This window comes from Ursus maritimus, unplaced genomic scaffold, assembly GCF_017311325.1.
Source record: "Ursus maritimus isolate PB19 unplaced genomic scaffold, ASM1731132v1 scaffold_10, whole genome shotgun sequence".
Lineage (NCBI taxonomy): Eukaryota > Metazoa > Chordata > Mammalia > Carnivora > Ursidae > Ursus > Ursus maritimus.
This window is the reverse complement of record NW_024423344.1, coordinates 42,543,448-42,615,536: the sequence shown is the minus strand read 5'-3', so window position 1 is coordinate 42,615,536 and position 72,089 is coordinate 42,543,448.

Here is a 72,089-nt window from a genome sequence, read left to right as displayed (position 1 = left end):
ACTCTTTCTCTCTAAAAATAAATAAATAAATAAATAAATAAATAAATAAATAAATAAATAAATCCTAAAAGAAAAGTGCTCTGGCTTCTGTGTGGAAACAAAATGTGGTTGTGAACTGGAAAGAAGGATGTCAATTATAGAGTTGTTGTGTAAGTCAATACGAAAGAGACTGGTTTAATGTTTTTCAGTTGAAATGGTGAGAACTGGCTTGATACAGGCTATAATTTGGAACCAGACTAATAGGATTTGCTGATAGACTGGATCTGCATAAGGAGAAAAAGATCAAGGATCAATCCAAGGTTTTTGGTCTTAGCAACATGTGCAATGGTGGTATTGTTCAGCAAGATGGGAAGAAGGATCTCCTCCTCAGCAGGAGATTAAGCAGAAATGGGAATTTAATGTTTTAGATATACTTAATATGAATTGTGTATTTTGTACACAAGTGGGCATTTTGAAAAGATAGTTGGACATTGAAGGCTATATATAGCTCAAGTAAAAGATTAGGTATAAAGATTTGTGTGTGTGTGATGAATAATATTTAAAATAACGGGGTGCCTGGGTGGCTCAGTCAGTTAAGTGTCTACCTCTGGCTCAGGCCATGATCCCAGGGTCTTAGGATCGAGCCCTGCATCGGGTTCCCTGCTTGGTAGGGAGCCTGCTTCTCCCTCTCCCTCTGCCTGCCGCTCCCCCTGCTTATGGTCGCTCTCTCTCTCTCTCTGTGCCAAATAAATAAATAAAATCTTAAAAAATAATAATGTCAATAATTGTAAATGTTTAGCTATTTATATCTTCTTCTTGCCAGCCTCTGTGTCAGAAGCTTTCTATGTATTATCTCATTTCTCGCTCAGAAATGACTCTAAGGGATCAGTTGTATTTAGTATCCCTTTTAAATAAGAAAATTAAACCTAGAGCTAGAGTAATTTGCACATGATCACAAATAAGAAGTAACAGAGCTATGATCTGAACAAATGACAGTCTGACTAAAAGTTTTCTTTTCCAATTATGTTAAAATTTTTAACATAAGTTACCTCCTTACAAATAAAAATGTGGCTAACAGCATATAATTGTTTGTCACTATGTTGTCTCTCATACGCTTAACTTATGCCACATCTTACAAAAATTATAAATTTTTATTTGAATTATTTTGTATTAAGAGAACAATAGTTCCTCCTCATATATATTTATATTCTAATATTAAACTGGTATTTTATAACCTTGTAATGCAGTAACCATGATCTGTCCTTAAAGAAGAAATGTGAAATGGAACTACATTTTTTTATTAAGGAGTCTAATATAAGGAGTGGCAAAGCACCATCATTGGGGGAAAAATCATTTATTATACTTACTGAAAGTCTTTTTTTTTTTTTTTTACATTATAAAACACTAAAGATTTTAGCCAATTATATATTGAATATAAATTCTCTCTTGTGAATCCATCAGCTTTCCATTTTAAACAACCTTCCATCTACTCCCATTGCAGATTCTCTTTCATGGTCTCTTTGACATACATCTTTCTTTTTTTTTCTTTTTTTTAAAGATTTATTTATATATTTTGGCGGGGGGAGAACATGCATAAGTAGGAGAAGGGGAAGACAGAGAGAGAATCTTCAAGCTCACTCCCGGCTGAGCACAGAGCCTGGACACAGGGCTCAATCCCAGGACCCCAAGATCATGACCTGATCCAAAACCAAGAGTCAGCCGCTCAACTGACTGAGCCACCCAGGTGCCCCAACACACATTGTCACTTTAGCTAAATCTCTCCTGAATCTGATTTTTTTTCCCCTCTGCATAACCAAACTTCTCAACACTCCTTAATTAAATCAATAGCTGAATTCATACTTGCCACCAAAAATACTGACCAACCCTGACAAGCTGCTAAGTGTTTGGGGAGAAATAAACTTCACACAACACAGCTATGAAACCAAAGACATTTTTCTCTATCTTGCTCCTTACCCCCATTCTCTTTCCCCTGCTTCCTGTTTATTTTTTCCCTTTCCCTAATTGTTCAGTAAAAAAGTTTATCCATGTCTTGGAGGTGATAGCATGCAGCCAGGGCATAGAATGGTGAATAATCAGCATCTGTGCAGGGTTTCCTTTACTGAAAGATCCCACTGGGAGCAGTGGGATACAGGCACACATGGTGCTGCTAACCTGGAGGAATGATTGTAACCTGGCTACAAGGCTGCAGTTCTAGATCTTAAATCCTTTAGATAAATGCTGTTGCAAGGAGAAGTAGCCAGGATACAAAGCCCTGTAAACACGGTATTTTTCTTTTGAAACCTGAAGGACCCCCTGAGTCTCCCAGATTTGGAAACCCTTATCTAAGTGGGAGTATTGCTTTTTTGAGGATACTTTCTTGTGTACTTTGATGGGTCTCATATAGCCACTTCTTGGCAGTTCTTATACATACTAAGCTGAATAAATGAAACATTTCCTACAGTACAAAATGCTTAAATACAAAATATTGTGCAATTATCTTTCCATTCTGAGATATATTTTTTTTATTAATGAAAGATTCATGGAATGAGTGAATATTTCTTTGAGAATAAGGGACACACTTTCAAACAGCAAGAAAAACAATATGATGTCAAAAATGGTTCCATTTATCATATTGCAAAGCAATTGCCTTTATTTTAGTTTATCTAGGAAAATAAAGTATTTCAGCTCTAGTTTTAGAATTTCATCATGCAATTCCCTTGTATAAGGCTTTTATAATCAATGCATAGGTTATTAGGTTATTTTTCAAAGAGATATTGTGCTACAGTTTGTTAAATGTAGAAAAAGAAAATTTAAAAATCCTTCGTACCTTGGTTTGGAGTATGAAAAAGCAGCACAGTATTAGGAAATACAGGCTTAAAGCTAGACATATCTGAGTTGAAATTTTATCTCTATCATTTACTAACTAGTTTTAGGTGAATCCCTTAACAGCTCAGTTTTCCTTAACTCTAAATTAAAAGAACACATATATTTAAAAATTTGGGGATAATAATGGTAATTGTTATAGATTGAATGCTTGTGTCCACCTCAAAATTAATATGTTGAAACCGTAGCTACTGTGATGGTGTTTGAAGATGGGACCTTTGAAAGTGATTAGGTAATGAGGGCAGAGTCCTCAGGAAGGATTTAGAGTCCTTAAAATTGAGGCTCCAAGGAGCTGACTTACCCCTTCCAATATGTGAAGAACCAGGAAACAAGCCTTCACCAAAAACCAAATCTGCTGGTGCACTGATCTTAAACTTCCCAGCCTCCAGAACTGTGAAAAATGAATGTTTGTTTTTTATAAGCTTCCCAGTCTATGGTGGTTTGTTATAACAGCTTAAACAGACTAAGGCAGAAATTGGTACCAGAAGAGGGGTGCTACTCAGAAACACCTAAAAATGTGGAAGCAGCTTTGAACTGGGTAATGGGTAGAGCCTGGAAGAATCTGGAGGGGCATGCTAGAAAAAGTCTACGTTGCCAAGAATCCCATTAGAAGTGATTCTGCTCAGGGGCACCTGGCTGACTCAATTGGTAGAGCATGCGACTCTTGATTTCGAGGTTGTGGGTTCAAGCTCCACACTGGGTGTAGGGATTACTTAACAATAAAATCTTAACAAGAAAAAAGATTATAAGAGTGATTCTGGCGAGAGCTTAGAAAAAAAAGAAAGAGTTACAGAGAAAGTTTCAACTGTTTTAGAGAATACCTGAGTAATCCTGAACATGCTATTGGTAGAAGTATGGATGGTAAAAGCCATTCTGATTAAGTCAAAGGTGAATATGAGGAACATTTTATTGGACAATGGAGGAAAGGTCATCCTTGTTATAAAGTAACAAAGAACTTGGATGAATTCTCATGTTCTAGTGTACTGTGGAAGGCAGAACTTGAGATCAATGAAACTGGATACTTGGCTGAAGCAATTTCTAAGCAAAGTTTTGCAAGCGCAGTCGGCTTCTTCCCAATTGCTTACAGTAAAATTTGAGAAAAGAAATGACTTAATGCAGAATTGTTAACCAAAAAGGAAGCAGAATGTAAAGATTTTGAAAATTCTTAGCCTATCCATATTGTATAACATGAGGGTGTGACCAAACATCCATTTGATAAGATTAGTCAACTATCTCCTTTAAAGCCAGCAGAATTGTTGAAGTCATTTTTTTTTTGTAATTCAATACCGATTTTTTGACATGATCTAATTTTTTCTTTTTGTTTTTTAACATTTCAAGTTTTTATTTAAATTCTAGTTAGTTAGCATATACTGTAATATTAGTTTCAGGAGAATTCAGTGGTTTATCACTTACATAAAATACCTAGTACTCATAACAAGTGACCTCCTTAATACTCATCACCCATTTGGCCCATCCCCCACCCACTACCCTCCAGCAACACTAAGTTTGATTTCTAGAGTTAGCAGTGTCTTTTATGGTTTGCCTCCCTTTCTTTTTTTCCCCCTATATTCATCTGTTTTGTTTCTTAAATTCCACATATAAGTGAAATCATATGGTATCTGTTTCTCTCTGATTTACCTTAGCATAATACACTCTAGTTCTGATAGTAACCCTTTATTAGATATGTAATTTGCAAATATGTTCTCCCATTCTGAAGGTTGTCTTTTAGTTCTATTATTTCCTTCACTGCACAGAAGGTTTATATCTTGATGAAGTCCCAACAGTTCAAGATAATTTCTATTGTTATGGGTATTAAGGAGGGCACTATTGCATGGAGCACTGGGTGTTATACGCAAAGAATGAATCATGGAACCAATGATGTACTGTATGGTGACTAACAACATAAAAAAAAAATTTTTTTAAAAAGAGAAGATAATTTCTATTGTTTATAAGCTGACCAGTCTATGGTAGTTTGTTATAGCAATCCAAACAGACTAAAAAAATTGTAATGTATCTACTGTGTAACAGATAGTACTCATTCAACATATGGTGCCCCAACTGTCACTATTATTGCTTTATAACCATAATTGCGTTCAAGTATACCTTGCCCAATTGTTTTTAATCATTGTTCTCATAGTGTTCAGAATATTTTGGAACCAGGTTTTTTGGAGTAAAATATTGAAATCAATAAAATAGTTAAAATTTACAATTTTATCCTTTCAAATAGATATGCTTTATACATGATACAATATTTGTATGTAAGAGATTTCTCTCTATTTAATTTGAGCCTTTCAAACTAAACCAATGTATAGGTGTACAATGAGAAATTTAAATGTTTAGTTATTTTTCCCAACACAGTGTAAGATAACCCTTCACTGATGGTGGGATTTGCCAACTTTTGATAACAGCTTTGCTCGCTTCCTGACAAGGGTAGTTGAATGGGAGAACATATTTGCAAATCACGTATCTGATAAAGGGTTACTATCCAAAATCTATAAAGAACTTATCAAACAACTCAACACCCAAAAAACAAATAATCAAGTTAAGAAATCGGCAGAAAGCATAAATAGACATTTTTCCAAAGAAGACATCCGGATGGCTAAGACACAGAAAAAGATGCTCAACATCACTCATCATCAAGGAAATACAAATCAAAACCATCATGAGATACCACCTCACACATGTCAGAATGGCTAACACAGGAAACCACAGGTGTTGGCATGGATGTGGAGGAAGGAGAGGTACAGCCACTCTGGAAAACAGTATGGAGGTTCCTCAAAAAGCTAAAAATAGAACTACCCTACAATCCAGCAATTGCACTACTATTTACCCAAAGGATACAAAAAAGACTAATTCTGAGGGACACATGCACCCCGATGTTTCTAGCAGATTATCAACAGTAGCAAAACTATGGAAAGAACCCAAATGTCCATTGACTGATTAATGGGTAAAGAAGAAATGCTATAAATATATATATGTGTGTATATATACATGTACACACACACACAACTGGAATGCTGCTCAGCCATCAAAAAGAATGAAATTGTGCCATTTGCAGCGATGTGGATGGAACTAGAATGTATTATGCTAAGCGAAATAAGTCTGCCAGAGAAAAACAGATACCATATGATTTAACTCATATGAGGAATTTAAGAAACAAAACAGATGAATACAGGGGGAAAAGAAAGGGAGCCAAACCATAAAAGACTCTGTTAACTATAGAAAACAGAGTGTTGGCTGGAGCGAGGTGGATGAGGGGATGGGCTACCTGGGTGATAGGTATTAAGGAGAGCACCTGTTATGATGAGCGCTAGGTGTTTTACGTAAGTGATGAACCACTGAATTCTTCTGAAACCAATTTTGCACTGTATGTTAACTAAGTAGAATATAAGTAAAATTTGGAGAAAAAAAATAAAGAGAAAGCTGAAGTATCCAGTGTTAGGGGTTTATTCTACACCAAATAGGTATAATCTAATTTACAGCCTTCCAAACTGCATAAAACATTAAACAGTACCTAGATAATACTAAAAATGTAAGCAGACTTTAGCTTTAATCCTCCACATTTCTGATTTTCCCAGCATTCCCAAATGGAAGGCTTTCCTGACATATAGGATACTTTTGTGGTCCTTCCTTTCTCTTGTTTACAGATCCTTAATTTATTCATCCTATGATATAAACTGAAAAAGCCTTCACAGGTATTTTCTTTGCTTTTCAACAGATAAACAATGAAAGGGTCAAAGAATGATTTTTAAAGCATTATTCATTGCATGTTCCTGATTATCAGTCTGTCTGGATAGGAAGATGGATAGTTTTTGTTGTTGTTATTGTTTTCGTTTTTTGTTTTGTTTTAAGATTTTATTTATTTAGTTTAGAGAGAGACAAAGCATGGGTGGGGATAAATGGAAGGGAAGGAGGAGGGAGGGGGACAAAATCTCAAGCAGACTCCATGCTGAGTGTGGAGCCCAACGTGGGGCTCAATTTCAGGACCCTGAAATCAAAACCAAGAGTCAGATGTTTAACTGACTGAGCCACCTTGGCACCCTGAGAAGTGGATATGTTTAAAGCTATTAGTATAACTTTTTCTTGCACTTCTCCAATTTACCATTTGTATTTAAAATTAAATAACCTGAATTCTCTTTCATTTTGCAGGAACTGCTTCCCAGGATACTATATTTCCATAAAGATGAGAATTACAATAAAAGTAAAATGAGGAAATAATATAAATATATAATAATACATAATAAAATATAATAATAAATGTTTAAATCAAGCAAAATACAAAACACAGCAAAGGAAAAAATAAACATCTATCTATGAAACATTTCATAATGGGGAAAACTTTATTCTCTCAAATTATTAGGTTTATTGCTTTACTTCTTTACATATTCTATGTTTACATGCTTCTCAGTTTCAATTAAATTCATTTTCTTATATTTATTAGTCAATATGAGGTACACTCAGTATTGAAATCATCATAATGCCACACCAAATATTTCTAATAAATTTCCTTTAGAATTGACTAGAATAGTAGCAATTTGTTCCATATGAGGTTTTTCTCAAACACCATCCATCTGGAACTGACATAATTCTCTGCTTAACTGCTTTATCTTCAAATATTATTTGAAATAGTTATCATTTTTTTTCTTCCTGTCTCAACTATTCATCACATCATAATAGACAACATACTAAACCATTTATAGATGGTTTATTACATATAGGCCTTTGCTTGACGGTATTTTAGAAATTGAATATGTGTACTAATCTAATTTTAAGAACTTGGATTTGGAAGGAAGGGCAAGAGAAAAAAAGAGCCAATATCAAATATTTTATCTGACCCTAGTTAGCCTTTTGGATAAATCAAGATAATTAACTAAATAATTTCAACTTACTGTTTATCATCATCAATATCATCATTATTGTCATCATAATTATCACTGTATTTCCATTTCTCTATATAATTCTTAAGGAATGATAATTTTTAATAAATACTCCTTCACTTAACCTTACAATGACACTATAAAAATGATTATCTTACAAAGCAACTGAAGCCGAAGAAAGTTCTTTAAAAAAGCAGCTGTACAAGATAATATAACTAGGAAGTAATAATGTTGTTTCAAGACCATGATTTCTAATTTTAATGTAGAGAATATTTGTCACACTAGATGTTAGCTTTTTTTTTTAATTGTTATTATTTTTTTTAAGTGGGCTCCACATCCAACATGGAGTCCAACGTGGGGCTTGGCTTCATGACTCTGAGACTGAGACCTGAGCTGAGATCAAGAGTCAGACACCTAACCAACTGAGCCACCCAGGTGCCCCTAAGTGTTAGCTTTTTAATACATGTATTTATAGTTATTATCCTAGATATGTGCATAAAGTTTCTTGGGCAGAGCACATTATTATTATTTACACACAACAAATAATAACTGTGATTCTTCTGTGCCCCAATTTTTACTACTGATGTGGTACAATGAAAACCAGATGTCAGCATACACATACAGGGTCTGTATTGTAACTGAGGAACCAAGAGAAAAAATCTGAATTTTAGATAGGAAAGAGACCACAAAAAGGTTTATCTGGATATTTACATAGGAAAGTTCCCCTAGCCCCTTCAGCAAGAGATATTTATTTATTTATTTATTTATTTATTTATTTATTTATTTTTTGGAAATGTAAGGGGAGGATCCTGGATCCTCACTCTTTGGAATGCACATGTACTTCTTCAAGGGAGCTATAATACCAGTGTTTCTAACTTCATAAGTCAGGGAATGGCTCCTGTTCCCAAGTCACATCCCCCTTTGAAATATAGATTCATACTTTTTAAAAAGTAAATATCTTTCTTATTAGCTAATGAGTTATAAATTAACTTCTATGCCTTACCTTCTAGCATAGGTCTCAAGTTTCAGTAAGACTTACTCAAAAAGTCCTAACTGTTCATAAACATAGACATATTTCCTAAACCACCTCACACCAGTGGTGTTTTTGTATTTCTTTTTTTTATTTTTATTTTTTTTTTAAGATTTTATTTATTTATTCGACAGAGATAGAGACAGCCAGTGAGAGAGGGAACACAGCAGGGGAGTGGGAGAGGAAGAAGCAGGCTCCCAGCGGAGGAGCCCAATGTGGGACTCGATCCCAGAACGTCGAGATCACGCCCTGAGCCAAAGGCAAACGCTTAACCGCTGTGCCACCCAGGCATCCCATGCCACCCAGGCGCCCCTTTTGTATTTCTATGGCAAAAATATACCATATGTTAAAAAGAATAGCAATTTCACAGGGAGTAAGTCTCTTATACCTTGCGAAAGAAAAAGAAATATATATATATGTATTTTTTTTTTACTTTAGAGCAACTGAATTTACTATTTTTAATTGATATTAAATTACTGGCTTGTAATTAATATAATTATACAAAATGAATGATAAATAAGGACAAGATTGGGGGAAAAAAGAACAGGATGACACACATGGGAGGTATCAACAAGTTTCCAAACATTCTATTCTTTCTCAAGGTATCTTTTTTCTCTTTGAGACCAAAGCTGCAGAAGGAGATAATGTCATGCCAAGATGAGGATGGGACACTAATAAATAAGAAAAAGCAGTCCTTGTGATTTGAACAACTGTAAGAATTCAATCAGACCATTCTTCCTGAAAAATAACCTCTTATGTTGAAAAAAATCATCTAGCATTATTTCTTGATAACAATAATCTGATCTCTTGCTACTGGGATTAGTTCTTACATTCATCTTCCATGTTAGCATAAACTCAAATTGCATGGTTTCACTTAATGTGACATCAAGGGTTGAGGTAAGCATCTTCTAAGTGTAAACTTTTTAGTCTCTGTGCATAAAAACAAGCAGCAATAATAAAACAGTAACTGCTAATATTTTAAACAATCACAATAGAAATCATACAAAAGTAATGTTGAAAGCATTTCAAACTGTGTATTTCATAAAATTTCTGTATCCTCATACATAATCTGGTGAATATATTTTGTTATAATACCTCATTGTTATTTTTGAAAATAACTTCTGGATTTCAATAAAAATCTCTTGATTTCAAAGTGAATGATTTCAGAACATCTATTGTTCTTATAGCATAAAGAATTATGTTCAGAAAGACATGTTTAAATTAAGTTTTCATGGAATTAATTTAAAGATCCTGCAGATTTTTTTTATTTTACTAAAACCACAACTCTACTAAGAAATTGTTCATTATATTTTTTCTTTAATTCATCCTTTACATAATGATATGCCATTCATCTGCCAGGCAGTTTCACCTCTATAGAGAGGAAAAAACCCTACTGCTTTATATTGATTTAGGATTTCCTTTATAGAGTATAGTTCTTATCTAAACAGTTAGTATCTCATCCACTATTGTTTTACCTCCAAAATATTACTTTTTTTTTCTTTTCTTTTTTAAAGAAAAGCAGACTGCCACATGCAGCACCTTATTTGAACATGTCTGGAATCCTGGAAGCTCGACTACCCTACATTCTCCTACAAACAGATCTTGAAAGCTTGTCTGGAGGTTCTAGCAGGGGAGCACCGTTACTCGTATACCCCTGACAGAAGAACAGTCCTCCTTATCAGGGAAGACCATCCTCTTTGAGGAGGGTGCAGCTTGGAGGGGGACGCACATGGAGTGGTGGGGAAGGGAGGGGGCGCCCACCTAGCCAGCCAGATTAACCAAATCAACCCTGGCGATCAATGGGGTGACAGATGGGGCAGCCAGATCACCCTCACATTCCAAAATACTACCTATTTTACAATGTCTTATTTAGTAAATTCTCAAAACAGTTTCACTCAATCTAATTCCTTTTCTTCTCTCCTTTTTAAAGATTTATCTATTTATTTGAGAGAGAGAGAGAGAGACTGTGAGCAGCGGGGAGGGATAGAGGGAGAGGGAAAAAAAGTCTTAAGCAGACTAGGTGCTTAGCGTGGAGCCCTTCGTGGGGCTTGATCTCATAACCCTGAGATCACTACCTGAGCTGAAACCAAGTGTCTAATGCTTAGTCAACTGAACCACCCAGGTGTCCCAATCTAATTTCTTTTCAAATTAAGTAGGAAAGTAATAATTTATTCATATTAATTGAGAATGAGGTATTGTCTTATCAGTAGCAAAATGAATTGTTCACTAAATTTGAAGACCAGCTCTGGCTCTGATGGCCTGGGGCAAGTTGATTACCCTAAGTATAGCTATATATGATGACTCTTTTGACCATGCAGCTTGAAAATTTAGAAGCAGGAGTGCTTAAATGTCTCTTTCATCTAAATTCTAAGATCACATTACTTATAAAAGTATCCCATCTAAATGCATAGCTGTTACATTTTCTATAGGAAAAATTCTGTAAACTTATAAAAAATATAACATTGCTGATAACAGTAAACTATTCCAAAGCTACTGATATTTACACTCTGCTTCTAAATATTTTAAAAATATTTTAGTAAGTCCATATTTGGTCAGTGGAGATTTGCAATGGAACAGGATAGATTAATTTCCTTCCTTTCACATGTGCCAAGCATTAAAACCTGTGCCAAACCTGTGAGAAGTTGACTGAAGAGTCAATATTTATAATGGAAGAAATGAGAAGGCCAAGAGGTACCAGTAAAAGATGCTCATGCTGGCAGGGGTAGTAGGTATCAATGAACATTTTCCACTCAACATCAAGTGCAAGTAAGCAGGGTAAAGGACAATTGCTAGGAATCTAATTAGGAGTCAAAGTCACAAAGAAGAGCAAGGTTTGGCCCCAGGACACAAAATGGAAAGGAGGAAAAATTTGATGTCATAGTAGGTAAGACTGGAAAATCCTCTGAATTAACTGATAAATAGAAATAGGTTATATAACAATTCAGTTTAAAATATTGGGAAGAAATATTTTAAATGTAAGATGAGGAGTATTTTAGGGGCGCCTGGGTGGCTCAGTCGTTAAGCATCTGCTTTCGGCTCAGGGCGTGATTCCGGTGTTATGGGATCGAGCCCCACATTAGGCTCCTCTGCTGAAAGTCTGCTTCTTCCTCTCCCACTCCCCCTGCCTGTGTTCCCTCTCTCGCTGGCTGTCTCTCTCTCTGTCAAATAAATAAATAAAATCTTTAAAAAAAAAAAAAAAGATGAGGAGTATTTTAAATGCGAGATATAACTATAAAAAGATGATGCAATATAGAACATTTTCATAGCAGAACTCACAAACTGGCTGCTTACCATGTGAATTTTGTTGCACATAAGCAAGAAAAGAGAAAAGAAGTAGCCTGAGATTCTTACCATGTGAATTTTGTTGCACATAAGCAAGAAAAAAGAAGTAGCCTGAGATTCCAATATAATTATATATTCCCTCCTCTGCAATTTAAAAAGAATGTCTTTCATTAAAAAAAAAAAATTCTAAAAATAGAAGCTTTGATAAAAAAAATTAGAATAGAAATTATTAAAACAAACTTGTGTCATCTTTCTAATTAGAGGCTCAGCCAACAGTAATTGTAAACTTTTTAATATAAAACTTAAGATTTTTAAAAAATTATTATTTGGTCTCAATCTACCATGCCAAATGAAATTTCTTATACTCCATTCATAAATCTTACATTCAGAGAACTCAAATTCAAATTCCCACAAGGTCAGCAAATAATGTAAAAAGGGAACTGTCCAATGTTTGTTTCATAATGGTGATTCAAGAGCATATTAAAGCTAAAGAGAAATATTTTTCACTTCCCTAATTTGTCTTCTATTTTGACTTATTAACATTTTCATATATTGACACAAAATATACTTCAAATTCCTCTTCAGTGTTTGAAAAAGGAAAAAGAAAAAGAGATCAATGAAAGGTTGGTGATAAACGATGACTCCAAGCTTCATTGCCAGGGGAACAAAAGGGAATATTGGAGACTTTATTAAAAATAAGAATGAATGCTTCATATAAAGGATAGATATGCTGCTGGGATCCAGACAGTTGTTGTTATGAGGCAATATAGGTCTGGTGTTACAGGATCTTCCAAAACATTAGGAATATACAGTGATCTAACTGGGGGTAAGAGTGATGGCGTAATTGTCTTAGGCACTTGGGATAAAGTAATAAAACAGACAAAAACTCAGGCCCTCATAGAGCTCACAGTCTACTGGGGAAAGTACCAACAATGTGCATACTAAATGAATTAATTATATAATATTTTAAAATATGGTAACTGGTATGGGGAAAGAATAAGGCACAGTGAAGGAGACTGGGAATAATAGGTAGGATTGCAATTTTAAAGAGTAGTCAGTGTGATTTTGATTTGAAGGAGATGAAGAAACAGTGCCTGTATCTGGGGTCAAGAACTGTAGGTAGAAAATAATAGTGTAAAAGATGGTATGTTGAAAGCAGGGCAAGGAAGCTGAAGTAACTACAGCAAAGTGAAAGAAATGGGCAGTGAGGTTAGAGAGGTAAGGTTATGGTGTGGGCAATTCTTGTAAATTCCTATACAGAGTTATAAGGAATGTGGTTTGTTTCTGAGTGAAATAGAGGTCTATTGAATAGTGTATTTTTTTCCATAAAGAAAATTCACTTTAAATACTTTATTTGTCATATTTTCCCCTTCTATATCTCTCCCACTTGTTTCCTAACCACTTCATTAGAAAGATAGGCTTATGTTTATAAACTAATTCATCAAAAATACCAACTAATATTTGACAAGGGAGCCAGGAATACTTAATGGATAAGTATAATAATAATAAATGGTATTGGGAAAACTGGGTAGCCACATGAAAAGAATGAAACTGGACCTCTATCTATACCACTGACAAAAATTAACTCAAAATAGATTGTAAAGAATTCATACAACTCAATAGCAGAAACTCATGAATAATTGGATTAAAAAATTAGCAGAAAACCTGCAAAGCAGAGATACAAATGATCATCAGGTACATAAAAAAAATGCTCAACATCAATGGCTATCAAAGAAATTCAAACACAAACCAAAATGACATAGCACTTCATACCATTAGAATGGCTATTATCAAGAAGACAAAGATAACAGAAGTTGGTAAGGATAAGGAGAAAAGGGAACCCCTATGTACTGTTAGTGGGAATATAAATTTCTTCAGCCACTATGAAATTCAGTATGGAAATTCATAAAAAATAAATATAGAGCTACCATATAATCCAGCAATTCCACTTCTGGGTATATAGATGAAGGCAACAAAATCACTCTGGAAATATCTGCACCCCCATGTTCACTGCAGCATTGTCACAACACCTAAGACATGGAAACAACCTAAATGTCCAACAATGAATTAATGGAGAAAAAAAGATGGAGTATATATAAACAGTGGACTGTACTTCAGCCATTAAAAAGTAGAAATTCTGGGGAGCCTGGGTGGTTCAGTCAGTTAAGCATCTGCTTGGTTCTGGCTTAGGTCGTGATTTCAGGGTTGTGGGATTGAGCCCCATGTTGGGCTCTGTGCTCAGCATGAAGTCTGCTTGTCCCTCTCCCTCTGCTCCTTCCCCAACTTACATGTTCTTACTCTCAAATAAATAAATACAATCTTTTTTAAAAAGGGTAGAAAATTCTGACACATGTGGGAACACAGATGGACTTTGAGGGCATTATGCTAAGTGAAATAAATCAGACAAAGACAAACACTGTATAATCTAACTTATATGCGGAATATAAAAAATGAACTCATAGAAACAGCAGAATGATGGTTGCCAAGGCTAGGGATGGGAGAAATGGAGAGGTATTGGTCAATGGGTACAAACTTCAAGTTGTAAGATGAATTGGTTCTGAGTATCTAATGTATAGCATGGTGACTAAGTAAATAATACTGTATTATGTACTTGAAAATTGCTAGGAGAATACACCCCCTCCAAAAAAAGTAATTATGTGAGATGATAGATGCATTAACTTACTTTATGGTGGTAATCACTTTAGAATATTTTTTGTGTATTAAAATCACATTGTATACCTTCAACTCACAGAATGCTGTAAGTCGTTTATCTCAGTAAGTCAATAGAGTTGGGATAAAATATACCATGATACCATGTGACCATTATGAGTGGAAACTAGGAAATGTGTAAGTTATTAAAAATATATATATATATTTTGAGATTTCTAGCCAAATAATTTGAGTAGACAAAATCACTCAATTACTTATGATTTCATGTGTTACAGGGAAGCGGGAAGCAAATGTAAGCCCAGTTAAAACTCTCCAGGAGCTATTTATCTGTGGTTAAGATACTAAAATCTGTTAATGACCAGCTTGTCCAGTCCCTGCATTTCCCAAACAGGAAAACATGTATAGAGAAGCAAACAGTCTTTCTAAGACACAGCAAGAGCCAGGTTCAATGTTCTCAATACGATACATAGCCTCTCTATTTAGGGTAAATGTTATCATTTTCCACAGTATACAATGTTTGATTTTTAAAACCAATGTTTGAAAATTTCTTTCTCATGGAAGCAAACATAAAACAAAAAGATTAACTCAAGTTTATTTTAGACCTACTGTGTTATTTGACTAAAGCAAACAAATAGCAAGGTGATTGAATTTCACAACCTTGTTAATTTCTCCCAAAACCAAAAATTCCTTATGTTTAATAAGGAGGTTTTGTCACTGTATGCATCTATCGCCAGGATGGAAAGGCTCACTTCCACTGTTTCCTGGTCAATGATCAGAACAAAAGGGGTGGGAGATTATATAAATGTATTTTGAATATTCAGGATTCCACCTGTTCATTCTGGGATGTGATGCTTCCTTCCCTTCCTTAACTACAACACCCTGTTAGGTGTCAGCCTGGCCAAAAGAAGGCCCAAAGCATCCAAATTTAATTCTTGATTCAGCCAGCTAGATTATTTTGTTTGATTGAAAGAGTCCTGGATCACAAGGATAATAATGACTACTTAGTCAAGTATACTGCTTGCCAAACCCTTCTATAATGGGCCAAAGTAAGATCACATTAGAACTCTGTAAATTTTTTAAAAATTTCCTTGTTTTTGAACTGACTATAGCAGATGAAACATCTTCGTGAGTAGGGGATTACTGTAGAAAACGGTGCGGTTTTAACTACGGGAATGAGACACACTGACTTTTACCGCAAAGGAGAGAGAAACACTTGGGGAGGGGGGTGTTTTAGACCCAGACAAGTCTGAGGGATGAAAGAACACTCATGATCTATCTCTTTAAAGTTCACGACAAAACCTTCCTTAAAGAAGGAAAGCATTCTGGTGTAAGTCTCCCAAACCTTGCAGACACTTTAAATTTAAACCTTGCCATCCCCCGGCAGATCTCACTGACCATGATTTGATCGCAATTCATCTTTTACAGGGGGAGTAGCAGAGGGAGAGGGAGAAGCTGACTCCCCCGTTGAGCAGGGACCCAGATGTGGGGCTCATCCCAGAACTCTGGGATCATGGCCTGAGCCTAAGGCAGACGCTTCACCGAGTGAGCCACCCAGGCGCCCCTATCACCATTCATCTTAATCGTACTGAAACAGCTATCAGAAACAGCAAAGAAGGGTTCCCAGCCCCTGTACTTACCACACAAAACATTTGTCAACATCTCCAGATGTTATCTCCACACGATTCCCACAGTCATAACAGAGTCGGTCTGTGAGGTGGATGGATTTCACTGGGCTAGAAGCAGGAGCAAACAGGCCAGGCTGGACCGCGGGAGGCTGTAGGTTCTCAGCCTGCGCTTGTCTTGTTGTTCCTCAGTGTAGCTTTGACGGTCCCCCCAGTGCACACAGCTGTGGGCCAGGCGGGGTGTCCACACCTAGGCGAGTTCTCAGGGCTAGGCGCAGCAGCGGTGCCACTCTGACTGGGGAAGGTGCGACAGAAGATATGAGCCAAACACCTCATTGACACGTGGAGTCAAGGAAGACGCGTTCAGCGCAGCCTCCATCCTGCGCAAGCGCGTTTCTCGTCCCAGGACTGCCTGTGGGCCCCCGTAGATCTCTCAAGATCCCGCGAGATCTGGCTTCCTCTGGGGCGTGGAATTGTAGCTGCCGCATGTAGATCCTGATTCTGCTTTTCTCTGAGCCTTCGCCGAGGCTTAGTGGGCATTCCAGCTGCTCTGCCCTCGGGACCCGCACTTCAAAATCAATTTGAAGTGTACTCTTTGCAATGAACTATTTGAAATGAACTATCCTTCCAGAAATCACATCGGAGGCCCTGTCAACTTGTGCCCTCAACTGATATATCACACTGAAGAGACCCTAAGGTAAGCCCTCGGGTAACCGGAAAGATCTTTCCAAAATGAGGCTCTTTGGCTACTTAGGCAATCTTCCTGGAAAGAAAAATGAACACATTATTCACGTGCATCTTACAGGGAGTTATTCCTCTAATGAAAGCCCCCCAATTAAAAAAGTTTGATGGAATTTTTCCCTGACTTCAGATGAAATTTTCGGCGAAAGGACTGAGCACCAGAAGGTCAGCTTCAACCTCTTATTCGGGATTGTTATGAATGATGGACTTGCCCTAAACTTAACATTTTAAGCCATGACAGAGTCCATGCAATTGCTAAAACAACTGTCTCAATGTGGATTAGTACTTTGGGAAAGGTGGAAATTTAATGAGAAATTCACGTGACTTTTTAAGGTAGACTTTTGTGCTTTATGGGATTTGTTCAGTTTATTTTGTCTAGGACATTAAGGGGATGGTTGAGGTCTGTACTTAAATTGGCCTCATCCTGCAACTCGGAGACCTGTTGATAGCAGTCTTAATTAAATGTTGTATGACAATTGAACAGATAGGGTCACAGTCTCTAGGACAGATTAATCAGAATCATTGATCAAGTGGCATGCTCATGAGATAATACTATGTGTGTCTTTAATGTTTCATATTTAGTTATTTCTTGTAAGCAAAACATTAATTTGCCTTCTTAAAATTTTTTTTCAGTCTATCTACCTCCCCACCCCCCGCCCCAGTCCATCTTTTTAAAGATGTTTGCATAGTGCACAACCTTGGAAGATACAGTGTCTCCCTTCAGAGGAAGAGACAAGTGTACTTACTTTACCGTCTGATGAAGATGACATCTTCCTTCAGAGAAGAGGGTAAGCATGTTTAATATCCATAAAGAGAGCCAGTTTTCCTAAGCTCAGTATTCCTTTCATGTTACACAATCCATTTTATTTGCTGACATCCCTCTGCGCCTATCCCCACTGACCCTGCAGAGGTTGGGGGCAAGGTGAACTGATGTAGATACGTTAATGCTCGTGTTGCTTTCTTTGCCATGAGTAATAAAGTCCTTGGTCTCAGACCAGGAGTATCATGTCTTCAGCCAGCATCCATGAAAATGTGGTAGACTAACACATTAGTTTGCAAGTAAGGTAAAATCTGAGGCTTTTCACACCTTGGCACCCTGGGGTCACTTATAGACTATCTATGTATCTTGAAAAGTAACATGATTGAATTGTCCATTTACTAAATATTCAAATACATTTCATGCTCAGAATATCTTACAATTATGTATGTGTATAAATATATAAAGATTGGTAGGATTGTCAGACTATGAGTTATAAAGTTACAGAATGCTTTCAAAATCCAAGGCCTATCAATTAGCAATAACAAAAAGGTATGCTTCACCTTTAAATGGTGACACAATATTTAGCTACCTTGTTAAGACCAAATGTAGATAATGATATCTAATCTTTCCCCAGGCAACTTCATTTAGTATTAGAAGCTTTCTCTAGTTAAAATATCTTGGTGAAATTCCCAAGAAAGTGATAAAGTTGGTATTTATACATTTCTATTAAAATGAAGGTCAGGTTTTTAGCTAAAGATTCATTAGGAGCAGGTTGCTAGCCCCTGGAAACCGTCACTGCCTCAGATCCATTATGGAGTTGATTAGTAGCAGAAGCTCTATGTAATAAGTCTCATTACCCCCATCTGCAGTACATCCTCCTCTACCCCCCCCCCACAATCCACACATTTTGTTTCATAGAAATTGTCATTTTTCTTGGTTGTCTGCCAATTTGCTACTTTAATGAAAATGTTCCAAATTAAATATCACTACCAGGACAGGATGCCCATATAAAAGACAGTGACTATAGACTCTGTCTGGTAGTTGGACATAGAGCTCATAACAAAAGTTTGTATTTCCAGGATTTCAGTGATTAAATCATCTTAGATGTAGCAAAGGTGAAAGATAATTTAGCCCTTTAGATGTTCTGGAAGGGAAAAAGGGGAGGGGGAGTTGTTTTGTTGACAAGCTTTCATTTGTCCTAATATTTCCTGGAAGAACATGAAACACCAACATACCCAATAGTCCTTCTGTATTTTTAGGATTAAAGATGAAAGGTGACTTGCGTATATGTTTCTGTAGTGTCCTGTTCATCATCTAATCCAAAGAAAACACTTTATTGTACTGTAATAATTTATTTACTTATTTCTTTGCTCTACTTGACAGCAATTAGCTTGGAAGCAAGCAGTATGTCTTTTTTGCATTTTTATATCAATTTCAAGAGTTTGGCTTATAACATCTGGAAACCTGAGAAATGGTTTTTAAATGAATGAAATTTTGATTTTAGAGAGCTATAACTTGTTTTGTTCCGTGAGTCCACTGACATTGTACAATTTCTGTTCATGAGGCTAGATCAGATAGAGAGGGGTGCTATAGGACAAAATGAAGGCATACTCTCAGTAGTCATATTGGGCTGGAAGTACTGTTCCCCAGAAGATTTGCTATGGATACACAAAGCCATAATCAAAGAGAAAGGCTGAGAACAACAAGAAAAGACAAAACCAACCAACCAACTAACAAAAATAACAAAAAACCCATAGGCTTTTCCTCTCCATCCACAAATTAAAAACCAAAAGCTATAGAAATCAAAATTTAAACTGAAGGACTGAAGCAATGTATTCGATCATATTTGAGATAGGAGAGAATGAAAATGATACAAAGCAATTAATACTTGTTGAGCACTCAAGATTTGAATGTCCATAAACACAGAAATATCCCTGCCTTTTAGGGAAAGCTTCAGGGGAGACTTTCTTAGAATGGGCACAATTAGCCTGGCTATGCCTACCACTGAGCTAAGCCAAAGAACAGTAAATAATCATGGCTTCTCCCAGCACATTCAGCAGATGAGATCTATCTTTCCTTTGTTCTTTACAAAGAAAATAAGGTTTAAGGGGAACTTTAAGAATATAATATGACTCAAGGTAAAAAAAAAAAAAAGTATCAGTTAAAAGAAAGAGTTGTTTTTAGTAAGTAAACATAGTTTATTTAAAACAGATATTAATTGAGTTATAAACAACCTTGGAACAAAAAATTTCTTCTGGAATTTCAACTATACACATTAAACATTTTACTCTTAATACCAGCATCTCATTTTCTTTACTTATTTTCCATCTTTTTGTTTCTCTATAATTCAGTGCACCTATTGACCTAATTTTCAGTTTACTAGTTCTTACTGGTTCTCTCTTCTGTCTGCTGTTACACACATCCATTGGGATTTTTATTCCAATCAAAGTATTTCTCAGTTCTAGAATGTGCATTTGGTTGTGTAGCAGAGATTCCAGTTTACTAAAGAAAATCTCAAACTAGTCATTTATTTCCTTGAAGACAGTCAACAGTCATCTTAAAATCAATGAATCTAGTATATCTGGGGACCTAAGACCAGACTGTCTCTCTCCAACGCAGATGTGTGTTTGCTTTCTGGTGGCATCTTAGGACTCTAGCAATACAGAATCAGTCTAATGTACAAATTAAATAACAAATTAAAAAGATTTAACCCTCAGCCTCAGTTCCTGAGAAGCTAATTCATCTCCTGTTCACTGTCACTCCGGAGTATAACATCTCGGGGTTAAAATTGAAATCCTATGGATATGCCTGTGGGGTGGCGGGGAGAGGGGAAAAGCAAGGGAGTCATAGGGGAGTGGAAGTTATTAGGCCTTTCTTTGGCAGTTCCTCCTAACCTTTGTTAATATTGAAAACTCTACTCAGCATCTCTGTGTTTCAGTTGCCTCTTTGAAAATTGCCAATGTGTATAAGTGTAAAAATGCCAATCAGAACTCATCCCTCTGGGTTTCTGTCTTCTTCTAGATGCTGTCTAGTATTTCTTCATTAGCCTGTAAAGCTTTCCAGAGTTGTCAGAGGGATTTTTAATTACTGGTCCGTTCTTTAATTTTTCCTCAGAATTACATGATTTGTTATAAACAGAAGTCCTGAATTACATTTAAAAGCTAAATCATTAGAGAATAAATTGAAGAATTGTAAAGCTTATTTACAATTATAATGGCATTATCTTTGGGATATCATAAATGTTTAGATAAAACTGGACCAGAAACCATATGAAAGTGTGTGACACAATTTTCACTTGTGTCATAAATTTTGTAAAAATCAAAAGATTTCACAGGGCCCATAAGACAGGTAGCTTGGAACAAAATGAATGGATAAGGCTCCCTTGATTCAATAAGAATAGCACTTCTTTTACATGTTCATACACATAAAAGTTCCTTTGAAGAAAGTGTTCTTCTGCTTAAAAATATGAAAATCAGTGATGTTTGCCGAGGTGTTAAGGATTTCTAATCTGCATAATGACAGGAAAATGTTTGTCTATTTCATCAATGTTATTTTAATATCTACCATAGTACCCCACATGTTATAGGTTCTCAAACAATATTTATTGAGTAAATGAATAAATTACGAAATTTGAAACAAGTATTGTGGTATCCACAAAAATAGTCACTGAAATAATTTATGATATTTAATTATTTAATGTTTAATTTTTTGTTGAAATTGTAAAACTCATATTTATAGGTTTTATTGACATAACTTACCATAAAGTTCAGCTTCTTAAAATGTACAATTCAAAGATTTTTAGTGTATCACCATATGGTTTTTATGGTTTTCTAAATTTTAATTTCAGTATAGTTAACATAGGGTGTTATATTAGTTTAAAGTGTATAATATAGTGATTCAACACTTCGATACAACACCCACTGTTTGTCAGGACAACTGAACTCCTTAATCCCCATTGCCTATTTAACCCATACCCTCACCCAACTCCCCTCTGGTAACCATCAGAATGTGTTCTCTATACTTAAGTCTTGGTTTTTATGGCTTATAGCCATCACCATATGGTTTTATGGTTTTTATAATTTTTAGGCATCATCATAATCTAATTTTAGAACATTTCATCATGCCAAAAACAGACCTTGTATCCCTTAGCAGTCACTCCTCGTTCTCTCTCATCTGTACTCACTCACTCCCTTAATCCTAGCCAACCACTAACCTATTTTTTTGTACCTAGATTTTCTTATTTGGGTATTTGATATAAATAAAATCATATAATATGTGATCTTGTGATTGGCTTCTTTTACTTAGTGTAATTCTTTTTGAGGTTTATCCATATTGCAGCATGTATTTGACTTCATTCCTTTTTTAACTGCTGAATAATTTCCCGTTAGTTAGATATGCTACATTTTGTTTATCAGTTGATGGACATTTGAGAAATACATATTAAAACTACAATAAGATACTTCTTCAGACCCATCAGAATAGCTATTAAAAAAAAGACAGTAAGTTTTTGTGAGGATGTGGAGAAATTAGAACTCTCATATGTTGCTGGTAGGGCTATGAAATGGTGTAGGCACTTTGGGAAATAGTTTGGCAATTTCTCAAAATATTAAGTGTAGAGTTACCATATGATTTAACAAATTTAATCCTAGGTATCTGTTCAATAGAAATAAAAATGTCAGTGCAAAACTTGTGTACAAATGTTCATTGCAGCATTATTTATAAGAGACAAAATAGTTGAAATAAACTATTTTGGTCTTTTAATCTGCATAAATGATTTTTTCATACTTTTTTCAGTGTATTTTTTAGCTGGTATAGTTACTATGATTTTTTTTTTCCAAGTTTTCTACCTAAAGTGATATTTGGCTGCTAATTAAGCTAATGTGGCAGTGTTGGCTTTTTTTTTTTTTTTAACTTCCTAATCTAAATCAGCCAGTACACATCACCTTCATTCATTTTTTTGGCCAATCACAAGTTTTTGCTGAGTATCTACTATGCATTAAGAACTGTAACAGTTATGTAAGATTCAAAATAAATCTAAGAATCTATTAGGTCATCTACCAGAATGGTAGGTATACAGGGGTCACTTAATGAAATTTATTGAATTCATAAATAAATACGTAAGCAGCCCACATATTCAAGGGCTAAAAGATTTACAAAGACAACTGTAAGTATTACATAAAGGAATACACAGGGTGCTATATAGCAGCAGACATTTTAATCATCCTCTCTTTTCTAAGACTCATGGTATTCCTATCAATGAATATGCTATTTCATAGTTGGAGATTCTTTTCCAGTTTCACTGTGATTCAAAACTAACTTTCTTATTATTTTTCATGTTTTACTTTTTAGCTTACTGCTACATACATAAATGTTCACATAGTGAAATAAAATTTAAAAGTTGATAATCAAGTATTTAATCATAACAGAAGTATTTGTGCCTATAACTGGTGTAACTTTTTGTTAAATTGGCCTACATTTCTTTTTTAGAACACTATCCATGGGTTATTTTCCCTATTATTTATCATTTTTGGTATTCTTTTTATTTCAATGTAAACAGTAGGACTGAATTTTTCCACGCATATGACATATATTTTACAATGTGATATTTCAAAACTGCAGATGACTGAGAGCTTAATTCAAAATGCAGTTCATTTACAAGGGCCACATTGGTAGGATGAACTGCCTATTTTAACTTAGATTTTTAAAAATCATAAATATGAAGCATATATTCACAAATTAAAGTCTTATATAAATACTCAACCTGTAATGTATTGCATAGAAAATGATCTGCTTATTAAAAATAATTTTGCTGACATTGTAAAATTTTAAACAATAACTAATAGTGTTGCTGTTGTTCCAAGCATTGTATTATGTTCTATTATACATTAATGGATCATATCATTTCATCCTAACAACTCTGTATGGTATTATTAGTCTTATTCTACCAATGAAGAAATCGAGGCTTGAAGGAATTATGTAATTTTTCAAGGCCCAACATTTAGTGAGTGGCAGAGCTGAAGGCTGATGGTTTGAATTGCATAGTTATGTTGAAAGAGATTTGATTTTTTTGTTGAAATAGTTACAGAATAGATTCTTTTCCTATGCATCTATTTCCTTGATTAGGCTATTATCAGTATCAGTCAAATAAGTTAACTTTATTTGAATGTCTGAAGGCAGGGGCTACAACTTTTCACCTGTTTTTAGTCTCAAATTCCAGCACAATGTGGACATATTTTTTTGTTCATACCTATTTGATGAATACCTTTTAGATACAAATCTTTTAATATCTTTTTAATATGGGAATTTGCAACCAATCATAAATATCTCCTTTGAAAAAGGGCTCATAATTACTTGGAAAATAAGGAAAGATCATGAGGGCTTGTTTCCAAATATTTGTTCTTATAAATTCCCATATCGTTTAATGGATTCTTGGTAATTAATTTTACTTGAAACAAAAGGGTAAAATGAGGAAGTGGCTTATGAGAAAACTATTCTTATCACTGTAATCCAGTGCTAGTGCTTCCCAGATATCACATTTTATTACTTCAGATCTTCTAAAGGCTAGATTTATTTTCCAAATTCATAAAAAATTAAGTTGCTTTTGATAGGATCCTTCAGTGCAGGTACTAAAGGTTTTAATTAGCATGGAAATTACTTTAGAAATTAAATTGTAACAATGAACCAAAGGTCTTTAAAATTAACTGGAAGCAAGTGTTTATTGCTTTTAGAGACCTTTACATCACAGCAAATGCATAGTAACTAATTGGCTACCTTAAAACTGTAATTATTGTTTTCTGCTGAAATCATCTTCATTAAAATAATCTTCAAAGGGAGGAAAAATAACCATGATATCCAATATTTTCCTTCCTAGTATTTTTTATACTGTAAGATAATATAAGCAATCAAACATTACCCTTTTCCTTCTTCTTTCTTCATCTAGTCTCTAGAGTAAATTTGATGTTTAGCGTTTCCTTGCATGTCTTTATACTGTTTCTACATCAAATTTTTTTTCAAGAAATTGTTTTGGGACAACTGGATGGCTCAATGGGTTAAGCTTCTGAATCTTGATTTTGGCCTAGGTCATGATCTCAAGATTGAGCTCCTCGTCCAGCTCTGTGCTCAGTGGGGAGTCGGCTGGAGATTCTTGCTCTCCTTCTGTCCTCTCCCCTTTCCCCCTCATGCTCTGTTTCTCTCAAAAATAGATAAATAAATCTTAAAAAATAATAATTGTATTTTGCAGAATACTTATCATTCCCAAGTATAATTTTCCATTCGACATCATGTTTTTGGAATTTATTCTGATAAACTTTATATATCACTTAAATTCTGTATATGATTTACTATAAAATGTATACTTTATTAATCTATTTTCCTATTGTACTAAATTATTTACAACTTTCATTTCAACAAACAATGCTCTAATGATCACATTTATGTATGTTGGTTTGGGCAGGTGAGTGAGAATTTCTCTAGGGTTTTTATTTAAGTAGATATGGTGGTTCATCTTCTTTCAGTATTATCACCCTCCAGTTTCCTACTGTACAATATAATTTGTACAAATTCTGAATTACACTAGTATCATCTAAGCATATCTCAAACACTTAGATTTATTTTACATTTTAAAGATTGCTAAAGATTTGGGGCGCCTGGGTGGCACAGCGGTTAAGCGTCTGCCTTCGGCTCAGGGCGTGATCCTGGCGTTATGGGATCGAGCCCCACATCGGGCTCTCCGCTGGGAGCCTGCTTCTTCCTCTCCCACTCCCCCTGCTTGTGTTCCCTCTCTCGCTGGCTGTCTCTATCTCTGTCAAATAAATAAATAAAATCTTTAAAAAAAAAATAAAGATTGCTAAAGATTTGAAGTATGTGAAATGATTTCTCAAGGTTTTGATTTGCATTTTTCTAATTATCTAATGAAGCTAAGCCTCTTTTCATATAAAGCTGTCTCTTGGGTGAATCAGTTGTTCATTTCCTTTATTCATTAATATCTTTGCTTTTTTTTTCTTTTCTTTTTTTGTTTTTTTGCTTGTACTAATATGTGGCAAAATAGTTTGTTCCATTCCAAGGATTATAATTTTACTTCCCTTATGGTGACATTTTTGTAAAGAAATTTTAAAGTTATTGTGTTTAAATTAATCCATTCTCACCTCAATAAATTGTGTTTTTCTCTATATTTTTATTGGGGACATAAGGTAGTCTTCTATATTTCTTGTCGGCTTCAAAGAATTGATCTTCGTTTTAAGGCTGTTAGTTTCCATTTGCATAGGGCATATATCTAATTTTTTTTTCTGTAAAAAAACTTGATTGTACCACCATCATACTTTAAATAATCCAGTCTCTCTCCATGGATTTGAAAGGACTTTCTTTGGTACATTCATTGGTTCATGGTTTGTAACTGATTTTATTGGAAAATATTTGGGACAATCATGTTATTTTAGTCTTCCCGCGCAGCTCTTCTGTCTCAATTTCATAAGAGGAAAAGAATCTTTAATCTTTTCCTTCCTAAAAGTTCTCCCTCAAAGTCATTTTCTTTTCTCACTTTACTCGCCAGTACATCTCTAATAATGTGCAAAATAACAGTCGATAGAAGCCATGTATACCTTTTCATTATTTTGATGTGAAAGCTTATAAAGTGTCATCATTAAGTATTATAACTAATCTACTTAAAAAAAAAACTTATTGTGGTAAGAACACTTCACATAAGACCTACCCCATTAATAGTTTTTTAAGTGTCCATTGTAGTTGACAATAGCTACAATGTTATTCAGCAAATCTCTAGGGCTTATTTATCTTGCTTAAACTGAAACTGTGTTCATTGGTAATCCCCCATGTCCCCCGACATCATTTGGTGGAAACCACCATTCCACTCTTTTATCCTATGAATTTGACTATTTTAATAACTTTATATCAGTGAAATCATATAGTATTTGTTGTTCTGTGGACTCGCTTATTTTAATGTCCTCAATGATGTCATGTATTGCAGAATTTCTTTTTTAGGGCTGAATAATGTTCTATTGTATGTATATATGTATGTATATATGTATATGCGTATATACCACATTTTCTTTATCCATTTATCTGTTGATGAGTATTTAGGTTGTTTCTACATCTTGGCTGTTGTAATAGTGCTTCAGTGAACATAGGTGTGCAAATATATCTTTGAGATCTGAATTTCAATTCTTTTAGGCAAATAATCAGAAGTGGAATTGTTGGAGCATATGATAGTTCAATTTTTAATTTTTTAAGAAATCCCCACACTGTTTTTCATAGTGGCTGCACCATTTTACATTCCCACCAATAGCATTTGAGGGTTCCAGTTTCTCCACATTCTGGCCAACCGTTGGGGTCTTTTGTTGTTATTGTCATTGTTGTTGTTAGCCATCCTGACAAATTTAAGGTGATACCTCATTGTGGTTTGGATTTGCATTTCCCTAGTGATTAGTGATATTGAACATTTTTTGATATGTCTTTTGGCCATTTGTATGTCTTCTTTGGAAAAATGTCTGTTTAAGTCTTTAGCTCATTTTTTAATCAGCTTATTAAATTTTTTCTACTACATGAGTTGTAGGAGTTATATTTTGGAGATTAACCCCTTACTAGATGTTTCTGATAATCTGGCATGTTAAGCAATTCTCTTTTATTCTCAGTATCCTGAGAGATTTTTTTTTTTCCCCCTAGAATTTAAGCTCCAAGGCAGTAGGGAGATTTTTCTTTTATTTTACCATATGTAGTACCTAAAATTGTGACATCCTGGTATAAAGTCAACCTATATTATATAAATGTTGATTTATTAATTAAATATCCTTTAAATTGTATTTAATGTTTTCCCATCTATTAAAATAATCATATACTTTTCTCCTTTCATCTATTAAAGTAGTCTTTTAAGGAATTTCCTCTTTTCAATTGTTGAACCATCTTTAATATGAATTACCAAAACATATTACTGGGATGTGTTGTGTGTGTGTGTGTGTGTGTGTGTGTGTGTGTGATTATGTGTGTGTTAGTATTTTATTTAGATTTTTTTTTGTATTGCATTTGATTGGATTGGTTTATGTTTCATTTTCTTATAGTGTCTATATTGGGGTTTGGTTATAAAAATTTATATTAGCCCAAAAGAAAAAATTGAATAGGTTTACATATTTTCTATTTTAAAAAGAATTTGTATAAGATTGGAATTATCTCTTCTCTAGGTTTAGCAGGGACTATTAATGGTCTCCTAATATGCATTCTCTCCCTTTTCCTCAGCAATATAAGTTTACCTGGATATATTACCACTCGGTAAAGACAGCATTTTCTTATCTCTCCTGCAGCTAGGTCTGGCCATGTGCCTGAAGTCTGGCTATGAGATATAAGCAGAAGTAGCCTTTTCTGGCATATTTCTGGTAATAATGACTAAAGACTCTACTCCCCTGCCCTTTCTTTCATTATGTTTCTTTGAATGTGGATGTGATGGCTACAACAGTGTCTTGATATGTGAAGAAGATTGACATATCCTTATAGGTGAATTAGTAGGAAGGAGTAAAGCATTATGGGTCCTTAATGACTGAATATTGCCATACCAAGCCTGAACTGCCTACAGTTGAAATTTTATGTCAGCCTTTATCTTGCTTAACGTTCTGTACTTAGGGAATTGGTTCCTTGCTGCTAAGTATAATAACCTAACTAACTTGGAAATGAGGGGCAAACCTCATGACAAAACCTAAAACAGATACTCACATACATACATACACATGAAAAACTGATGTTGTCTTAGTAGTTAAAAGTTAGGTATCAAAAATTCAGTATGAAAGCTAGAAGGCCAATGATTCTTATTAAGCTAAAGTAAAAGATTTGGTAAATTTCATTCATACTATCAGAAGCAAATTTGAAGCCAACAAGTTTTTTAACATGGGGAATAATAAAAGAAAATATTCAGAATATTGGTATATGTTGCTTGCTTGTTTATAGTTTTAGCAAAGCTCCCCAAAGGAGAAAATTTTACATAAGAAAATAACTAGTGTGCAAAGCAAACAACCGTAAAAGGGAATACATTTCTTCTTACAATGACAATGTCTGCATGAGGTCTGAAAACTAAGATAATTGAGAACACTATAATTTACAGTCTTAAAGTGTTTGAAAATCCAACAGCTTATGATTCTCTCAGTTAGTTATAAGAAATATCTTTGTGGCAGCAGCATTAACAGGATATTAAAATTATGTAGTGCCATGCAAAAGGTTAAGAGATGGCTGGCAGATTCAGGAATAAGAATACAGGCTTCCAGGGAAGCCAAGACTCTGAGTAGACTCCATCAAATTGAGTAAGATAGGTAGAGTTTAGATGCTTAAAACCAATGTCTAGTCGATGTCATTCCCCATGATTAATAGGTGAGAAGCCAATAAACTCAAAACAGGTATGCTATTGAGAAGCCTGTACTACTAAAGAAAGCATACATCCATTCTGCAAAACCTTTTGTGCATCCTAAAAATTTCTGGGCCCTCCAATTGTACTAGCTTATGTAAGATTCACAGACTTTATGATCCCCAAAATGGGCATTGTGTGTATAACCAAAGAGGATGTTAACAGGGCTGTTAAATGGACTAATGAAAGTTAGTCTAGCCATTGTACTTCCAATTATGCCTTGTCACAAAGTCAACTAGTCCTCTGCTACAGAATGAAGAACTATAATAATCATGAGGTGTTTGTAGCAGAGAACTGCCAAGATGTGAAACTCAAAGCACCCTCTTGACCAGAAATCATCCTCAATTCTGGTGTTATATCCCGAGGCTTTTCCATTTTCCTGTACTCTGTCATCTTGGGGGGGGGAGGGGAGTCTTTCTATAATTCAGTATTTAACTGAGGCTTATATTTGTAGCAAGGATGATCCATAACATAAGCATCTTAATCAAAATATGCTCTGAACTATATGAAAAGTTTTAAGACATTTGTGGCCTAGAGGATGTTCAGGAAGAATGAGATCATTCATTCATTCCTATATAAATGGTAGTTGAATTTTAAATGACAAAATGTGGATATTATTTATCCATCAGTATATATAAATATGACCATCATTAACATGATAGAGAAAGGTGACTGAAAGGGAATATTGTTGAAAAACAAATTATACCTTGAAGTAGATAATACGAGAGAAGCAGAGGATTGAATAAAAGTACATATAAATATTAAAGTAGCCAGAAAGATTTATGTCATTGTAGAGTTTTATAAGAAACTGTTGCAAGAAGGAGATGTTATCTGTTTATATGTTCAGCATGAACATAGCATAGAACACATGCTAGGCAGAGTTAAAACTTGGAACAAAAATGCAGAGTTACAAATTTTTAAAGATCCAGTCTTGGTATATTTCCTTCATAATGGAGATATATCTTAGTTGCATATGAAGTTAGAGTTTTTAAAAAGTGTCTCCAAGTGTAAGAGTAGTAAAAAGGCATGTAAGTCTCTGGAAGACTGTTAAGTTCTTTTTTTTTTTTTTTTTTAAAGATTTTATTTATTTATTTGACAGAGAGAGACAGCCAGAGAGAGAGGGAACACAAGCAGGGGGAGTAGGAGAGGAAGAAGCAGGCTCCCAGCGGAGGAGCCTGATGTGGGGCTCGATCCCATAATGCCAGGATCACGCACTGAGCCGAAGGCAAATGCTTAACGACTAAGCCACCCAGGCGCCCCTGGAAGACTGTTAAGTTCTTAATGAGTTGATGGGAGAAAATAATCATCATAATTTAAGCCTTTGTGAAAATATGGCCTTGTTAAGTTTTTCCATGTCTACATTTACTCATTTATTCTGACGGGAAATATATCTCTTGATCAGAAAAGACTTATTTACTCACAGATCATCTTAGCATTACTGGTTCCCCTTGCCACAGTTCTCCACAGGGTAACATGATATAGGCCAGATGTACTTGAACTGATAGTGAAGCTTGCACCACAGAAGAAGATGAAATTTTAAGACTTGGTTAAATAGAGCAGCTGTCGTATCTGCTGTTCTTTTACCATAGAGAAATAAATAGACTTTATTTCCTAAGGTAAACACGTCTCTAGGGAGGGATGGGGAAGTTCTTTATGCTGGAATATAAACAGATGAATCTGAGAGAGATAAAGTTGCATGTGGGTCTCTTATGTTATTATATAAGCAAATGTCATGTCTGACATTCAATAATAAAGCCTGGACCTTGCAGAAATTTGAAAAATTTTATGGCCAAATAGAACTCATTCATTTACAAAGTTTCATGAAGCCTGATAAATTCTGTTTAAATACAAATGAACATTTAGCTGTGAAAAGAGAAATGAAATTCATTTGAGACAGAAATGAATGAAGATAGGATTAACAATTATAGAGATGGAGACATTATTGAAACGTAAGTATGAGACTCTTAACTATAGGAAACAATGAGGGTTGCTGGAAGTAAAGTGGGTGGGGGGATGGGGAAGCTGGATGATGGGCATTTAGGAGGGCACATGATATAATGAGCACTGGGTGTTATATGCATCTGATAATTAACTGAACTCTACATCTGAAACTAAAGATATGCTATATATTAACTGAGTTTAAATAAAATAAGATTTAAAAAATACAGTAGAAGAAGAGAAGACTCTTAGCATGTTCACATACAAAGTACTTTCTAGGATGATGTCTTAGCCAAGGTCAGATAGTGAGTGAGAAATAATTCCTCTTACTTAGGAATTGAGGGACAGTTGTATTATTTTGTTGCATTGGAAAACAAAGTCCACTGATAATGAGTAGAGGAATTGTTGAGTATTGTTTTGTTATTACTGACTAATTGAGTCTAGTTATAACTAAAAAAGATGTTTATTTGCAGTTACCTAACAGAGCAAGTCAGACTCTTATTTCTATTTTTTGAATTTATTGTCAGGTAGATTGAATTCAGTTTAATTAGCAAAGTAAAAAGAATATATCCATCTTCTGAGAGGTATATGCTAACCTGTTTCTCTATACTATAAACATCTTGAGTGATAAGATAATCTATTTACATGATCAGTACAAGTTCACTGAAGGAAACAGTAATCACTCTAGGTATTTAGAGTAAGAAGAGATTTTTGTAGATAATTGAATACTAACAAAATTGTTCAAATATCTGTAAGAGAAGCCAAAACTGAGTCTCCAGGATGAGTCCTGGAAAATGAGAACAACAGACTGTCCTAAGAATTGACTACCTGTGAGACTGTGACACAAGTCATAAGGTCAAGAACATATACTTTTAGCTGCAAGTTCAGAGCTAGAATCAAAATCTTTTCTTCTGTTGTTATTGTAATTGCCTTTCAGCGTCCAATAGAAAAACGTCCCATCAATTTGTTTACAGAAGAAAAGAAGCTGAAAAAGTGCAAAAGATAGTTTCTGTTTCATTTTTTATTCCAAATCTCATGAGAGTTCATCTAAGAGGTACACATTGATTTTCATCTAGAATGCTAGTTATAGAGAGTCTAGCATTCAGTTTTTAATAGCTTCTGTGCTATGTTAAGACACTTTAGAAAATTACTGAATAAGAGATCTGCAAAATGTAATTACCCACTAGAATGTAAATGTCATAAAGGCAGGAATACCTATTTTGCTTATTCCATATCTTCATCCTTAAGAACACTAATTCATAGTAGACAATAAGTATTTGTTGAATTAGTGCTTGTCTTCTTGAATAAACAGCATCTAATAAATTATGTGGTACATACAAACTAAATATTAGTATTGTTACTTTAAAAAAAGGATTTTATTTATTTAATTATCAGAGAGAGAGAGAGAACGAGAGAGTATGAGCGGGCATAAGCAGGGGGAGCCACAGGGAAAAGGAGAAGCAGGCTCCTTGCAGGCTCCTTGCCGAGCAAGGAGCCCAATGTGGAACTCGATCCCAAGACGCTGGGATCATGACCTGAGCTAAAAGCAGACGCTTAATGGACTGAGCCACCCAGGCATCCCTAGTATTGTTACTTTTTAACCAAATTTTTATTTTCTCATAATATATAGCAAATACACAACACATACATAAAATTTTAAAACTAAGTTGAGAATATCATTCTATCATGTATGTTAATGTATTTATTATTTGATCATTTAATATCCATGATTCCTCAAAGCCAGTTTCTCATATCCTTTATGTTCCTAGTCACTTTATCAAATTCTTTGCCTTCCATTGATACAATGTCCCTCAAACCTTTAATATGACTTTTCCACTGTTAAATTCTCTCTTAAGTGTTCATCTCCCCTTCTTAATTCTTCAGATGTCTCATAATCTACTTCTACCCCTTGTATCTTACCATTTCCAACACCGCCCCCCCTTGTGATACATTGCTGCTTTATACCACCTCATATCTCAGATCTCCAGTGAGGCTTCTATATGTAGCCTATCACTGAGTCTTGACATTTCATTAAAGTGATACTGATCAGCTAGCTTATGCTCTAGAAACAGGTACCATGCAGTTGTAGCCTCCCATTGTCCTATCATTAGGAGCTGACACTGCATTAAGGGAAGACTTCATAATCCAGAGTCTACTTTTCTGTTAAATATGATTTGCAATATATGGTGTAGTGTGGATTCTTTCATCTTGTATCTTCAGTATGGTAATTTTAGACTAAAACTTTTTTGCTATTTTGGAGTGGTTCTTCAGATACCCTAGTGCTCCAGAAAGTTCAAAGCCATATTTCCATTTTCTGATTCCAAGAAGCCATCTATATGCTATTAAATTAAATTTTGAAATGCAAATTCCCTAGCAGGAATTTTATTAGGGAGTGTGCCTTTGGGAGAATAAGTGTATAATAGAAAAAAGGAAGCAGATCTGGGAAGATGAAGTTGGGCTGCAATATAGTCTAGATGAAGAAACCACACAATCCCATGGAGAATTCTGATTTCAAAATAATCCTTCTGTGTTGTTCTGCTTTACAGAGAGGGGCAAATATATATCCATTTTATGGTCTTCTATAACCCAGTACTGCATCTTTGTTAATTGATGCATCCAGTTGAGCTGCTTTTCTGACTTTTCCTTTTTTGTTTTTCTAGTTTTCATATTTAAGGCTTTGTAATGGATACTGTTACATGCCAACTAAATCTCTATTCAGAACTGAAAGACTTAATTCCCCAGTTACTGTGACTGTCAGCAGGCAACTCTCAGTTTTTAGTCCTTTTTATAAATTGCTTTTGGGGCACTGGGGTGGCTCTGTTGGTTAAGCAGATGCCTTTGGCTCTGATCATCATCCCATGGTCCTGGGATTAAGGCCTCTCTCCCCGGGGCAGGGGGGGAGCCTGCTTCTCCCTCCCCCTCTGCCCCTCTTCCCACTAGTGCTCTCTCTCTCTCTTACTCTATCAAATAAATAAAATCTTAATAAATAAATAAATTGCTTTTAATTAGAGTTTTAATTAGAGTTGTCTCATCCATCTTCTTTGGATGTGCTATCTCCAATGACTGTTTAGTGAGGGAATCTGAAGATTTACCTTCTTTGTTCCAATGTAGGACACCTCTGAAGAGCCCATCCCAGTTTCAGAGTTCCCTGTGGAGTCATCTGAGAACATTGTGAAACTAAATCACAACACTACTTTTCTTTTTTCCCCAACCTCCCCTCCCCATCTTCCACAGATGTTTATCCCAAAATAAATATCTTCCTAATAAATGTCCTGCATAATAATCTCTCTGAGTTTGTTTTCCAGGAAATTCAACCTACAAAAGATCAAATGTTTTCAGATTTGAGAAGCTCCTATAATTTGGCATATAGTGCTAAATAGAAGTAGTTAGTAAATAATTATGTGAAATAGGATTGTAGCACTAAAAATAGAATTTCTAAACAAAACCCTGTGATGAAATGCTAAACAAGATCATGTAGACTAAAATCACCATAGAAATTCAGAGAAGGAGAAAATTATTGAAGGCTGTCATATACAGAGAGATTTTTATGGAAGAGAAATATTGAGCTCAGCCTTGATAAGTGGACAGGATTTTGATAGATGAAAGGAATGAAGAATATTCCAGGCAAGGTGTACATTGCTGAAATGAACAGTGAGGCTTGTGAATTTCTGGTATTCATTATCCATCAATCTGAGAGTGACTTGGTGGTACTTGGAAAGATGGCAATCAAATAGCTCTTATTCAGTTGTTTTAAAGTATACTTTTATGATTTTTTTCCCTGAAAAGCCCTTAAGTTGATTGTGTCTCTTATCACAGTTTCTATGAAATCTTTAGATTTAATGAGCTTATTACTGGTTTAAGTAAGCTGCCACTGGAGAGCTGTCAACCTAAAATAATCTCACATGTTCTCATTTGGAGAACTCTCCCAGGAAATGAATGATCAAGGAAATGATTACCCTTAAAATAAAAGTGTTTAGTGAAATTCTAAGGAGAGAGTATGTCCATACTCAGACTAGACTATGTCTTGAGCATAGCTAAATATATTCAGATTGACATTAAAACATGGGTAACATGCAGAATCAGTTTTGACATACTCTTTATATATCAAGTTCCACTATCTTAGAGAGTCCACATTTCCAAATGAAGATTAGTGAAGCTATGTCCTATCTCCAGGTGCAGAAAAGGGGATCTAATGGGACAATTCAATATTTGACATTTTTATTTTTACTTATTCTTCTTCCACTAGTTAGTCATTTCAAGATTTATAAAATAATAGTCACTATTGTTAGCCTCTGTTTATTTTAGGATATATATAAAAAACAGAGAAACTTTTAGTCAGTAATAGTGGCTCACTATGGTTGACATTGTTGAAAAAGACATAGAAAAACAGAGGCTGCTATGACATAGATAAGACTTTTTTATATGATGCTTTAAGATCCAATTCATTTATACTCATTGTTTCTCTTGAACAAATAGCTAAAGCACAGAAGCAACAATACAGTTAAGCCATAGCCCAGAATAAGTCATTACCAACTCATCTATTGCCAGCCAAATATATTCAAAGAATGAAGACAATCTGATCCAGAGGCTACAAGGCAAAGAATGGCAGCCATTTCCACTACATTCCTCTTTGTCAACTCCATTGATAGGCTTTTGCCTTTTTTATTTGGTTTGTGAGTGAGTTAGGTTAGTATTAGATAATTTTATTCCATATTATCCAATTTATCTCTCTAACTTAGAGACAGTTTCAGAACCACTGTATACCTTTGTCAAAATGCATAAATCTAATCCTCAGCTACTTTACATAGAAATTTTAATTCAACTGAAATCAATACAATATAATAAACAGTAATTGCACAGCATTCTCTGAATATCATGGAAGGCAAAAAGAAGTAAAAAATAAATGGAACTTGCATTAGTTAGGAAGACATTCTAAAATTCACTTACATGATTCCATGATCTAGGCTTTCTGAAATAGAAAAAAAAAAAAAAACAAGTATGCATTGGTCTACTTCTATCAAAGAACATTGAAAATTGCCTTAAATGCTTAATTATTTAAGACAAAAAACATCTTTTTTTCTTTAAATAACCCTTATTAATGTGGGGGAAATGCATGTGGTAATAGGAACAACACTTAGCACAAACTCTCGTAGGCTATATTATTTACTATTTACATCAACACTGTGAGTTAACTACTCTTATTATTTCTATTTCACAGATGGAAAAACTCTAAGATACAGGTTAAATAACTTCCTCAAAATAGTAGAGCTAATAAGTATCAGAGCTGGGATTCAAACCTAGTCGCCCCAGCTCCCCATTCCATGCTGTTAAACACTGTGTTGTCCTTTTAATGTCTCTATATCAACACAACATAAATAAAGCTGCAATATTAAGGAAAGCTGTAACTATTTTGTTAAATATGATTCTTTTGGTATTGGACAAAATGCATTTAACTTAATTCAGCTAGATGTAGGTACTTCAAATTATTAATTTTTGTATAACAATTGTTTAGTAGTCTGTATATATTACAAATTATCTGGTAAGAGAATCACGAGTCTATAAAAATAGTAAAACTTTTTTTAAATGAGCCAGTCCTTTTATAGTCTGTCTCAAGGGATTAAGTGATTTAATTCAGCTAGATGTAGGTACTTCAAATTATTAATTTTTGTATAACAATTGTTTAGTAGTCTGTACATATTACAAATTATCTGGTAAGAGAATCAGGAGTCTATAAAAATAATAAAACTTTTTTAAATGAACCAGTCCTTTTATAGTCTGTCTCAAGGGATTAAGTGATTTACCATAAACTATAAGCTATAGTGCTGATTAGAAGAAGCATTGACAGTTATTAGGTCTCATATGTCATAATCCAATGATTCATCATTTTCTGTGGTATTCCTGTAATATATCAATCAATAGAAATTCAGAATCCTCCTCACACACATGTAAATGGGCATTTAATAATGTTTGTGGTGATGAAATGATAAATTTAATGTTTCATGTGTTCTCTAATTTATTTCTTGAAAGTCTGTCTCACTGTTGGAATTTTAAAGAAATTCTGTATACAAATTACTGGTACTGATGGCTTATTTTCCACTTGAATGGGTTATATTGATATTCTCAAGAAATGGGGCATCACCATGGAAATATGAGGAGAACAATTTTGATTATCTTGGCATAGTGGCCATTAATCTTTTATATTAACATAAATCAAGTAACTGTGTAGTTGGTTATTATGTAACTTCTTATTTCAGGAATCCAGTGATTTCTGAACTATTGGAAAATTCCCAGAAATAAATATAGGATCATTATCACTTATGTATGTGTTCAGAATAAAAACTTTCCTGCAGTGTCCCAATATCAGGTTCACCTGGAAAACATAAAGTATGTCTGAGATTTCAAAATGAATTTAGATAGGTTTCCTCTTCTTTCAAAATTAGCTTATACAAACCCCCTCTATAAAATATTGTGTATTATTTGACAAACTTAGAGTTCCCTTATTCCTAATTAAAATTCCAAATATGAGTTGATTTTTTGAAACTATATATTTTTTGGATCAATCCATTTCTTATCTGCATTCAATCCATAAGTTCTTTTTTTAAAATTTTTTATTATGTTATGCTAGTCACCATACAGTACATCATTAGATTTTGATGTAGTGTTCCATGATTCATTGTTTGTGTATTACACCCAGTGCTCCATGCAATACGTGCCCTCCTTCATACCCATCACCAGCCTATTCTAACCCCCCACCTGACCTCCTCTCTGAAAGCCTCAATTTATTTCCCAGAGTCCATAGTCTCTAGTGGTTCATTCTGCCTTCTGTTTACCTCCCCTTCATTCTTCCCTTCCTTCTCCTACCGATCTGCCTGCTATTCCTTATGTTCCATAAATGAGTGAAACCATATGATAATTGTCTTTCTCTGTTTGACTTATTTCACTTAGCATAATCTCCTCCAGTCCTGTCCATGTTGCTGCAAATGTTGGGTAATCGTTCTTTCTGATGGTTGAGTAATATTCCATTGTATATATGGACCACATCTTCTTTACCCATTCATCTGTTGAAGGGCATCTCGGCTCCTTCCACAGTTTAACTATTGTGGACAATGCTGCTATGAACATTGGGGTGCACATGGCCCTTCTCTTCACTACGTCTGTATCTTTATGGTAAATACCCAGTAGCACAATTGCTGGGTCATAGGGTAGCTCTATTTTAACTTTTTGAGGGACCTCTACACTGTTTTCCAAAGTGGCTGTACCAACTTGCATTCCCACCAACAGTGTAAGAGGGTTCCCCTTTCTCCACATCCTCTCCAACATTTTCTTGTTTCTTGCCTTGTGAATTTTTGCCATTCTAACTGGTGTAAGGTGGTGTCTCAGCATGGTTTTGATTTGAATTTCCCTGATGGCTAATGATTTTGAACTTTTTTTCATGTGTCTGTTAGCCATTTGTATGTCTTCATTGGAAAAGTGTCTGTTCATATCTTCTGTCCATTTTTTTTTATTTGATTATTTGTTTCTCATGTATTGAGTTTGAGAAGTTCTTTATAGATCTTGGATACCAGCCTTTTATCTGTAGTTTCATTTGCAAATATCTTCTCCCATTCTGTGGGTTGCCTCTTTGTTTTGATGCCTGTTTCCTTTGCTGTGCAGAAACTTTTTATCTTGATGAAGTCCCACAAGTTCATTTTTTCTTTTGTCTCTCTTGCCTTTGGAGACGTGTCATGAAAGAAGTTGCTGTGGCCAATGTCGAAGAGGTTACAGCCTATGTTCTCCTCTATGATTTTGATGGATTCCTGTCTCACATCGAGGTCTTTCATCCATTTGGAGTTTATCTTTGTGTATGGTGTGAGAGAGTGGTCAAGTTCATTCTTTTGTATATAGCTGTCCAATTTTCCCAGCACCATTTATTGAAGAGACTGTCTTTTTTCCACTGGATGTTTTTTCCTGCTTTGTCGAAGATTCGTTGACCATAGAGCTGACGGTCCATTTCTGGAGTCTCTATTCTGTTCCATCGGTCTGTGTGTCTGTTTTTGTGCAGCTACCATGCTGTCTTGGTGATCACAGCTTTGTAGTATAGCTTGAAATCAGGCAACGTGGTGCCCCCACCTTCGCTTTTCCTTTTCAACATTTCCTTGGCGATTTGGGGTCTTTTCTTGTTCCACACAAATTTTAGGCTTGTTTGTTCCAGCTCTTTGAAAAATGTCATTGTATTTTGATCAGGATGGCGTTGAAAGTGTAGATTGCTCTGGGTAGCAAAGACATTTTAACTATGTTTATTCTTCGGATCCATGAGCATGGAATGTTTTTCCATCTTTTTGTGTCTACCTCAATGTCTTTCATTAGTGTTCTGTAGTTTCTAGAGTATAGATCCTTTAACTCTCTGGTTAAGTTTATTCTGAGATATCTTATGGTTTTTGGTGCTATTGTAAATGGAATGGATTCCCTAATTTCTCTTTCTTAAGTCTCATTCTTCATGTATAGAAATGCAACTGATTTCTGAGCATTGATTTTTGCATCCTGCCACATTACTGAATTGTTGTATGAGTTCTAGTAATTTGGGGGTGGAGTCTTTTGGGTTTTCCATATAAAGTATCGTGTCATCTGCGAAGAGAGAGAGTTTGACTTCTTCTTTGCCAATTTGAATACCTTTTATTCTTTTTTCTTGTCTGATTGCTGTTGCTGGGACTTCTAGTACTATGTTGAACCATAATGGTGAGAGTGGGCATCCTTGTCATGTTCCTGATCTTAAGGGAAAGGCTTTCAGCTTTTCCCCACTGAGAATGATATTCCCTGTAGGCTTTTCATAGATGGTTTTTATGAAATTGAGGAATGTACCCTCTCTCCCTACACTTTGAAGAGTTTTAATCAGGAAAGGATGCTGTATTTTGTCACGTGATTTTTCTGCATCAATTGAAAGGATCAAATGGTTCTTGTCTCTTCTCTTATTAATGTGATCTGTCACACTGATCGATTTGCAAATGTTGAACCACCCTTGCATCCCAGGGATTAATCCCACTTGGTCATGATGGGTAATCCTTTTAATGTACTGTTGGATCCTATTAGCTAGGATCTTATTGAGAATTTTGGCATCCATATTCATCAGGGATATCGGTCTGTAATTCTCCTTTTTGATGGGGTCTCTGTCTGGTTTTGGGATCAAGGTAATAATGGCCTTATAGAATGAGTTTGGTAGTTTTGCTTCTGTTTCTATTTTTTTGAATTATACCTATTCAGGGGAATAGGTATAATTTCTTCTTTGAATGTTTGGTAGAATTCCCCAGGGAATCCATCAGGCCCTGGACTCTTGTTTTTGGGGAGGTTTTTGATCACTGCTTTAATCTCTTCATGATTAATCGGTCTGTTTAGATAATCAGTTTCTTCCTGTTTCAGTCTTGGTAGTTTATAGATTTCCAGGAAGGCATCCATTTCTTCCAGGTTGTTTAATTTATTGGCATATAGTGGTTGATAACAGTTTCTAATTATTGTTTCTATTTCCTTGGTGTTGGTCGTGATTTCTCCCCTTTCATTCATAATTTTATTAATTTGGGTCCTTTATCTATTCTTTTGAAAGGTCTGGCCAGTGGATTATCAATCTTATTTATTCTTTCAGAGAACGAGCTTCTAGTTTTGTTGATCTACTCTACTGTGCTCCTGGTTTCTAATTCATTGATCTCTGTTCTAATCTTGATCAACTGCCTTCTTGTGCATGGGCTAGGCCTATTCTTCTGTTCCAACTCCAGCTTCTTAAGGTGAGAACATGAAGACTGCATTTTAGATTGTTCTATTCCTTTGAGTGAGGCTTGGATGGCTATGTATTTTCCCCTTAGGACCTCTTTGCAGTGTCCCATAGATTTTGGACTGATGTGTTTTCGTTCTCATTGGTTTCCATAAATTGCTTAAGTTCTTTAATTCCCTGGTTTACCCAATCATTCTTGAGTAGGATGGTTCTTAGTTTCCAAGTATTTGAGTTTCTTGCAAATTTTTCCTTGTGATTGAGTTTCAGTTTCAAAGCATTGTGGTCTGAGAATATGCAGGGAATAATCTCAGTCCTTTGGTATCAGTTGAGACCCATTTTGAGACCCAGTATATGGTCTATTCTGGAGAAAGTTCCATGTGCATTCGAAAAGAATGAGTATTCTGTTCTAGGGTGTAGTGTTCTGTATATATCTATGAGGTCCATCTGGTCCAGCGTGTCATTCAAAGCTCTTGTTTCTTTGTTGATTTTCTGCTTAGATGATCTATCTATTGCTGAGAGCAGAGCGTTGAGGTGCCCTACTATTAATGTATTATTATCTATATGTCTCTTTATTCTGGTTAAGAGTTGGCTTGTGTATCTAGCTGCTCCCCTGTTAGGGGCGTAGATATTTAAAATTATTAGATCCTCTTGCTGATCTGCAACCCTGTGGCGTTTATGGGAGCATTTAGGCCATTCACATTGAGAGTGATTATTGAGAGATATGATTTTAATGATGTCATGCTGCCTGTGAAGTCTTTGTTTGTATAGATTGTAAATTTCTGTTCTGTATCACTCTTGGGGTATTTTTATTTTTATAGAACCCCCCCCCCTTAATGTTTCTTGTAGGGCTGGCTTTGTGGTCACATACTCTTTCAGTTTCTGCCGGTTTTGGGAGCTCCTTGTCTCTCCATCCATTCTGAATGACAGCCTTGCTGGATAAAGAATCCTTGGCTGCATGTTCTTCTCACTTAGTGCTCGGAATATGTCTTGCCAGCTTTTCTGGCTTGCCAGGTCTCTGTAGACAGGTCTGAAATTATTCTGATGTTCCTCCCTCTGTACATGAGGATTCTCTTTCCCCTGGCCACTTTCAAGATTGTTTCCTTGGATCTAAGATTTGTGAATTGTACTATTATGTGACGTGGTGTTGATCTGTTCTCATTGATCTTGGGAGGGGTCCTCTCTGCCTCTTGGAACGAATGCTTGTTTCCTTCACCAGATTAGGGAAGTTCTCAGCTACAATTTGTTCAAATATCTCTTCTAGACCTCTCTCTTTCTCCACCCCCTCAGGGATGCCAGTGATTCTGACATTGGAATAGTTCATTGAGTCAGTAATCTCCCATACTCTAATTTCTTGGAATTGGAGCTTTTTAAGCCATATTTCTTCTTTTTCCTTCTTTTCTGTCATCTCATCTTCCAACTCACTAATTCATTCTTCTGCCTCATTTACCCTGGCCATCAGAGCTTCTAGTTTAGAATGCATTTGATTCATAGCATTTTTAATTTCTGCCAGACTTGCTCTCATTTCTGCCCTTAGATAGAGATTCTATATTCTCGTTAATATTTTCATTAATATTTTTTTCAAGCCTACACATCATCTTGACCATTGTTACTCTGAACTCCATTTCTGACAATTTGGTTATATCCATATCCATTAGTTCTGTGGCAGAGGACACAGACTCTGTAGCTTTTCTTTGTTGGGGGGGATTTCTGTCCTCGTCATTCTGAGGAGAGGTTGCAGGGATGCCCAGAGCCCAAATTATTGACCAGGACCCAAGCAATGTGCACTTGTTTTATAGGGACCTTAGGGATATGGGCTTCTTGATTTTTCAGCCTGCCTTCTGGGGGAGGGACCTGCCAAACTGATAACTCAGGCAACCCTGTTTGGGTGGAGTTGCCCTGTCCCCAGTGGGGGTGAGGGATGGGCACAGTGCCAACCTGTTTTTCCTGGCTTTTGTTCTCTGGCGGCTTTCCCTGGTGGCTTTCTGTGTCTCTTCTGAGAGTCAGAGCAGCAGTGACCATATCCAAGCCTCTGTCTCAGAACAGAGAGGTTGCAGTCTGCTCTTCACTGAGCTCTCCTGGCCACTGTAACTGTGTTTCTGTGGGTGCTGCCAAAAACCTCGCAGCATCCGGGGTTGTGCGCCCCACAGCCGTTCTCCTAGTCCTTGCTCCCAGGGCAGGCATGTCTTTGCCCTTTGTGCTTCTAACACTGCCAGCTGCCCGCGGTTCCCACGCGTGCTCCCAAACTCCCTCCTTCAGTCTGGTTGTGCGCGTGCTCCCATCCTCCCAGTTTCAGTCTTGATCAAGTGCCCACTCTGGAGCTCTGGTTTTTAGTCTGGTTGCATGCGTGCTCCCGAGCTTCCAGTTTCAGACTGGTTCAAGTACATGCTCCGGAACTCCCAGTTTCAGTCTGGTTTTCCAGCGGCTACTGATGGGCGAGTCCGCCCGCTCCCCCGTGCAGGTGGCTACTGCTTCCTGGCGCCCAAGCGTGGCGGCTCCCTCCCCCTTCCATTTATCTTCCAATATCTGTGTGCAGATTCAGGGCTCCCCGCTTCGTACCTCAATACCCAGCGCCAGAGATGTTCGTGCATAGAGATCCAGATGTATCTTCCTACGTGTCCGGCTGATTTCATGGATGTTCAGGTGAATATCCAGCTCGATTCAGGGAACCAGCTGAATAAAGGTCCCCTACTCCTCCGCCATCTTTTTCTCCTCCATCAATCCATAAATTCTAATTTATTATGTGATATAGCACAATATCACTTTTATTAGAATTAAACTTTTTTTTTTTTTTTAATTTTCAAAGGCAGAAATTATGGCCTGTCCTCAATTCTTTTAAAGATCATTCCTGGTCTTGCATGTAAGTGTTTTTCATCTTCCCTTTCTAGTCATGCTCTAGAAAATATCATCTGTCACATTCTCCACATTGTCTGAAATAGCTAAGGGCTATTGTATTTATTCTTACAGTTTAAGAAAGAAATGTTGGCCTACCTTTTAATTTAATAAAAACTCTTTCCTCAGCAAGTCAGAGAGATCCGTATGCATATTTGAGTTTGGTAGCTGAGCATTATTTTTGAAATTGCAGGTCATAAAAACACTTTGGGTTAGTTTCATTTCTGACAATTGATAAAAAGGGATGGTAGAAAACAAGCACTGTGGGATTTTTTAAAGATGGTAACTGATGTCTCAAATTAAACTTCATGTCAAAATATCCTCCTAGAAGATGATAGATGACACACGATCTGCAGTTACTGCTCAACAATCTCTGTTTCACAGCAAAGTTCAGTTCTCTTGGTGCCTTTCTTAAAAAAGTTGGTCTTGGATATATGAGTAACATTTACAAATATCCCTAATCTAGATGGAATATAAAATTTCCTTTGTCTCTCTTAAATATTGTATATTCTTACAAGATCATTTCTGTTTCATAGAACAACAGAATAATTGTAAAAAACATATTTTTAAATGTGTCACTTTTACAACTAAATTTTTAACATTTCTAACATAAAAATCTATACATTTGTACATGTATAGTACTTTTAAGCTTATTATATAGTAGCGTAGAAAGAAGACTTTCATCTGTCATTAGCAATAAGTATATATTTTTTCTTTTCTTTTTTTTAAGCTCTTATTTATTTTTTTGACAGAGAGATAGAGAGAGACAGTACAAGCAGGGGGAGTGGCAGGCAGAGGGAGAGGGAGAAGCAGGCTCCCCGCTGAGCAGGGAGCCTGATGCAGGGCTCCATCCCAGGAGCCTGGGATCATGATCTGGGCCTAAGGCAGATGCTTAACTGAGTGGGCCATCCAGGTGCCCCTAAATTGTTGCTTTTTGAGGGATTTTTTTTTAACTCTCAATCAAGATGATGGTCTTCTAAAATGAAATTTAAATTTTTTATTAAATTTTCCTAAATATACTGACTTTACCATCTGTAAAATAGTAAAACATCACTTTTTTGAAATTACTATGGTTGAAAATTATTCTCCAGATGATTTCTAAACAAAGAAATACATTTTCTTAAACATAATGAGTGCATTTTTTAGTTATATTAGTTGTAGCTCATAAAATCTTGCCAACTTTAACATTTATATTTTCTAAATAGTTTTTTTCTTCCAAGTTTTGGTATATGGGTTGTTCAGCTTGCTGTACTTTCAAGATAGTTTTCCTTATCTTTCTGAGGTTTTAAGAATCCCTTATATTCCATATGTACTTTTTACTGTGAGGTTGAGAGTCTATGAAGAGCCTATGAAGGCTCTTTGGACTTATGTGTCCTAAAGCAGCTTGTTTGTTTGTTTGTTTTTTAGTTCAAACTTCTGTTCATCTTTTTTTTTTTTTTAACCTCTCCTTGCACCTCAAAGGCAATTCACAATCATTGATTCCAAAAATAAATTTACCTTGCATCTTTAGCTACAGCTGCTTTTTCTCTTTCATAAATTAACCACTGTGGCAAACATTTCTAGCCTTCACCAACAATCCATGTACTCATCTACATTTCCCAGACTCCTTGCTTTGGGGCTGGTCCCATGAGACTAAGTTTTGGTTCATTTGATTTGGATAGGAGTAATTAATGTACTCCCAGGCAAGGTCTTAAATATCATTCCATGCAATCATCTTATCTGTACTTTCCCTGCTAGAGAGATCTTGGAAACAACTTATTCCAGAACACATAGGTAGAAGAAAAAGAACAACCTGCCTTAAATTTTATATTAGTGACAACCTTTATTGGGGGCGAATAAAAAACTGAGAATTAGGGCTCTTTTCTTTGTGACTGCTAGCATTACTTACCTTAAAACATAAATTGGTATCGAAAGACAGGTATCCTTATATAAAAACCCTAAAAGTATTTGTTATTTAATTAGGAATAAGGTCATAAGAAGTAATTAAGTCAACATCAAGGACTGGAAAGACCATGGTATGTATTGTATAGTGACAACATATACGGTAAATGGGGCAACTCCAATCACTTGTGAGGCAGGGCACATGCTGATTTTAGCTTTAGAGGAAATGTTTCAAAGACATGTTAGTAGTGTTTTACTTATTAGTGGCTACACTTGGCAAGGTTTATGAGATAGAAATGAACCAATCTACAAACAAAAATGCAAAAATATAACATAAATTCAGAATTTTGCAAATTTGGGAAACTTGACTGCTTTTTGGTACACTTCTTAAAATATATTCAACGATAAAGGCCCAACGAAATTTTCAGTTAGAAGAAGTGACAGAAGTCAAAGAAGGTAGTAAGGTATAACCTTTCCATGTAAGACTCTTAGATTGAGGGTAGCTACATCAAGATGGGTGAGAAGCATGAGGATGTGAAAGAAATGAATCAGATGGATTTAAGAACCATATCAAGAAGGAAAACCTTGAGAACAATTGCTTGGACAAGGAACTGACTAGAAGTGAGTAAATCAAAAGCCTGTCAAAGAATATTACCAAAGAAACAATGAGCAGAGACTGAAAAATACCTTTAAATCTTTGAGCTATAAATGAGCTTTCAGGCCACCAAACCGTGAGACAGGGATCAGCTTCAAAGTCAGATTAGCCAAGGAAAGCATGTTTTCCAGCATCATTTCAGATAAGCCCAAGTAGGATAATGACAAAGGAAACATTTCTGAGAGAGTTAAGCGAAGGCCAACAAGAAAAACCTTACATGTTTCTGTAAGAGAGAAGAATCAAGATCTGCTCAAGAAAATTTCTCACTACATGTCTGTTTTTTTGTTTTGTTTTGGTTTTGGTTTTAGATCACAATTTCTGGTGAAAAATTAAGGCTTAAATAATTTTTAAGCTTTTATTTGGTTTTATTGAATCAATATTCTGTGTATCCCCACAACTCTATGAAAAATATAAAGGAATGGCCATAAGTATTTTATGAAGAAAACACAAAATATTATTTCTCATCCTGGACAACTTTCAGGAAAAAAGCACTAAACAATCACATATTTGAGAAATGGAGTCCTAATTTTTTCTATTGTATAAGCTAAGTTTTTGTGTATATGAATATGAATTGAATAACAACAGGGATGAGAAGATGAACTAACAATTATTAAAAAGGTCCTTGTCACAAGACCAATCAGGTTTTTTGTTTTTTCCCCAACCAGTTTTGAGGTAGCATTCTATATTGGTGTAGTGAGAATGACACTATAATTTCTGGAAAGTGCAAATAAAGGTAGAAAAGAGTTCTTATTCAAGCTCACCCTGATTTTATTCTGCTTCCCCATGAAATTAGCTGTGCATACCAGTCTTTGTAGAACCCAAGATGATGACATGACTCAGAAGACATCCCTTGATACCCCAGGTTTATGTTAAAATTAGAACTAAATCTTCCAGAATTGTATGGTAGACACCTGTTTTTTTACAGACACAATGCATTTTCACTATTACTACACAGATGTATAGGCATTTTTGAAGGCCTTGAGAATGCAGTTAATGGTGAAAAATTGACATAACTTGATTCTTAAAGAAAGACCATCAAAAGTTGGCTTTCTTTATACAAATGTATGCCATCTGGGAGGAGATGAGATCTACAGATATTCTAAATAAAACCTGTCAAAATTTCCTCTGTGGCTAGGGAAGCAGGAATAGAAAATAGATTCGGCACTGTAGAGCCATCTAGAGGCCAGTAGAAGAAGCAGAAGACACATGTCCTCTATACTGCTTTATCACAGATGGTACAGGTTTTGAGTTAACCTTATAAATCACATGACTTTTCATAGATATCCTTGAATGTTCCTTTGCATCCTAATCAGGATCCATTTATAATGCACTGCTCAGAAGCACATCTGTAGCATACTGAAAACAGTCACAGGGGAAGTGGTCATCTGCTGAAACACTCTCTGGTATCACATAACAGTTTACTGAATATTCTGGAGACAAAATTTATGGGTATAGAATAATATTTGTAGTAATTTGTGGGTAGAGAATACTTTTTGAAAAAATATTTCTTCACATAAATAAATATTTGGGTTTCTCTTCAGATAATTCCTATATCCAGAAATTAAGTTGGTTTCAAGGTTGGTAGAAGTGAAGAAATTGCCCTAACTTAACTATTTGCTTTAAAAGTAGTTATTAAATCCAGTAGTTATGAAATTCCATCATTAGGCAATGATCCCAGTCATTCATTCAACAAATTGATTGATTTAATACCGATCATATACGAGGCATCATTCCAGGTGTTACAGAAATATAAATGAATAATATGGACAGAATTCTTGCCTTAAGTGTGGTAATAAAGTCAGACAAAACTAATATATAAGTCACATTAGTATTGTGGAGAAAAATGCAGCCATGCATGAGTACAAATACGCTCTGTGGTGGTTTGGGGCATGTACCGTTTTATGTAGAGTAGTCAAGGAAGCATTTGTGTTTAAGATAGTACGTGAGCAGAGACACAGAGGATCTGAATGAGAGAGGCTGATGGATTAGATATTTGGGGGAAGAGAGTTCTAGGCAGAAGGAATGGCAAATATAAAGGCTCTGATGGATGAACGTGTTTACAGAGGTCAAAGAACAGGAAGATTAGTAAAACTGGAGCAGAATGAATAAGGCAGGTTTGGAGGTGTTGGGTACATACCAGAAGGAAATAAAGTTGAAAAAATGCCAAACGTAAAGAATATATAGCTCCTTGTAGGCTGTGGTGAAAGCTTTGCTCTGATGGGAACCAACCAAAGCTATTTGAACATGCAGACAATACTATATAAGTTTTAAAAGAATTTTTCTGGCTCTTTTGTGTGAGAATACGCTAGAGAAGAGTGGGGACAAGAACCTGGAAAACGGTTATGAAGCTATTAAAGAATTTGGGTTAAGGATGGCAGTGGCTTGGACCAGGATTGTGGCAGGGCAAGTGGTGATAAGACATCAGATTCTGGATATGTTTTGACAAGTACTCATAATTTTCTTGGTAGTATAAATATATACTATTTAAAAATATTTATAGAATTATATTCCTTTAGTTAGAAACTACAATTAATCCTTCCACATTCTGTCTAAAATTATGGTTCAGGAAAATTAGGGAGGTTATGTCACCTGTGGAAGGAAGAACATGTAACATAGCACAATCACTTCTCCAGGACCAGTGGTTCGTTCAAGAAAAAATATACAAGTAGATGGAGGTACTGTGTTGTGTGACCAGATATCTTTACTCTGAAGTGTTGGTGAATAAATTTGCATTTCTCTATCTCAGTATATAGGAAGTTATTTCATTAAAAATATCCTGTAACAGTTCACAATTGTTGGTCATTCATTTCTGGGTCATGTGTGTATTATAACTTCTAAGTAGTATAATTATTTGATTCCACAGTTTTTCAGAGATACATTCCCAGTCCATCTAATTTAACATAAACCATATCTGGGAGATTGATTAATTCATCATACTTCCAAAATCTCACAAGGCTATGGTACCATGAATTCCGTAATCTAGGTTCCCTTATATCTGTGTGTTCAGAATGTCAGAGATCAGTGATTATGGGGGCAGTCTTGGACTCAATACACACTGATACATTAGAAGTCACAAAAGATTCATAGATCCTTTGCTTTTGTTACAGTCTGAACCAGAGGGTTGCCATACATAAGGGAAAGTTTCTGATTTTTAAAAATTCCTCGAAAAATCTCAAGAGATGAACAGGACTCAGGACATTATAGTAGGCAGAACAAGTAGTGATGTAGGCATTTATTTAGAAAGGGCCTATACCACTGGTTAATCCTACTAATTCTGTGTTGCAGAGAAACAAAGCTTCTGGTAATACTCAAATGGAAAGATCAGCTTGGCTACAGTAGAAATAAAGTTTGGTCTTCAGCTAAATGGTATTGGATTTAATATTAGAAGCTAGGCTTCTCAGATTCTAATCAAATACATATAGCTATATCAGCATATCTCTGAAATTAGTCTCATTGGACAATATTGCTATAGCAAGATAATGACTCAGACTTATATCGAAGATATTAACATTACCTCCACCAAGATGCATGAATTATGAGGTTAGGGCAATTATTTATTATGTGTATGAAGAGAAGAGCATTTAAAGAAAATTATCAAAACTTTTCTTCACTAAGAGTAGGTGGTAGCTGTTCGTTTGTTTTACTCATATTCTGAACTGGTAGAAAGAAGGTGCTGCCTCCTATTAGATTGATTCCTGGCCCCAAGATAAAATTATGGTTTGTGATTATACATCTCATATAATGTAGGAGTTTCTAAAACCTTGTCCTATTTCAGCCATGACTGTTTCATACTGATCTAAGGGAACTTCAGTTTTTTAGTCCTCTATATGGCCTAACCCACTTCTTTGCCTGGCTTGACAGCTGGCTAACTAAAAAATGTAATCGAGTCAGTCTCAGGAAAGTATATGAAGTATTGCCTTATCTCTAATAGTTTTTACCACATCATGTATATAAGGAACTCCAAGAGTTTACCTAGACTGTTAATAGAGGGATGAAAATAATAAATGATAAAAAATCAGAACTGAGACACTGGATAAGTTTTCAGGGGTGAAGCTAAAACATAACTTCCACTGAAGGCCCAATGAGCAGTTTCAAACAGGTGTATGGTTGCATGTCAGTGACATCCAATAGAAAAGCAAAATGTCACTGAAGGTAGTTTCAGGCAATTATGTAAATATAAGCAGACATGATCTGTTCATAGAGACTGAGAGTGAAAAATACAACTTCAGTCACAAGGAATATCAGGGTATAAAGTAAAGCTCCAGAACTGGTGAAACAGGGATATTAAACAAGTTACGAGGAAGAAACTTGGATGTGGAATAAAAAAGACAGTGATCCAACTACTAGAACTAAATGATAAGGCAAGGGCTCAGCTAATAGAAAAACTTTCTCACCTTTTCATTAACTCATTCAACCAATTTAAGTATTATTAATTGAGAAACTGTTAGTAATAATTTTGGGTACTGGGTACACAAAGATAAACAAGACATACTTCTCTTAAGAAACGATAATCACTTGGAGACAGACAAAATGTAGTGGAGTGTGATATGTATTATTACTGAAGTCTTCTCAAAGTATAGGATGACACAAAGAGAATGCTGAGTTTGTTGACAAGAGACACAGAGAGAACTTCAGAGATGTTTTAAATCTTTGGTCTTAACATGAATTGCAAGGCTTCTCTTAAAATGGCTATAGTTGAGTTATTTGGCAAGAACGTTAAAGAGTGAAAACAATGTTTTCATATGTTAAAAATAAAGATCACCGTGTAGTTTCAATTCTTTGCAATCAGAATTGAGAAGAATTTGTGTATGTAGGCAGAAAAAACACACTTACTTGTCTGTCAATATTCTGATCGTTATCATAAAACCTTTTGGTAGGGTCTGATTTTTTACTTTTAGGAAGAGTTAAAATGTAATGATTAGCCTATGATTCATCTTGTTTGCTTCTCAACATGATTTTTAGTCCTACCAAGAACTGATTTACTGTGAAAGGTCAGTAGTAAGCAGAAATTGGCATGCTTACCTGCTCTCCTGGAAGTGAAGCCCAGACTATGAAGGGCAGATTTCTGGAAATGGCTTTTTAAGAAAGTCATAGTCAATCTTTATACAAAATTAGCTAATAGCCATGACTTTAGTGTCTAATACATGAACTTTCTGCAATCTTCTCTTTCTGGTTCTGATTTACTAATAGCATATATTTGTTCAAGCTTGAGAAGTAATTAGAATATTCAAGATCATGGGGTGACAAAATTTTCCAGGCATATGTGATTAATTTATGTGAGACTGAAAACCAATACTGATTATATTTCGTTATTCTGTAAATTTGTCAAACCACAGATAATAATAGCCAATAGTTCTGGGTTGTAATTTTCAGTGATAGTAGGAAGAGCAACTACCACTCTCTAAGTGTGGAAATTCTTGCCAAAGATTACTACCACCATTGTATAATGAATACAAACACAGATATTTATAAATGCTAATTTTGGATGATCTGGAAATTGGCAGAAAACAAAACAAAGTTGATTGGAGAAACTATGAGTTGAAATAGTAGGAAAACATTTGATTAAGAAATACTTGCCAAAAAAACATCTAAGAAAGTAAAACTGAAACAACTAAGAGGTTATTCAAGTGTGGAATTAAGGAGAACTTTTGAGGGGGCTCTATTTTAACGAGAGCAGCAATTCTCTTTTATGGGATGTACATGGGAGAGAATGTTCAGTTCACGCTATCACAGTCCTTCTGGAAAGAGCAGTTTCAGTGAAAATGTGAGTTCTTCTCTGAGAAGCCAGGAATAGCAAAACAAAACAAAATAAATAAGTAAATACACAAAATATTGTATCTTGTTAGTGGTAAAGGATCTTACAGAGAACCTTCGTTATTTTTGAAGCATAAGCAGGGGAAGAATAATTCAATAAATCAAGCTTCTCATTTGCATATTGTAAAGCAATCTTAACTGATTATCCTTCATCAGAAGTTTGAGGACATTTGAAAATGTCCAGAAGAAATTCCTTCACTCCAAATGACTAAAGTATATGTAGCAGTATTATGGCTTCTAGTGAGTACCATTTTGTTTCTGCATATTTTGCACCTGTTGCAATATCAGAAGTTCCTCAAATTGAACTTGATTTGCCTATTTAATTACTGCTCTCAGATTAAGTCTTTACCTTTGGTCATTCTTGATTTAAATTACTTTAATTTTTCAAATTCATCCTTCCTCTAGAGACCTTACTTAATGTCTGAACAATTTCAGCGTCTGTGTTTCCATCACTTACACTCATTCTGCATTTGATATAAGCCTGGGAAATCTCCAGTTATACTTGACTTTACCACAAACAGAAAGTCCCCATTTATGGCATGTATTATGGCAACTGATGGCATTTCATTTTGGCACAGGTAGGGTGCTTATCTAGAAATTGCAAGTCACATCACTCTTAGCTGCTTTTGTACTGTCTCCTAACTGCTCTGAAGCCAAGGATGAAACACTAAAAAAAGTAAAGATGTTCTAATAATAATTAGACTATTATTCGCTATTACTAAAATTTCAAGGACAGAGATCATGAGGAACTGAATAAACATGTTGGCTGACTTGATGAAGAGAAATGAGTGTATGAGAAATGTCTTTGAGCACTTTGAACATTGATTATAAGACTTCATTGACTATCATGGTTGAGAGAAAAAAATTAGTGACTACACCTAGATTTCTGAGTTTTATGATTTGTAGGTGGTACCATCATTCACTGTCTTAGCACTTTGCACTGAGGTAGAAGAAGAGATTTCAGAGAGAAATAATGACTCACTTAAGAATTTCCTTATTGTTGGGGCGCCTGGGTGGCACAGTGGTTAAGCGTCTGCCTTCCGCTCAGGGTGTGATCCCGGCGTTATGGGATCGAGCCCCACATCAGGCTCCTCCCCTATGAGCCTGCTTCTTCCTCTCCCACTCCCCCTGCTTGTGTTCCCTCTCTCGCTGGCTGTCTCTACCTTTGTAGAATAAATAAATAAAATCTTAAAAAAAAAATTTCCATTATTGTTATAGCTGCACCTGTGGAATGCACTGGACACATCAGCCTAAAGTCTGTAGCTTTATTTCTGTGTAACAGGTGCTTCTCAATCTGATCATGGCCCTATCTCCCCAGGCTCAGCCCCTGCCACTTTATCCCTCAGATAGTTTTCTTTAGTCATAACCAGTTATGCCATTCCCAGAATGTACCAAGACTTTTCATACTTTTCTGTCTTTAAACATATTGTTTTCACTCTTTAACGTTCTTGCCAAATAACTCAACTATAGCCATTTTAAGAGAAGCCTTGCAATTCATGTTAAGACCAAAGATTTAAAACATCTCTGAAGTTCTCTCTGTGTCTCTTGTCAACAAACTCAGCATTCTCTTTGTGTCATCCTATACTTTGAGAAGACTTCAGTAATAATACATATCACACTCCACTACATTTTGTCTGTCTCCAAGTGATTATCGTTTCTTAAGAGAAGTATGTCTTGTTTATCTTTGTGTACCCAGTACCCAAAATTATTACTAACAGTTTCTCAATTAATAATACTTAAATTGGTTGAATGAGTTAATGAAAAGGTGAGAAAGTTTTTCTATTAGCTGAGCCCTTGCCTTATCATTTAGTTCTAGTAGTTGGATCACTGTCTTTTTTATTCCACATCCAAGTTTCTTCCTCGTAACTTGTTTAATATCCCTGTTTCACCAGTTCTGGAGCTTTACTTTATACCCTGATATTCCTTGTGACTGAAGTTGTATTTTTCACTCTCAGTCTCTATGAACAGATCATGTCTGCTTATATTTACATAATTGCCTGAAACTACCTTCAGTGACATTTTGCTTTTCTATTGGATGTCACTGACATGCAACCATACACCTGTTTGAAACTGCTCATTGGGCCTTCAGTGGAAGTTATGTTTTAGCTTCACCCCTGAAAACTTATCCAGTGTCTCAGTTCTGATTTTTTATCATTTATTATTTTCATCCCTCTATAAATCCAAGAGGTACATATTACCTACTGGATTGTGAGAAGGATATGCAAGTAAATAATTTGGAGTATACTACGTATATTTGCAGAAATAAAAATCCAAATACCACACAACTAAGTTATTGATAAGTTGTAAAGTGTTGAGTTCTTTTGAAAGAAACTTGTCTTCCATAACAAGATGATGGTTCTTAAATAGTAGGGAATTTATTTTATTTAAATCATTTTAGCATTACTTAAAAGGATCATATGTTTGTTCAATGTTAGTTCATACACATATATTTTAATTTATGTCTTCAGTTTATATTGGCAAATGAAGAACAACAAACAATATTGTTTGTTCATAAAATATCACATTTCATGCCTCAAATTATAGGGGATATAGAAAGGTTAAACTGATAGTTTAAAACATTGTGCTAGAGAAAATTAAGTAGCTGAATATCGTTATTTTTATTCATGACATAGTCGATATGGTTACACCTGCTTGTGAAAATTAGTCAATGTTGGCTGAAGAGGTATCTCTTTTCTTGTTCAAATAGACAATGCCAGATATACATAAAAAAATGACATTATCTTTAAAATAAAATAATTAGAACATCTTCTTTACACAATTTACCAGGGGACATTGAATTTTTTTTATTATATAATTTATAAAGTTCTCTTCATGAAATTTTGCTTCAACTATAAGAGTCACAGTATTTAAGTCCACCAACATAATTCTTTTTTGAGATGTATGGGAAAAATAAAAGTAGAAACTTTTAACACTTAGCTCTATTGGATTATTATTTGTACAGTGCTAATACATTTTAATTTTGCTTACTATTTATTAATTAAATTTAAGTGACTGATAAAATTTTATCTTAGAATCTTTTATTTGGAAGAAGTTTTAGTGATCATGATCATTTAGATATAAAGAAGTTTATTAATTTGCCTTAATTTATAAAGTTTATAAGCCAGAATACTCCGTGTGAGAGTTTGCAACAAGAACAACAAAAATGTACCCTCTTTGTGAAGGCTGAGATGTTAAATTCTCATAGGCATCCAGAGCTTATAAAGGAAGCTAAATAGGAAATCTCTGAATGACACATGTTCTAATGATGACTGGCTCAGTTTTGCCAGGGTAGGGGGAATCACAGCTTCATTCTCCAGGATACTTACCTTTCCTACCAGAGACATGTACACAAAGGTACCTTAGAGATTTCTGAAAATCAGCATAATACCACCATGCTTCCTTTCTTGACTAAAACAATTAGATTAAATATGTTATATATTATAAGATCGAATCAATGTAAGTCTGTAGTGTTGTGATTGAAGGTGTTCCTCTAGTTTAAGGATCTTATAAGAATTCTGCTAACCACTTTCTATTCAAAAGGTTTTCAAGGCCTGAACAAGTCTACCGTTAGCTAAGTATCCTTGATTCATTTTGTTAGGATTTTGGTTCATCGGATAATCCTGACCCTTTAGTTCCCATTTTGTTGCTGTCAAATCTTTTTACACTCAAATCAAAAAGCTCACTATCTCTGCAGCAGTATCCCTCCTTGCTTAATTGTGAGTTGGGAAATTTGCCACTGGTGAACACCAGAGATAGTGTCAGTTACAAAGATGCATCTGACATGGTTGCTTGAGACCATGGAGTGTTCAAACACAGAGCTATAAATAATAAAAGAGAAGAGAGATTGGAATGGGGTAAAGGTAGTTCTGCAATAGTTGCGATTTGTCATAGACACCAAGAGGACATTAGGAATTAAAGCACAGGAGGTGAGTGCCAAGCCAGCCCAGGGAAGTACCTCATTAGTCTACAGATATAAGATATCATAGCCAGGAAAAATGGGCTTGCCTCTTCAAACCACGTTTAGTGGTTTCCATTAGGATTTATTCTTAAGATGAAAAATGTCTCTGTCCATGCACTGGAATGGCAAAGAACAGAATTCAGAAAAATAGTCAAATGACAGGGAAATGATCAGATGAAGAATCTCCTATTCTTGGAGGCTTATACCTCTTTCAAATATGAGTTAATGCATATGTGTACTTTGGTTAAACAGTGCAATCTACATTATGATTGGTATATGGAAAACATCTGTGAAGGCATAGAAGTAGCAATAGTTAAACCTGCATGAAATAGAGTCTTGTAGAAGAGTTTATACTCAATTCTGAAAGATGTTTTATTTTGTTTTGTATTGTTTCTAAACAGACAGAAATATCTCAGTATTATTCCAGGAAGTAAAAATAATGTGTTCAGGTATTATGTGGAAAAGCATTATAGGAACCGGGAACAATGGGAGTGTAGCATGGAATGTATAGAAATTAATGGTTAAAGCTAAGATTTGAAGGACTGCATTCTGGTTCATAAAATAATTGCTCAGCTGTACTACAGAGTTTAAATTGTATCTTGTAGGTGGTAGGAGACAATGAAGGCATTTTAGTAAAAAAGGTAGTGTAAATGGACTAGAAATGGAGCAGATACAGGCAATAAGGCAAGTTAGGAGGCTATTACAATGGTCTCAAGAAAAGTGATAAAAAGATTATACTAAGAGTCATTTGTAGAGAAGAACTTAATTTTTATCCATGTTTATAGAACCTACTTCCCCTTAGTTTTAGTTTTCTCATATGTACAATATGTGTTTTGGACTCTGTGATTCTGAATATTTTTCTAATAAATCAAATTGATTTCCCCTCCAATCTATTGAATAGATAAAAATTTGTATTTTGGCTGAGATGATAGAGTGAAAATCGAAAAATTGGTCTCCTTTTCCCAGAGTAGTCCTTGTGGCATCTCTGAGAGAATCTAATTCTCATAGATCTAGTTATAAAACCACTGGATTAGATAATTGCTAAAAATCCTTCCAGGTCTATTGTGTTATTATTCCCTGAGGATATGATTACTGCAGTGATTGATTTCTATTTTTACACGAGGTGAATATTCATTCTCAGGAATAATGTCATTCACTAACTGCGAAGTGTGGTAACTTACGTAAGTGGGTGGAAAAAAACAATAGACAGTCATTTCCTTTTTAAATTTCTGATTACACTTTTTTGTAATATGTCAGTGAAAACACTGCAAGTTAAAACTACAACTGAGTTTTACTGATTGTACAATTTAAGATTGTTAAGCCAGTTCAGTAAAGTAAAGATTAAGTGACCAGTACGTGTTCTGATAGGCACGATTGTGTGTGAAAGAGGAAAGAAAACTATTAGAGAGCCATTCTTTCAGGTAATTACTATGTATTAAGACCTGTTGTTTACTAAAGTCTCTCCTAATTTAGTCCAAACAAAGCTTTATCATTATCAAAGACAAAGCTCCCTGATCTATTCTCTAAGGAAAATGGCAAATGGTTTCAAGTGATAAGAAAATAAATATAGGGATACAGCACACAGTCCAATTTCTTCCACTTGAAATTGCTTAATTTGATGTTTTGAATCCTGTTAACCCTGGTATTTCTTGAGGCTTTAAAGTGCAAACTTGAAGCTTTTTAAAGGATTTTTTAAAAATATAGTAAATATTAAATTAAATTATTAAAATATATCCTAAAATGTTTTAATATACCTTTTTAAGTATCAAAGAGATGTTCAGGATACATAAAGGAGAAATAAATCATGATAACTTCATAGGATAAATTTAACTTAGTTCCTATTTTGGAAAATATAATTTTTTTTACACATACTTTAAGCAAAATGATGCAAGCAGGTATAAAATAAGTTTATCATGAGTAATCATTTTGTTGAACAAGTAGAATCCACAGAAAGCAATCAGAAAACAACCTAATATTTTTCCATCATTCTCCATTTACCTAAACAAGACTAATTCTTCCCTGTCTTTCTAGAGTAAAACTAGAATGGATCCTTCATTCTTCTGATCATTTTCACATAATAAAAATAGGGGTTTTTTCCTTTCTTTTCTTTTCTTTTCTTTTTTTTTTTTTTTTAGGTACTTGTAGTCATAAGGACAACTTTAGTTCAGTAATTAACATGCATCTTTATCCTGGCTTCTTGTTTTCAGCTCTTTTGTTGATGTCTAGTTATCTGGGGGTGTACACCTGTAGGTGTTTTTCTGTTGAACTCTTCTTATCCCGTTAGCAAACTGTATCTACCAAACCCATGTACCAAACCCATGCTAGCTACCTCTTGTTCATAGTTATTATCTGGAACATGTTCCAAACATCCTTTGCTCTGGCAAACTATGGGATATGGGACCAACCCTAACCCAGCCACCTCTCCCCCTTCCATAGCCAGCTCATTTATAAAACATTCCTATTCTTTAGATGTTATTAGGTCAGAGAAAGACCTAGTTGGAAATGTGAGCACTTTTTGTTGTTTTTGTTTGTTTCTTTTCATTTCCTTTAAAATGTATGCTTATGGGAGGAAACAGGACTCATTGGGTGGGAGGAGGTTAAAAATAAAATAAAGGAACTTTTAACTAGAAGATCAGCTTGACGAAAAGATACAAGAAGGTATAATCAAGTGCACAAAAGGTGATACTCTTCCCTCAAGGAAAGTTTCAATGTGGAAAAGAAAAAAAAAATTGAGAGAAGTTTCAAGAGATGGCCTCATTTTCTCTGAAATAAGCGAAATCTGCTGAAAGTAGGATATGTTGGTGGGATTCCTTGTTAAGGAAGGGTGTTTGGGAAAGATATGAAATGGTTTCTTTGGACTGAATGAAAGCAGAATCTGGTGATTAAGGACAAAAGAATGGAGTAATTTTCCCTATAAATCTCTGCGTTTAGTCTTCTGACAAATCCTTTCTGTTCATGTTTGACAGAAGAAGCATAAAATAATATAGTTTTCCTCACATCATTTCTTTTTTTTTTTTTTAAAGATTTTATTTATTTATTTGACAGAGATAGAGACAGCCAGCGAGAGAGGGAACACAAGCAGGGGGAGTGGGAGAGGAAGAAGCAGGCTCATAGTGGAGGAGCCTGATGTGGGGCTCGATCCCATAACGCCAGGATCACGCCCTGAGCCGAAGGCAGACGCTTAACTGCTGTGCCACCCAGGCGCCCCTCCTCACATCATTTCTTAAGTTAAGGGCTGTGCATTTCTGATTGATTACTATAAAAATTTACAAGGTGATTACTTAATAAATATTCTAAAGTAAATATTAAACAAAATAAAATCTATTTAATATATCTTACTAGTAGGGTTTATGTAAAACCAAAAAACTGTTCATCATGCACACACACATACTTTCATTTCAATATGTTGCGAAGTATTAGCAAATTATATGCTAATTAGGAGATGATATTTAATATAAAGATAAAGAGAGTAGGGAAAATTAGAAAAGTGAACATGGGGACTACAGTTATTGGTCAAAAACACATGGGGATTACACTTATCTGTGTATTTTTTTCATAACTGGTGCCCAGATGTATCATTATATAAGTTCCATTGGGTTCTCCTCAATCAAATTTGGCAAAAAGTTTTAGGAAAGAACAGGATGCCATTTAATCAAGGGACTGAAGGAAGACAGGAGAGTGTTGGTGGGTGAGACTTGACAAATTCAAGGGTTGATCTTTGAATAAAAGAAGTTATCTCTACTAACGGGCATCAATGCTGTGTCTCACTGCACCAACTTGAGATATAAAAAGCATTTGAGGGATGCCTGGGTGGCTTAGTCAGTACAGCATCTGCCTTCGGCTCAGGTCATGATCCTGGATTGAGTCCCGCATCAGGCTCCTTGCTCAGCGGGGAGCTTGCTTCTTCCTCTGCCTGCTGCTCCCTCTGCTTACTGTCTCTCTCTCTCACAAATAAAAAAAGTCTTTTAAAAAATAAAATAAATAAAATAAAAAGCCCAATATGTTGATTAAATTATAAATGATATTAGAATATAAGAGTTTTGGAGACTAGATTATAACCCCAAGAGTTATTGGGACTTATTAATATAAATTAATAAGTTATTATAAGTTAACAGAAGTTAACGTAAGTTAATAACTTATTAACATAAGTTACTTTATGTACATTCAATCATGTTTCAACAAATTTTTGTAATTTGCATCTTATTTGTGGCTGTTTGACTATTGTGGGGTATACATTTTATGCCTACTCTACAGTGATAATTATTCCCATCACAGAGAGCAGCACTTTTATCAAAAACCTTGTAACAGACTAACAAACTAACAAACAAGCTATTTTTCACTCAGGCAAAGTTTCTCATAAAAAATCAACATTTTCTCAGAATTTTAAAATCAACTGATTAATGTATTAAGTGTATTAAATCATTGAAATAATGTTATTACAATTAATATTCCAAAATATTGTCCTAGGACCCCTAGAAATTTTAAAAGAGTAAAATTTAGCAAACCTGTCTCATAGGTCTGACTTTGTCATTCGCACAATTCAAAACATCTTGCTGAGCTGAATGCTCTAATACTGTGGAACTTAATAAAATTCAAATCAGTAAGTAAATAGCTGATAGGAGAAAGCATGCAGAAAATAAAGATTGGATGAAAACATTTTAGGTACAAAAAACCTAAAAACCTTTAAACCTGTTTAAAAGACAAGCCATGTATTAACTTTTCAATAAATATTTATGTAGTAAATACTATGAATAACAATCTGCTTATTAATTTCTTCCACAAATACTTATGCCCCCATGCTGCTAGTTGTTGAGGAAACAACAATGGAAAAAACACAGTCTCTGCCATTGGTGTCAATAATTGTGCTGTAATTGTAATATTTCAGAAATTACAAATATTTCATTGTTGCTGTAGCATAAACAGTAAAGGGTTGTGGCGGGAGCTGGGACTGGATAGATGAGCAAGAACTTTATAATGAAAGGTCTAATAGAAAATGAAAAGATCTTGATGTAGGGCTGATTACTTCTATGGATAATGTACCCTTGATCATAAGAAAAAATATGTCAGAATTAAGATATTTACTCTAAGAACCAAAAAGAGATATGCACTTTGAATGTATCTTAGTATAGTAGGAATTAATGCAGTTATTTAAAGAACACAGTTTAATATATGTGTAATATTTAACATAAATATAATTGATACATTAATATAAATAGTATAACTTTATGTATATACATATGTAGTATATAATATATATAATCGTCAGAATTGGGAAGATAAATCAAACATTCAAATAGAAATGGTAGGCTTTCTTTAAATAGTGTTAGAGCCCTTACCAAAATACCAACAGTTTTTTTCATAGAACTAGAAAAAATAATCCTAAAATTTGTATAGGACCACAATAGACCCTAAATAGCCAAAGCAATTTTGAAGAAAAAAAAAACTGGAGGTATCACAATCCCAGATTTCAAGATATATTACGAAGCTATAGTAATCAAAACAATATGACACTGGCACAAAAATAGACACGAATGGAACAGAATAGAGAGCCCAGAAATAAACTCATGTTTATATGGTCAATTAATCTTCAACAAAGGAGACAAGAATATGCAATGGTAAAAAGTCTCAACAAATGGTGTTGGAAAAACTGGACAGCTCCATGCAAAAGAATGAAAAGTGGACCACTTATTTAACACCAGACACAAAAATAAACTCAAAATGGATTAAGGACCTAGATATGAGTCCTGAAACCATAAAAATCCTAGAGGAGAACACAGGCAGTAATTTCTCTGACATTGACTGTGGCAATATTTTTCTAGAGAAACAAAAGCAAAAACAAACTATTGTACTACATCAAATAAGAGGCTTCTGCACAGCAAAGGAAACAATCAACAAAACTAAAAGACAATGTACTGAATGGGAAAAGGTATTTGCAAGTGACGTATCTGATAAAGGGTTAGTGTCCAAAATATATAAACAACATCTACAACTCAACACCAAAAGAAAAAAAAAATCCAATTAAAAAATAGGTAGAAGATACAGACATTTCTCCAAAGAAACATGCAGATGGTCAACAGATGCATGAAAAGATGATCAACATCACTAATCATCAAGGAAATGCAAATCAAAACTACACACACACACACACACACACACACACACAAGGTGGGGGGGAGAGGGAGGAGGAGGAGGAGGCAAGCCAGAAAACAGACTCTTAACTATAGAGAACAAACTGAGGGTTCCTGGAGGTGATGTGGGTGGGGGAATGAGTTAAGTGGGTGAAGGGTATTAAAGAGGGTACTTGTTAAGATGAGCACTAGGTGTTGTATGCAAGTGATGAATCACTAAATTCTATACCTGAAAACTAATATTACACTGCACGTTAACAAATTTAAATAAAAACCTGAAAAAAAATAAAACCAAAATAAAGTTTTCATTAAAAAAACTGAAAAAAAGAAAAAAAGGACAGCCATGAAGAATCATTTCTTCAAAGAAGACATACAGATGCCCAATAAGCACATGAAAAGATGCTCATCATCACTTATTGACAGGGAAATGCAAATCAAAACTACAGTGAGGTATTACCTCACACCTGTCAGAATGGCTAAAATCAAAAACACAAACATGTTGGTGAGGATGTAGAGAAAAAGGAACCCTCACACACTGTTGGTGGGAAGGCAAACAAACTGGTGCAGCCACTGTGGAAAATAGTATGGAGATTTATCAAAAAATCAAAAATAGAGCTGCTATATGATGCAGTAATTCCACTATTGGGTATTTACCCAGAGAATATAAAAACACTAATTCAAAGAGATTGATGCATCCCTATGTTTATTGCAGCTTTATTTACAATGGTCAAATTATGGAAGCAGCCCAAGTATTCATAAATAGATGAATGGATAAAGAAGAGGTGGTGTGTATGTGTAATATGTATATATAGTGTGTCTATGTATATATAGTATGTGTATACTATATTATATACATACACTATATGTATATACACATACATACAGTATACATATATACAGTAATATTCCACTATTTGTTTGTATGTATGTATGTATATATCCATTTCTCCAAAGTAAAAACTTCAAAGTTTAACTGTAGAAATAAAGGATTTATTTCATTGAAAACTATGTCACAAATGTATATACAAATGTATATACATACATACATACATACATACATACATACACATATAGCCACACAGTGGAATATTACTCAGCCACTAAAAAGAATGACCTCTTGCCATTTGCAACAATATGGATGGATCTAGAGAGCATAATCCTAAGTGAAATGAGTCAGTCAGAGAAGGGCAAATACCATATAATTTCACTCATGTGGAATTTAAGAAACAAAACGAACAAAGAAAAATAGAGACAAACCAAAAAACTGACTCTTAACTATAGAGAACAAACTGATGGTTACCAGAGGGGAGGTGGGTAGGGGGAAGGGTAAAATAGGTGAATAAGATTAAGAGTACACTTATGATGAGCACTGAGCAGTATATAGAATTGTTGAATCACTATATTGTACACCTGAAACTAATATAACACTATATGGTAGCTATACTGGAATTAAAAAACAACAGTGTGGGATACCTGGGTGGCTCAGTCGGTTAAGGGTCTGCCTTAGACTCAGGTCATGATCCCAGGGTCCTAGGATTGAGCCTTGCATCAGGCCCCCTGCTCATCCAGGAGTCTGCTTCTTCCTCTCCCTAGCCTTCCCCCACCCCACTTGTGTGTGCTCTCTCTCTCTCTCTCTCAAATAAATAAAATCTTAAAAAAATAAAAAAACAATGGCATTAGAAATACATGCTACCCAAATTTTAAAAATAAAGACTAGATAGGGGCGCCTGGGTGCCTCAGCTGCTTAAGTGTCTGACTCTTGGTTTCAGCTCAGGTTGTGATTTCAGGGTTGTGAGATTGAGCCGCATGCCCATCTCCACTAAGCAATCCATTTGGGATTTTCTCCCTTTCTTGTCCTCCCCAGCTGCATCCCTCCACACACATATACACGCTCTCTCACAAATAAACAAATAAAATCTTAAAAAAAGTAATTAAAGACTAGATCATGGAAAATTCTTATTGTCCACTTTGTAGTGAAATAAAAACCAATAATAAAGCCAATATAATATAAAGATGAAGAGAGTAAAACTAAAATGTGGAAGTAGGAAGAAACTTAGAAGCCTACTAGAGAAAAAATGCTCTGCACCACTTGTCCTCAGGGAAATACAAATCAAAACTACAATGAGATACCACCTTATGCCAGTTAGAATGGCTAAAACTAACAAGACAGGAAACAACAAATGTTGGCTAGGATGTGGAGAAGGGGGACCCTCTTACACTGTTGGTGGGAATGCAAGATGGTATAGCCACTCTGGAAAACAGTATGGAGGTTCCTCAAGAAGTTAGAAATAGAGCTACCCTTCAGCCTAGCAATTGCAATATGGGTATTTGCCCCAAAGATACAAATTAGTGAAAAGAAGGGGCACCTGCACCCCAGTGTTCATAGCAGCAATGTCCACAATAGCCAAACTGTGGAAGGAGTGGAGATGTCCTTCAACAGATGAATGGATAAAGATGTGGTTCCTGGGGCTTCTGGGTGGCTCATGCGTTAAGCATCTGCCTTTGGCTCGGGGCCTAATCACAGGGTCCTGGGATCAACCCCTGCATTGGGCTCCCTGCTCCGCTGGGAGCCTTCTTCTTCCTCTCCCCCTTCCCTTGCTTGTGTTCCCTCTCTCGCTGGCTGTCTCTCTCTCTGTCAAATAAATAAATAAAATCTTCAAAAAAAAAAAATGTGGTTCCTATATACAATGGAATATTACTCAGCCATAAGAAAGGATGAATACCTAGCATTTACATCTGTGTGGATGGAACTGGAGGGTATCATGCTAAGCGAAATAAGTCAATTTGAGGAATACAGTTATTATATGGTTTCACTCTTATGTGGAATATAAGAAATAGCTCAGAGGATCATAGGGGAAGGGATGGAAAACTGAACGGGAAGAAATCAGAGAAGGAGACAAATCCATGAAAGACTCTTGACATTGGGAAATAAACTGAGGGTCATGGAAGGGAAGGTAGGTGGGGAGATCGGGGTAACTGGGTGATGGGTATTAAGGAGGGCACATGTTGTAATGAGCACTGGGTGTCATATGCAACTGATGAATCATTGAACACTATAGCTAGCTAAAACTAATGATGTACTATATGTTGACTAATTGAATTTAAATTAAATATATATTATATATTTATATTATATATAATATATATTATATTTATATTATATATATAATATATATATTTATATAATTTTTTAAAAAGCTTACTAGAAAACAGGTTTGGAAAACCTGCCTATGATGCCAGTTTCCTTGTATATGACTTTATGTGTGGTTTGACCAAAAAGGAAACACATTTCTGGAACAATTAGGAAACAGTCAGAAATCAGTTTATCAGTTCCTTAAGGAGGCAAGAAATGAGTAAGACTGAGTCAATTTATGGAATAAGTAAGATAACAAGAAGGAAGCCATTAATAAGGAGAATGTTGGGAAAAACTTCAAAGTTTAACTGTAGAAATAAAGGATTGATTACGTTGAAAACTATATCACAAAACAGACTGAGTAGAGGAGAGACAACAAAGGACATTAAATAAAGAAGAATTATGTCATTTTTCAAAGGTTATCTGTATCTGCATGATTAAAATGAACAGGACCACAAATAATAGAATCAACATGATATTAAAGATGCTTGAAAAAGAACTGGGACACACCAAATGTCATATTCATTGCCTTATATAGCAAGCACTGTTAGCTCAGATATAGCATGCTGATGCAGAAGAGTTAGCACATGCCCAAGGGAACTGTGGGAATGACAGTGTAAAACACAGCACAGCAAAAGAGGGCATGAGAGTGATTAAGATGAACAGCTGTCCCTCTATTAACAGAATGTGAAGCAGTTGATTTAGCTGACACGGCTCTTTCGTTTCTGTCATTCCCCAGTCCATAAGTATCCCTCCTGCTCCCAGTTAAAGGAATATCAACCTTGAAAAAAAAATTACTCATCCTTCATGATAAGCACTTCTCTCTTGTTAAAGCATCCATAATAAAAACACTTTGAGTCAAGTTCAATAATAAGACATTCCTGTGAGATCATAAATATCCTCTGATGTTCTAATTTTCTACTTCCAAGTATATTTTAGCTTTTTCCAAAAGGAAGAGACCTACAAGGGCACAATTGAAATTTAATAGAGCAGGAAAAGGCTGTATATTTTTAGGTCAGATCACCATGCCTGGAAACAGTTTAATGTCCTTAATTAACTTACTTTTATTTAATGACTCCTGATTGGTATCCTGCTATGCTCAATGTACATACTGTTTGTGTAAGTTTTCAGTCTTATATTTTTAGAAAAACACATCTTAATTAATTTAATTACTGTTCAATTCACATAGAAAAGTAGAAGAATTATTAATTAATCATTTGTTGAGGCAGACTAAATGAGGACTCATGGAATTGGAGTTAACAAACTTAAATTTAGTTTAGAAACAATCTGTAACCAAGTGTTTCATCTTACTTAAGGTACTTGTCTTCTCCAGGATTAGTTGAGAGACATCATAGTATATAGGTTAAAAGCATAGTCTCCAGCTAGACTGTGTGAGTTTACACACTTTCTTCATAACTAAATAATCACATAAATTTGGAAAGATTACTTGCTCTTTTTGTGCTTCAGGTTTTTTTAATATGTAATATTGAAGTAATAGTAATGATAGTCTCTTTTAGAGTTTCAGGGAGTGGCATGTATATGTTAAATTAAGAGTGGCAGTGCTTACCCCTGTAGTTTGTTATGAGAGACAGATCAATTTCTTCAGATAAATTGTTCTTAAAGGTGTTTTCCCATAAGCATCTGTTCAATGTTAATTGTTTTTTATTAGTGTGATAAAAATAAGGAGGTTGGAGAAATCCTCATAGTTGCAAGCAATATTTTGGGTGTAGTGCAATGTAGGGGAAGACATCCATGAATTTCATCACATTTTCAAAAGGTTATGTTTTAGTTAGTATCACTGGATAACAAACTACCCCAAGTTAGTGGTATAAAAAAAGTTTTCTAATGTTTATGGATTCTGTGGATCAGGAATCCTGACAAGGCATAGCAGGTAAGGCTGTGTCCATGTCATAATGCTTGGATCTCAGTGGAGAAGGTATAACTGACTGGGGGTTACTAACAGGCTGCCCTGGTTACTATTACTGTTTAACACAGCATCCTGATCATAATGTGTAAAGCAGCACAGTTTTTTTTTATTAAGTTCACAGTTTCTGTGTACCAGGAATTCAGAAAGGGAACTACAGCTGGAAAGACTCAAATGACCAGAGGATCCACCTCCAAGATGTCTTTGTCTCTGATATGTTCAGAACCTGAGCTAATGGCTGTAGGATAGGCTCCACTGGGGCTGAGAATGAGAGAGCCCTCATATGGCTTGTTCATTGGCTTATACTTCTTACATCATGGTGGCTGTGTTTTAGAGGGACAGTATGAGGGGGGATTTATGGAGAGAGCGCATCCTGAGAGAACCAGGTGACCTTGGCAGTCTCATAATGTCAGTTCTGTTGCACTCAAAGCATTCACAAAACAGCCCACGTTCAAGGAGATAGCCATATACTCCACCTTTCAACAGGAGGATGTTAAAAATTTGAGGGGCAGTGTTTTTAAACCACTACACAGTTTGATATAAAATATAAAGAACCACTTTTGTCCTTCCTATGTCTGAGTTTATGCATAACTGCTTCTTCAGTTTATAGTAAATTTTGAACATTCAAATGTATAAATAATTTTAATCTCCATCTAACATTCCTTTCACCTTAAATTCTTCGACATGTTGAAAGATAAATTCATCAATATTTCTTAGAATCAGTTTGTTCTCTGGACATCCTTTTAAAAAAAGCATCATGATTTTGTTAGGAAACTAAACTCAATGACATTCTTGACATTTATCTAATTACCTCCATATTTATTCCATCATCAAGTATTTTCAAGTCTTCCTTCTTAAATACCCTCACAAATGCCTTTTTTATTCCATTCCCATTTAATTAGTTCACATTTATATCATATTTTATGGAGATTATTAAATAATTTTCTTGCTGTTCAGCCAGCCTTTGATCACTCCCCTCCTTCAACTGACCCTCCACTTTGCAAAAATATTTCACCTAAACAATGCAACATAAATATTAAGATCTGATTAAAGAGCTTTGATTTATTCCAAAGTTTACAGAATAATTTAGGATTCCTTTTTCTCAGGGCACTTTCCTTGGAAACTTTGTGTCTAACCTTGCAAGTTCTGTTATTAATATATGATGTGAATGATTATTTGAATGGGCATTTGGGAACAGATACAGACATAGAACCAGAGAAAATACAAGCAATAGCCCCAGGCTCCTGCAGAATGAAATTTACTCCCGTTGATGTTTTAAGACTACATTGATGCTGACCTTGAGTTGAAAGAGAAGCTACTCTCAGAACAGCAAAATCATGGCCAGATGTAGCCCAGTTGACAGCAACTTTAAAATCCACTCATTTAACCTTGTACAGATTAAACTCCTACAAGCTCACTCAAGTCAAGTTTGTCAGCACATTGTTCTTCTCCTACAACAAAACCTATCGTGAATCCTTTTTTCTCACATTTTCAACATACATGAACTCTCTCCTCTCTCCTTTATATTTTAGCAAGCCAGAGGTTTTTCCATTTGTATAAACATCAGAAGTTTCTTAATCTTGGAAAGTTGGCTTAAAAATACACATATTTTTATTCTAAACCCAGACCTACTAATCACATATGGGACTGGAGCTAAAAATCTGTATTATATCAACCGAAAAGCTGAGACTTTCCTCAACCTCAGAAGAGTCTAATGAAGCTCACCAACCAGACAGCTATTAGGCAAAAATGTTCTGAAGAAAACTTAATAGGCCTCCACTCACAATGATGTTCACATATCAATTTTGTAAGAATCCATCTCCATCTTATGAAGATGAAATTGTATACACCATTATCTGACCTTTTTAAATATTTCCTAAGGTAGAACATTGTAGTGAAAGGGAGAGTTAATAATCTAGAGAAATCAGATAATTTTACTTCTACTTCCAGCTTGGTTTAAACATAAGGAGTTAAATTACTTTCTGAGCATCCTTTTCTGTCTTTTTTTTATAATTTTTCATTTGAAATACAAGAATGATGATACCTATCTCCTTTTTTATTAAATGTATTGTGAACATAAGTTGACTTAATAGACTTACAGACTTGAAAAATAGACTTGAAAAACTGGAAACTCTTAAATATATATATATATATATATATACACACACATACTTTTAAATACTATATATATACATATACATAGTATATACATATACATAGTATATATATATTACATATATTTAGAAAATTATTTTACTGTTTAAACTATGTTCTTATCTATTTACTCGTTCTTGTTTTGTTTTATTTCTTCATTAATTTGTTGTTCATATTCTCTCAATGGATTATAAATTTCTCAAGGGAAGGGATTTAAATTCTTCAACCTCCAGAATTTTCCCTTTTTCCTGTATGAGTTTTTAATGTTGACTATATAGTTGAGATTTGACAAAACTATACCTTTTTATGTGGAATTCTTTAGATCCTGGTAGATTGTATATGGTCATGCTTCTTTCTTTTTTTTTTTTATTATGTTATGTTAGTCACCATACAGTACATCATTAGTTTTTGATGTAGTGTTCCATGGTTCATTGTTTGTGTATAACATCCAGTACTCCATGCAATACATGCCCTCCTTCATACCCATCACCAGCCTATCCCAATCCCTCACCCTCCTCCCCTCTGAAAGCCTCAGTTTATTTCCCAGAGTCCAGTCTCTAGTGGTTCATTCCACCTTCTGTTTACCTCCCCTTCCTTCTTCCCTTCTTTCCCCTACTGATCTCCCTGCTATTCCTTATGTTCCATAAATGAGTGAAACCATATGATAATTGTCTTTCTCTGTTTGACTTATTTCACTTAGCATAATCTCCTCCAGTCCTGTCCATGTTGCTGCAAATGTTGGGTAATCGTTCCTTCTGATGGACCACATCTTCTTTACCCATTCATCTGTTGAAGGGTATCTCGGCTCCTTCCACAGTTTAACTATTGTGGACAATGCTGCTATGAACATTGGGGTGCACATGGCCCTTCTCTTCACTACGTCTGTATCTTTATGGTAAATACCCAGTAGCACAATTGCTGGGTCATAGGGTAGCTCTATTTTAACTTTTTGAGGGACCTCTACACTGTTTTCCAAAGTGGCTGTACCAACTTGCATTCCCACCAACAGTGTAAGAGGGTTCCCCTTTCTCCACATCCTCTCCAACATTTTCTTGTTTCTTGCCTTGTGAATTTTTGCCATTCTAACTGGTGTAAGGTGGTGTCTCAGCATGGTTTTGATTTGAATTTCCCTGATGGCTAATGATTTTGAACTTTTTTTCATGTGTCTGTTAGCCATTTGTATGTCTTCATTGGAAAAGTGTCTGTTCATATCTTCTGTCCATTTTTTTTTATTTGATTATTTGTTTCTCATGTATTGAGTTTGAGAAGTTCTTTATAGATCTTGGATACCAGCCTTTTATCTGTAGTTTCATTTGCAAATATCTTCTCCCATTCTGTGGGTTGCCTCTTTGTTTTGATGCCTGTTTCCTTTGCTGTGCAGAAACTTTTTATCTTGATGAAGTCCCACAAGTTCATTTTTTCTTTTGTCTCTCTTGCCTTTGGAGACGTGTCATGAAAGAAGTTGCTGTGGCCAATGTCGAAGAGGTTACAGCCTATGTTCTCCTCTATGATTTTGATGGATTCCTGTCTCACATCGAGGTCTTTCATCCATTTGGAGTTTATCTTTGTGTATGGTGTGAGAGAGTGGTCAAGTTCATTCTTTTGTATATAGCTGTCCAATTTTCCCAGCACCATTTATTGAAGAGACTGTCTTTTTTCCACTGGATGTTTTTTCCTGCTTTGTCGAAGATTCGTTGACCATAGAGCTGACGGTCCATTTCTGGAGTCTCTATTCTGTTCCATCGGTCTGTGTGTCTGTTTTTGTGCCGCTACCATGCTGTCTTGGTGACCACAGCTTTGTAGTATAGCTTGAAATCAGGCAACGTGGTGCCCCCAACTTTGTTTTTCCTTTTCAACATTTCCTTGGCGATTTGGGGTCTTTTCTTGTTCCACACAAATTTTAAGCTTGTTTGTTCCAGCTCTTTGAAAAATGTCATTGGTATTTTGATCGGGATGGCGTTGAAAGTGTAGATTGCTCTGGGTAGCGTAGACATTTTAACTATGTTTATTCTTCCGATCCATGAGCAAGGATATTGATCCCAGTGATAATTTGCTTCTTTTTCTCAGTGTCTTTCTGTCTTTTTGTTCTTTCAGTATTTAATAGTATTTTTGAGATTTTCTTTTGAATTCAAAAGTAATATATACTCATTTTAATAATTCAAACAATATGGAGAAATATAAATAGAAAATTAATATTCCCACCGTCCCATTCTAATTATATTTCTTCTGAAGTTAAGTGTTAAATGTGTTTTATTTCTTCTTCTATCCTTTTCCAAACTAAAGTAAATATATATGTATATATTTATACCTACGTATATAATCTCTACACACTTGCACATGTGTGTATACTCACAATGTGGGCAGAGGGGGGTTGGGTTCAAAGTTGGATTCTTACATTGGAAAGCAAGAATCAGATGTCTATGTAACAAGGCAGGTAAAGCGAAAAGTGAAGTGGCTCTGAAATAAGGCAAAGTGGTGGGGACTGGGACTCATTTCAGTTTCTCTCTGAGTCAGTCACCATGTGGAAATATAAACCTATGATAGCTGGATCTTCCAGCTTTTCAAAAGACCAAAAAAGTCCCTTAATTTAATGTAAAATGTCCTAATTTTTTCTTTTTTAATATTCATTTTATTTTT